Raw genomic sequence first — 72,089 nt, forward strand, 5'->3', positions numbered from 1 at the left:
AGATTAAAATTATGTCAGGTCATTGTACATTCCTAAACTAGGATTAAAGCAAATGATCCTTAAGTCATATTGTACTTACCAACAAGCCAGGCCCTCTTAGGTCCAAGTTGTGCAGGGGCATGGTGCTGTTCCGTTGTACAAAGGAATGATGTGTTGACCCAGGAAAGTGGACACACACACTTGAACTTTATAAATCTGGTAAGCAGGCAACTTGCACATTGATGGAATGGAAGTTCTTCCAATTGCAGTTGACCTATTCCCTGGCGTGTGGTGGCATCAAGGCAATATGTGTGCCATCAATTGGTCCAACCACATAAGGTAGGCCACCCAAATCATAAAATTCTCCCTTCACATGAGCCAAATCCTGAGCTCTTGGAAACTGGATGAAGCTGTTGATGTGTGTCATCATTAAAGCAAGGACTTCATGTAGCACACCACTGAAAGTTAACTGTGACATGCCTCGAGATACTGCCACAGTGTACTGAAAAGAGCCAGTGGCCCAAAAATGAAGCACTGCATGAGCTTCACTATTGGTGTTTTTGCTGATGTTCCTATTGTGAGACATGAGGTCAGGCTCCAGCTGCTGACACAAATCCAGTATAGTTTGCCTATTTCATCTGAACTTTTTGAATATGTTCCTTTCCTCTACAGTGGCAAGGTCTGAAAACGGTCAGAAGACTTGAGGATGCCTTCTTCTTTCACCCATCCCTAGTTTAATATATATCCAAAAAAGGAAAACATTCTACCACAAAAATTGTCACATTAACTTTCACAATCAACCCACATCTCATGTCTTGCTTAGATTAGTGATCTTATTGTGCCGTACATGTTACCATAATTTCCAAACATCTTTGCCTCTGCAAATGAATATTTCTTTACATGTCTAGCATTTTTTACAAATAATATGTTGATAATACATTTAAAATGCATTATTTGCACATTCTTTTTTAAACATTTTATTTTAAAATTTGTGTCAACTGAAGTATTACATACGCAGCAGTAACGTTAACTGTTTTATGGATCAAATCTTGCCAAAAGGAGTGACATACATATCTGAGTAATGTATACAGATTAGCCACCGTTTTGGACGTTAGTGTTGCACAAACTATTTAAAAATACACAGCTACACATCCTAAAATGGCTTGCTGTCAGGACATTGGCTATCCGGCAGCCGTTGGTAAACGTTGACTGCGTAGTAGATGAAACACTCCACAACGGACCCTGCCATAGGCCAACGTGTGTGACGGCTGCATACAAAAGCCAATGGATGTGTCCATCCCCATCTCAGATCACATAGGCCGTGTACTTGTACACAGCATAATGAGAAAAAAGCTCACTTGCCTCCTAACACTGCAGCCAAGAAGACCTCCTTGTTTTTTGCTACTGTTACCGACCACTGGGAGCCAGGATGCAGGGCAAAGCAGGTGACAGGGCCCCTTCCTTCTCCCCTGAGGAGTTGGAGCTCCACACCAGGGAGGTCCTGTCCCTGTACAGCCAGCTATATGGAAACCAAGAGGAACAGGTACATGTTTGAATAGGAAATGTTTGCCAAAGTAACTTGTTCCCTCTTTGTCCACAGGCTATTTAGTCTTTTTTTGTTCACGAGTGAAGTGTTCTGATTCGAGTGTAGTGAATTGAATGATTTAGCTGGGTAAAGGGTGTTGTTTGAGGATGTTAGAAATATCTGTGCATTGAAATGAAATGTCACCTGACAGCATTAGCTGAGTTTTCAGTGCATGTCACTCACAATTTCAGGTTTAATTAGACAACACTGCAGGCACCTTACTTGCAGTGGTGCAGACACTAGTAGGCACTGTACCACTAGTTAAAGTGGAAACATACAGCCAAGTTTGAATTCAGAGAAATATCAAGCCCAAGTAGAATCTCCAAAGATATAGATGCTGTTATATGAAGTGAATGTACAGCCCATATTTTTAACAGGAGTATTTTAATGTTTTAAACATTGGGAAAGGTATTTCCTGTGCTGCTTGTCTAATTGGCCCAGGCTCCCAATCAGATATACAAAAATGTCCCATTATAACACACGCTGCTTCATCATTCACACAAAACCATACTCTCACTGACACATGGCAGTCCTCCTCTACTTCCCTTAGTCACTGTATGTGGTGCAAACCATGGTATCTGACTCTTAGAAGGTTAGCCATGATGACAATGTAGTTGTGAGTGTGGTTATGTGAGAATAATGTGCAGGCTGCTTAGCCTTTAGTAGCTCACAATGAGCTGGACTAATCTAGAATGGGTCTTACTACATGAAAAGTTTCATATCCCTGGCTTAAATTATGTTTTTCTTGGATTGGTAACATGAAGTGAAAGAAAGTGTTGAGGCCACTCCACAGATAACTGCAAATTATTGTTTCTTAGGAAGAAATGTTTGCAAATAATCTGTACTGACTGTCCTGGGAATGCATGTGAGAGATGCAACAAAATTGCATCACTGCACTACAGACAAACAAAATCACTCAAAACATCTTTTGTTGTATTTAGTTTTCATCCATACAGGTCAACACCCAACAGAAGCAGCACTTGTGAAGGGCCATTGTGAAGAAGGTGCAGACCCTAGGGGTCTTAAGCAGTGCAGCCAGCATTGCAGAAAGAGGTGGGAGGACCTCTGAAGATGGACCAGGAAACGTCAGCAGAAGTCCAGCTCTGTCAGAACTCCCTGCAAGGCAAGCACATGTGCCGCATCTCGACCCCGCCAATGGCCCGCATCCCTGTGGTGGCCTACCTAGAACTTGATGGGCAGTTGAGGGCCCAACAGCAGCATCAAGGGGGTGAGTTACTGTATGTAGCTAATCTTGTTTAACCTTTTTTACAGCAATGTTGTTTGGCATCAACATGATGGTTGACACACATCCAATGCAGATGAGGATTTCTGGAGGTGTATGTTTTTCAGACGGTGCTGTGTTTGGTGTATTGTCTTGTGCTAAAGTTTGTCAGTAGATACCTCACCACCAGCCAAGTAGTGCTTTGAGCCGACACATGGCAGCATGTAATAAATAGGGTACCTGCATTTCCTCCATGTTATGAGAGACTTCTGTGTAGGTTACCTTGGGCTCAATGCAGTCACCAAGACTGTCTCACACCCCATCCCCAGAGCTGAAGAGCTCATAGATCGGCTTGGAGCTGCCAAGTTCCTCAGCACCTTTGATTTAACATCTGGGTACTGGCAGATTGCCTTGACTGAGGGGGCTAAAGAGAGGTCTGTGTTCCCTACACCAGAACGGTACTTCCAGTTCCGGGTCATGCCCTTCGGGTTGAAGAAAGCACCTGCCACCTTCCAGAGGTCAGCCAACCAGGTCCTGCCTGGGTTGGAGAACTTCAGTGAAACTACCTAGATGAAATTGCAGTCTTCAGTTCTAGCTGGGAGGACCACCTGTGCCATCTCAGGGAAGTGCTTCAGGCTCTGTAGAGTGCAGGCCTGACAATCAAGTCCAGAAAGTACCAGATAGGGCAGAGATCAGTGGCCTACATTGGTCACCAAGTGGGAAGTGGGAAGTGGCAAGGTGTAGCCCTCCATGCCAAAATGGCAACCATTATAACTTGGAAATCCCTCTAAACCCAGACAGAAGTGAATTCTTAGGCCTCACTGGATACTACAGGTGATTTGTCAAGGGGTATGGCACCATTGTTGCTTCCTCAACAGATAGCCTGGGTTGGCACTTTATGCTTTTAAGCACTATATTTGCAGATAGTTTTTTTTTAAATGACATCTTGGCTTCTACCTATTTAATGTTGCTCATTTTGGTCCTGTTTTGTTAATTGAATTGAGCTCTATTTTTCTAACCAGGTGTGGTATCCTTTTTGTGTGGTATTTTCACTGTTTTTCTGTTTGAAGTGCTGCACAAATACTTTACACATTGCCTCTTAACTTAATTCTGACTGGTCTGTGACACACTACCAGAGGGTGAGCACGGGTTAATTTATGGTGCATATTTGACAAACCCTGATTAGGATTGTGGTACCTGCTTGGACAGATGCATACCTCTGCAAACCAGAAACCCAATTTCAAACAATTACCTTCATCCCAAAGTTAACCAAACTTGCATTTAACCCTCAGCTGTAACAGCAGTGGGCACAGAGACTGAAAGTGAGAAAACCCGGAACCAAAAAGGCCCATGCCAAGTGATTGCCTGCTTCGTCAGCACCGACAAATCATAATGGATGCCAAAAAATACTGCCTGTTCCTCCTCGTGGAAAACCGTGTCACTATTAGGCAAGTTTTCTCACATGAAACAAATCTCAAGCACAAATGTTTCATGGCACTGAGGTCCCAACTGTGGAAACTCCATATCCAATATAGACTGCTAGACCAGGCAGTCATGCTCATCACCCTTAACAATAAGACTAAAGAACTTGATGCCCCCAGTTGATTTGAGAATCGCTACATTCACTGGCGGACACAGATAAGGACATTTCTCAGAAAAGAGAGACACACAGCTTCAGTGCTACTTCAAATAGGTGTGACTTAGGATATATCATGACTGGATGAAAGGAAAAGACTGGAAGAAGTCACCAGACAATGGGTCCAGTAGGTCGAAGGCCAGGCATTCCAGCAGACCACAATCCATCAGGGACATGTCAAGATCACCGCTGAAAGCTTCCTAAACATGACAAATGCAGCCTTCTTACAGACAAAATACTTCTGAACCACCCAAAATTGTAGTCCTTTCCTTTATTCCCTGTTTTGCCACTAAAGCAGATTCTTCATAGGTCAGCCCCTTAGCTTAGGAATGTAACATACTTTTGTCATGACCTGTTAGATCAAGAGAGTGAAACGCTTACTAGATATCAGACAACATTAGAGAAAGAGTAGATGGTCCACAGAGATGTAACATTTTAGAATAATAGTATCCACAACTCACGCCAACTTAGCTTTCAAGGAGTTCGATGAAACTACACCAAGACAGGGCCTTCAGTATACACCGACAGAGAGGTACCTTCTTCTTACCCGTCCAATGTCCCATCTGGTCCCGGGTTCCCTTGCCACTCCCCCAGTATACAAATGCTATCCCAATACAAATATACACTACCAAGATGCCGATGTGTCATGTTATGTTTCACACTGTTCAGAAGGGACGTGCCAGCCTTGAGGAATAGGCACAGCTGCTCGGACGACAGGGCGCCATCTAGGTGCATTGGATTTACCAACTTTCACCTTTTTACACCAGTTGACTGACCCGTTTCTCTGTCCCCCTGACTTGCCCGCTCTATGACACACCCACTACCCCCACTGGCGAGATAACACACAAAAGACTTTCGCAAACCACAATAGCCAGTGCGTTCCCTCAATTCCTGTGACAATTTCTCAATGCCCTACAGACCGAGCCTCTGTTATGTACTCGCTACCTCCCAACACGGAACCACCTTAGGCATATAGGCAGGTGCGCCCATCCAAAAACAATCTCACCATAGTCTCGGTGAACGGAAATGGTTTAACCTACGTCATCAAAAGAAAGAAGGTTATGGCATATCTCCACACACTGTACCCTGATATAGTACTTATCCAAGAAATCCACCTCTCTGTGGCAAAAAGTCAAAAACTGTGCAGAGACTGGGTAGGCAGTGAATATCATGCAAGCAAACACAATACTGCAGTAGTAAACACGCCTCTTTAAAACTATACCGTAAAGGAGGGATAGCCATCCTTCGCGGAAGGGCTCCCCATTCAAATACAGAAGACGTGGCAGGACCCGCAGGGACACTTTGGCCCTCATTACAACCCTGGCGGTCAAAGACCGCCAGGGCTGTTTTGGAGGTTGCACCGCCAAGAGGCTGGCGGTGCAAACTCGGGTATTACAACCGCAGCGGAAGCGCCGCGGTCGCACCGCCGGGACCGGCTGTTTTCCGCCACAGTGGTCCCCGCAGATTTAATCAGGAGATTATGAGTCCCCTTTCTGCCAGCCTTTTCATGGCAGTAGGAACCGCCATGGAAAGTCTGGCAGAATGGGGAATCACGGGGCCCCTGGGGGCCTTTTGCATGCACAGTGCAGGGGCCCCCTGGCACAGCCCCACATATCTTTATATTGTCTGCACAGCGGACAGTGAAAAGCGCGATGGGTGCAACTGCAACCGTCACACAGCCGCAACACCGCCGGCTCCATTTGGAGCCGGCTCCCATGTTGCGGCTGACATCCCCGCTGGGCCAGCGGGCGGAAACTCGGTTTCCGCCCGCCGGCCCAGCGGTGATGTCATAATGGGCTCCGCGGGAGTGCGCCCGCATTGGCGGCCGCATGGCAGTTACAAGTTGGCGGGCAGCGGTTGCCGCCCGCCAAAGTTGTAATGAGGGCCTATGTGCTATTAAGGGCACAATTCAAGATCAAACATTGATTATGGGCTCTGTATACGGGTCAGTGACCGACAAGAGAGACGTCCTTAGAGACATTACCATAATACTAATACAATGCCAATGCAAAAAACAATACTTGAGCTATACTTAGATAAGGCAGATCAACTGGGGACGAAGAATACCACTGATAGGGGGCTTATGCGAGCTCTCCAGTTAAATTTCTCCCTTTGTGGTCCTTGGAGATTACTCTACCCGCAAACAAGGAATACACATTTACTTCATATGCACAAGGCACATTCTCACATATAGACTTTTTTCTGAGCTCATTTTCCTTGCTGCAACTAGTATTGAATTCCGTAATAAGAGTGAATTGCACCACTAGTCGTGACATCATACAGATCTGGCTTGACTTTCGACTAATTAAACCTCCAGCAGGACAATAGAGACTTACCTTATCATGATATAAGATGCCGCAGGTCAAAGGAAAACTGGTATTCAACCTCCCAACATGCCTAAAGGAGAATGATCAGACTGTAACCTCTACTCAAATGGTATGGGCATAGGGCAAAGTATATATCGGGTGAAAATAATCGCGGGCATTGCTCTCAATAATAGGGAAGTGGCCAAACATCAAAAAGACTTAGAAGAGCGAGTAACATCCACAGATCGTATGAATACGTATTTATCCAAACCATCTTGTACTTCCCAAAGTTTTTAGGCTACAAAATAAACTGGGTCAAATGTGAAGAACTATCTCTCACTCTACCACTATAGCATCCATGGAGGAGCATACATTCTAATGGAAACAAATTAATTTAAAGTACTTGGGATATACTTCAATACAGGCCAAATGGACAAGATGGAACATTTGGTTACTAAATTTAAATCAGACTTAGGCCCTCATTCTGACCTTGGCGGGCGGCGGAGGCCGCCCGCCAAAGTCCCGCCGTCAGGTTACCGTTCCGCGGTCGAAAGACCGCGGCGGTAATTCTGACTTTCCCGCTGGGCTGGCGGGCGGTCGCCTTCAGGCCGCCCGCCAGCCCAGCGGGAAAGAGGCTTCCACGATGAAGCCGGCTCGGAATTGAGCCGGCGGAGTGGAAGCTGTGCGACGGGTGCAGTTGCACCCGTCGCGTATTTCACTGTCTGCGCAGCAGACAGTGAAATACATTTAGGGGCCCTCTTACGAGGGCCCCTGCAATGCCCATGCCAGTGGCATGGGCACTGCAGGGGCCCCCAGGGGCCCCGCGACCCCCCCGACCGCCATCCGGATCCCGGCGGTCGGACCGCCGGGATCTGGATGGCGGTAGGGGGGGTCGGAATCCCCTCGGCGGCGCAGCAAGCTGCGCCGCCTTGGAGGATTCAATGGGGCGGCGGGACACTGGCGGGAGACCGCCAGTGTTGCCGGTCCGACCGCGGCTTTACCGCCGCGGTCGGAATCCCCATTGGAGCACCGCCGGCCTGTCGGCGGTGCTCCCGCGGTCCTCCGCCCTGGCGGTCTTTGACCGCCAGGGTCAGAATGACCGCCTTAATGTGCTGGTCCCTGCTCCATCTATCAGTGTGGGGAAATGGACAAATCTTTTAAATGAATGTGATGGCATATTTGAATTACATTTATGCATTATTATCACTTAAAATACCTGCACACATGATCGGCGAACACACTATGAAAACGTTCATATGGGAGGGGCAGAAACCCCACTTAAAAATGGGAACAGTCTGTGCTGCAATGGAGAGCGGGGGCTTACAACTACCTCATATCGAATCTTATTGGTTTACATTCCAGTTAGTGCAAATCCACAATACCAGCCATGACTCCCTTGACACATGACAATAGGTCTACATAGGTTACTTATACCACACAAATACTGTACATAGGAGCGAATAAGAGTCATATATCTTCCGACCCGATACAGCAAACTATGACCTATGTGTGGCACAAGGCCTACGTTAAGCGCATGTGCCCCTTCCTGCACAGAAACAATCATTCCAAAATGACGCTTTGGTACATCTATGTGTGCTGCATTTTGCAACACAAATAGAAGTGCCAAATCGCCATTATAGATTGTTTATGTGCAGGAAGGGACATCTTCCTGCACATAAACAATCTATCCCCTCAGAGCAGACACCCTGGCATTAAGGTGCAAGGATGTCTGCATTGGCACAGGCAGCTTAATTCAGCACCAGCGCAGGGGGAAACGCAGGGGTGTGCCATATTCCTGTAAATACGGTGCATCCCTGTGTTTCAAGTGGCGCAGCACAGTGCTGCTATTTTTGGTGCATATAAGAAAGTGCCCTCTTTCTTGGCATGGTTACCCCCATTTTCTGCCTGTTGTCAGTATGTTTGACTATGTCTACTGGGTTCCTGCTAACCAGGACCCCAATAGGTTTGCTCTCTCCTCTAAATTGTACCTTTTTCTCCCCACAATTGGCATACTGGTCCCCCCATGCAAGTCCCTGGTATATGGTACCTAGGTACCAAGGGCAGTGGGGTTCCACGAGATCCCTATGGGTTGCAGCAGGTAATTTTCCACCCATAGGGAGCCCATGCAAAGGGTTTTGCATGCCTGCCATTGCAGTCTGTGTGAACCGGGTGCACGCACCCGGTTTCACTACGGGTCACTGCACCCTGTCACAGTAAGTCACCCCAATGGTAGGCCCTCTCAGCTCAGAGGGCACGTATCTGTGTGTGAGGGAACCCCTGCACTAGCAGAGGTGCCCCGCGAACTCCAGCCCCATTTTACTGGACTTTGTGAGAGCGGGGACGCCATTTTATGTATGTACTCGACATAGGTCGCTACCTATGTCCAGCTACATAATGGTAACTCCAAACCTGGGCATGTTTGGTATCAAACATGTCGGAATCATACCGCAATACTGTTGCTAGTATTGGAAGTATGATTCCATGCACTCTGGGGGCTCCTTAGAGGACCCTCGGCATTGCTACCACAAGTCTTACAGGGATTTCCGGGCAGCCCAGCTGCTGCCAACCCTCATTAAGGTTTCTGCCCTCCTGCTACCTGATCTGATCAGCCCACGGAAGGCAGAACAAAGGATTTCCTTTGGGAGAGGGAAGTAACACCCTCTCCCTTCAGAAATAAGTGTGACTGACTTGGGAGGGGTAGCCTCCCCAACCCACTGGTTTGCTTTGAAGGACACGTTTGTTGCCGTCCATGCATAATCCAGTCCACACCTGTCAGGGACCCCCAGCTCCTGCCCTGTCACGCAACTGGACAATGTAAAGGGGAGTGACCACTCCCCTGTCCATCGCCACCCCAGGGGTGGTGCCCAGATCTCCTCCAGAGAGTCCCTGGGGTCTCCCATCTTGATTCTAAGGTTGGCAGGGAACGTTGGGAGCATATGAGTGGCCAGGCCAGGCAGGTGACGCCAGAGCCCCCTCCTTATAGGTGCTTACCTGGTTAGATGACCGATCCCCCTTTCAGGGCTATTAAGGGTCTCTCTCTTGGGTGGATCCTCAGATTCAGCTTGCAAGACTCCAGCAGGACTCCTCTGCAACCTCTGCTTTGACTTCTGGCCTCCGGAACTGTGACTGGACCCTCCAGGAACCTACAAGCTGCATATCCACAAGGACAACTCTTCTGCAACATTGTATCTATACTTCCTGCCAGCTTTGCAACATTTGCCCAGCCGTGCATTCTCAGAAGACTGCTACTCTTCAGCCTGCACAAGAAGAAGAAGGAATCTCCTTTGGGGTGAAGGCATCCCTCCCCTGCATCTGCAGGTACCTGGCTACAACAACAACCGGCTGCGTGGATCTCCCCTCACCCTGAGTGGCGTGGGTCCTGCATCACTGGTAATGGTCCAGAGAGTTCCATTTGGTCCTCTCTACCAGCTGTCGCACTTTGGTGGTGGTAAGTCCTTTCCACTCCACGCAAGTCAGCACCCCCGTGCACAACGTCCTTTGCAGCTGCCAAGTATTGTCTGCTTTGCCTCCAATGGGAACTTCAGGCGACGTGTAGCTCCAGCCTCCAGCACTCCATCCTGCAACTCCTGGGCCTCTGCGTGGTCCTCAAGCGGAGTGTGGGAGCAACATCTGTGTGCTGCTTTAGTGACTTCTGTGTTCCTGTCCTGTAGGACACTTGTGGGTGCCTCCTCTGCTTCTGTGGGCCTTCTATGACACGGAAGGTCCCATGTGACTCCCCCTCCTAGGTAGAGTCCTCCTGGGCCTTGCTGGTCCCCTGAAGCACCTCTTTTCCTCCTTGTGAATTTGCCTTTGCCAAGGCTTGTTGGTGGAAATCCTTCACCGATACCCATCTGCAATCCGGCTTCCAGTGAGGGACACCTTCTGCATGCCTCAGGAACTCTTCTCCAGCTTCTGTGCTGCAGTGCTGACCTGTCTTTCTTCATCGTCCACCAACTCCAAAAGGTACCTCTGGGTGGGTAGTATCTCCTAACTCCCCCGGACTCCACAGACACTTCTGGACTTGGTCCCCTCTCTCCACAGGTCTCCATCTTCAGTAATCCATTGCTGATTTCTTGCAGGCTGCTCTGGGTGTCTTTTTTTCTTCTCTTTATCCTTTGGGGTGGTTTTGGGGAAATCAAGTGTTTTACTCCTGCATTCCTGGTCGCTGGGGGGTACTGCATTACTTACGTGTGTGGTTTCCTAGTACTCCCAGCTCCCCTCTAGACAATTTACTTTCCTAGGTGGGGGTCCTGTATTCGCATTCCACTTTCTTAGTATATGGTTTGGGCTCCCCCTAGGGCTACTATTGCTTATTGCTATTTTACACTGTTTTCCAACCTTTTTATGCCTCTTACTGTTTACTAGTATATATATATATATATATATATATATATATATATATATATATATATATATATATATATATATATATATGTCATTATAAATGGATTTTTAAAAATGACACGTAGCGCAGACATGCCCCTAGGGCATGTGTGTGCTTCACAAGTCCGCAAATATTTTTTTGGGGTGCATCAGAGGGGGCCTCAGGCCCCCAGCACCCTGGTGTTTGCGTTGCCCAATTTGCAAATTCCTAACTGGAATTCGCAAATTGGGAAATGCAAAACCATTCGCACCTATAGGGATGAATGGAGTCGCATTCTCTAATTGCGATTCGCTAATAGCGATTGCGAATTGTAAGAAATCGCAATTACCGAATCGCAAATTTCATACATCCCATTTTGCATTTCTTAAATAGCAATTTCTTAAAATTAGCTATTTAAGAAATGCAAAACAGATCTTTGATACATCTGGCCCCTAGTGTTTTCTTTCTTGTGTGTAAGTACTGTGTGACTATAGTGGTATTGCATGAGCTTTGCATGTCTCCTAGATAAGCCTTGGCTGCTCATCCACAGCTACCTCTAGAGAGCCTGGCTTCTAGACACTGCCTACACTTCACTGAGAGGGGATACCTGGACCTGGTATAAGGTGTAAGTACCATAGGTAACCACCACATACCAGGCCAGATTCCTCCAGTGCAGCACCGCACTGCACCACTATGGAATAAATTAGGGCCTAAGTATTTCAAAATGGCATACAGAGCACAGAAAAATCTCAGTATAATCAGTATAATAGGCTGTAAAGGGAATACAGAGTTCAGCTTAATAGCTTATCTGTGTCCTTTTTAAAAAAGGACCAAAGTTGAACAATCACCAATAAGACAACAGCACCCTTTAGAACACTCCCAACAGAGGCATCCTCCCTCAGATTTTCAAAGCACTAGTGGGATAAACCTCACTGGCCAAGGAGGAGAGCCTCTTAGTGGAGGTGGTTCGCATGTGAATCTATGAAAGACGCCAACACTGGAGAACAAGTATTGGGGTGTCTTTCATAGACTCACATGCTTGAATCAGAATAGTCAGCAGTGCAATACAAGTTGACCAAATATACATGCATACAATAGCAGGACCGCTTGATCCACAGCTATATCAGTGGTCTGTGCTGAATCCAGACAGTAGTGATGTGTGAAAGTGTGCCTGCTCTATGCTATATCCATTGCACAGTCAATAATTTTCTATGCCCCTTTCTCACCTTCCTGTAATATGTGAGTAGCTTCAGTTCTCATTATCTAGTAGGAAACCCAGGTATGCAGCAATGTCTGACCAAATTTGGCGATCATATCGCCCTAAGATGGCCAAAGAGTCTGCGGCTTGGAGGGTGGCACACAACATGAGTGTGAATCTCTTGCCAATATTATCTAATCACCTGCCCTAGTTGTCAGGCTGAGAAGTGAGAGGGGTGGAAGGATTTTTAGATCTGCGTTGCACAGCCTGCGCAATGGCTGAATCAGGTCTTGGATGACAAATTAAGCAGGGTGGCAAATCGTCTGGTGCTTTGTATTTCTTATCAATTCTTGGTAGAAAGGCAGTGACGGTCGCTGGTGTCTTCATGATTTTTACTCCTTTCTCCCATACGTAGTCCACAATTGGTATTGCTCTGACTGTTTTCCTGGACTGATCTTTAAAATCATATAAAAACAGTCAGTCTGTTTAACAGGAACAGGGAGTTAAAAACGCTTGACTGCTCTCTCCTTTAACTAGTGAAAACCTCCAAAATCTCCTGGAGGGGAATCTACTGGTTGTTGCACTGAAAGAGAGGGTGGAGAGATAAAATAATCATCTCATTCGTTAGTGATGGTACGATTGTCTGGAATTTCACCTTCCTCTCTGTCTCCACCATCACCAACATCATCGTCATCATCTGAGGAAGGATCATCATCCTTGGGGTAGGAGGTGGAGGCAAATGTTCTGGAGATTTAGGCACAGGCGTGGCCTCCATCATATGCATTTGATGTGCCTCAGCTGGCGTTGGAAAGCATTTATAACAATCTTTAAGCATACTTTGCAGGACTTGCATGAGAGTGACTGGGGCCTGAATAATGACTGGTGGTGGCACGTGAGGATGATACTGTTTTGCATATTGATGAGATTGGTAAACGGGCTCATAATAATCTTGCTGCTCGCCTTCATCCTGATATTTGCCATGCAATTCAGAGGGGCTGTGAGCCATGCCAAACATTCCCTGATCATCCTCCTCTGAGACTTGAATATCCAGCAAATGACTGGGTCTTAACGGAGATACATCTGAAGGTGATGAAAAAGAAAGATGCATCCGATGAGGATATGGCAAAACTGTTGTTGACGAGGTTGTCAATGGTGTGGGCAATAGTAGTGTTGATGGCCTTTTCTGTCTTGATTTTGCTGACGATGAGGACGTCTTTTCCAAAGGTGTTGTCATCGACTGTTGTCGTCAATGGTGGTACTGACATTGATGCTGTTGTTGACGGTGTAGGTACAGTCTTTGTTGATGTTACAGTCGTCGATGCAATGGTTCTTGTTGACGATGCGGGTGTCGTCTAAGTCATCATCGATGAGGTGGTCTTCATTGACGTAGAAATCGTTGTCAATGATGAGCTTGATGATGTTGTCGTCGGGCTCCTTAAAGCTGTAGGTGTAGTCGACGACAATGGTTTTGATGTCTTGGATGTTGTTGACGATGCCTTTGAAGAAACTTTTGACTTCTTTGAAGGCTCAGATAATGATGTAGTCTTTATAGAAATGGCTATAGAAGGAGTAGAGGGCTTGGATTTAGAGTCTGAGGATGCCATCTTTGATTTCTCTTGCTGGGAAGAGCCTTCTACAGATCCGTGGTGGGTCTTTTTTTAGGCTTTTTTACTTCATTGAGGGGACTAAAGGTGAGAGCTTTCCCTCTTTCTGGAAGGCTGTGAGGAGATGGAACACTCACTACTCCCTTCCTCAGAAAGCACAATAGGTTTAGATTTTTTTTTTTTTTGCCATAATAAAAGTCTTCCCTCACGGTTCTTGAGGGTTTTTGTAGAAAAAGGTCTACATATTTTGCAGTCTCTCACCTTGTGAGATGGATGAAGGTGTAGGAAGCCAGCCTGGTGTGTGGTGAGCACCTATGGTGTTATCACCTTATACCAGTTACAGGTATTCCCTATTAGTGAAGTGTAAGCAGTGTCTAGGAAGACAGGGCTCTCTAGAGGTAGCTGTGGATGAGCAGAACAAGACTTATTTAGGAGACATGCAAAGCTTATGCAATACCGTTATAGTCACACAGCACTTACAATGAAAGAACCTCCCAGTATTACAAAAATAAAGGTACTTTTTTATGGTAACACAAATACTAAAATACTGTATAGGCAGTACCCCAACTGGAGGTAAGTAAACACACTATTATATACACATTAGCAATCAGGAAATAGCACAGAAAGAAATGGGCATTGGTAAAAGCAATAGCAAACAGTGAGGGCCATAGGGGAGGGCCAAACCATATACAAAAAAGTGGAATGTGAAAGACAGTCTCCCACCCAAGGAATTGAAATCAGTAGAAGGGAGCTGGAGGAACTAGGAGCCCCAAGAGGTAAGTACCAGGGTGTCCTCCAGCGACCAGGAGAGAAGAGGTAAGTACCTGGTTTTCTCAAAAACAACAGGAGGACTGTGAAAAGAACTGTGCAAGACCCAAACAAGACTGGAAGAAACCAAAGGTGGATCCTGACAGAAGAAGACCTGCAAAGGAAGGGGACAAAGTCCAGTTTGTGATGGAGTGTCTGGCTGTGGCAGGAGCCACTTCTCACCCTTCTGTGGATACTGGACCATGTCAATGATGGACAAAGAAAGTCAGCAGTGCAGCACAGGAGCAGAAGAAGAGTTCCAGAAGTGATGTAAGTGATGTCCCAAGTTGGCGATCATGATGCAGTCGGTCAGTGGTGCTGGAAAACCACCAACAAGCCTTGGAAAATGCAAGAGTCAAAGAAGGTTTTGCAAGGCTGAAGAGGACCAGCAAGGTCCAGGAGACTCGACCCAAGGAGGGGAGTCCGAGGTGATCCTCAGCAGCTGGGACAGTCACAAGAAGAGGAGGCAGCCCCCACAGGCGACTCACGGGCAGCAGGCACAGGAGTAGCGGTGAGGCACACTCAGCACACCTGGAGAGGATTCCTACGTTGCTGGAGCAGCAGGCAGGAGACTGTGCTTTGCAGGAAGGAGTGCTGGAGGCCGGGGCTACACAGAGCCTGAAGATCCCTTGGAGGAGGAACAAACAGGCCTTGGTAGCTGCAAGAGTTGAGGTGCACAGGGGTACTGTCCTGCAAGGAAAGACAAGGGCTTACGTCTCCCAAGTTAGACAGCTGCTAAAGAGGACCAAAGGGACCACTCCAGCCCAAGACCTGTGATGCAGGATCCACGCAGTTCCACAGGAGAGAGGATCCATGCAGCCGGTCGTTGTTGCAATTGGTGCCTGCAGATGCAGGAGATTGACTCTTTCACTCCAAGGAAGATTCCTTCTTACTTCTTGTGCAGGCAGAAGACTGGTCGCCCTCAGAGGATGCAGCACCAGGGAAATGTTGCAGTTGCTGGAAGGAGCCAGAGAAACAATGTTGCAAAGTGGAGTTGTCTCTGGAGTTGCAGATTGTCAGTTCCTGGCAGGTCCACTTGCAGTCCTGGTCGCCAGAAGATGAAGTAAACAATGCAGAGGAGTCCTGCTGGAATCTTGCACGTCGAATCCGAGGACCCACCCAAGAGGGAGACCCTAAATAGCCCAGGAAGGAGGATTGGTCACCTAGCAAGGTGCCCACCTATCAGGAGGGGGCTGTGATGTCACCTGTCTGACCAGGCCACTCAGATTCTCCCAAGGGCCTCTGCCCACCTTGGATTTAAGATGGCAAAATCAAGTGGCCACCTGGAGGAGCTCAGGGCACCACCCCTGGGGTGGTGATAGACAGGGAAGTGGTCACTCCCCTTTCCATTGTCCAGTTTTGTGCCAGAGCAGGGACCAGGGGTCCCTCGACTCCTGCAAACTGGTTTATGCAAGGAGGTCACCACGGGAAATCCTTTGTTCTGCCTTCCTCTGCCTGAGCTGGTCAAGTAGCAGGAGGGCAGAAACCTGTCTGAGGGGTGACAGCAGCACGGGCTGCCCGGAAAACCCCAGAAGCCTAGTAGGAGCAATGGTTGGTCTCCTCTAAGGAGCCTCTAGAGTGCATGGAATCATACAATCAATACTGGGAACAGTATTGGTGTATGATTCTACATGTTTGATACCAAACAAGTCCAGGTTCAGAATTACCACTATGTAATTCTGGACACAGGTAGCGATCTGTGTCCGGTACACAGGTAAAATGGCTTCCCTTCACTTACGAAGTCCAGTGTAATGGAGCTGGAGTTTGTAGGGGCACCTCTGCTCATGCAGGTGTGCCCTCACACACACGTAGCTGCCCCCTGCCCTCTGGGCTAGGAGGGCCTACCATAGGGGTGACTTACAGTGACCCGGTGCTATGACCTGTAGTGAAAAGGTGGGTGGCACAATACATGCTGCAGCCCATGCGGAACCCCTGGTGCCCCAATGCCCTGGGTACCCAAGCACCATATACTAGGGACTCGGATGGGGGCACCAGTATGCCAATTGTGGGGTGTGCAAAACCCTAAGCAACTACAATTAGAGGGACAGAGCACAGTCACTGGGGTCCTGGTTAGCAGGATCCCAGTGAACAAAACACACTGACAGCAGGCAAAAAGTGGGGGTAACCATGCCAAAAAGAGGGTACTTTCCTACAGAAGGCAATACAAACAATCCTTGTGAGGATCTTCGAATGGAGCCTTTCCTTACCACAGTTGGCACAAGGTCTGAATAGTCCTTTCTTGACCAGTTCTGACATTCTAGAACAGAGCAATAGCTGTTTTGTAGATGCATATGTTTGGAAATACTGAGCAGAGCTCAGGGAGACTCCATCACATACGACATGCAGTGAAAATCTGAGGGAAGATGCCTCTTGGGAGTGTTCTAAAGGGTGCTGTCATCTTACTAATCATTGTTCAACTTTGGTCCTTTTTTAAAAAGTACACAGATAGGCTATTAAGCTGAACTCTGTATTCCCTTTACAGCCTATTATACTGATATATACTGCTTACTATGATAATGTGGGACTCCCACTTCAACGACAGGGAATAATTCAAGCATGTGAATGCATGAAAGATACCCTAATACTTGAGAATTGTTATTTGCTGGTGAATAAAAATTTCAATATAATCTGTTACATATATTGTTTTCTTTTTAAATGTACTTTGCAGCCCTGCCAAGTTCCACACAACAGGGGTTAAACTAACTAATTTCAGTAGTTGTTCTTGCATCTCTGCATTGGAATGCTTTAGTCACACAATTACACCTATACTATGCCTTCACTACTGGAGTACTGCCTTAAGCGCAACTGTCCCCAAAATTCTGCACCAAAATAACAAGACATGTTTAGCAAAAAATGTTCCTGTCCAAACTATCAATGTTCTTGGTCAGGGCAGTGCTTTTTCTGTTTCAAACACTAACACATAAAGAATATAATGCATTACTTTCTTTAGAACAAGTATTCTTTTCACAAATTAATATTATCGGTGCAAACAAGTTATATTTTTGGCCTACATAAACCTAAATTAAATAGTGCAAATGAGTGCAAATCTATCCACACTTAGGCCCAGATTTACAAAGGTACTGTGCTGCGTGACAGGGAGAGAGCAGGAGGCCGCCATATCTACAGATATCTTGCACTCTCCTCACCTCTCCCTAGCGCCAGCACAGAGGTTGCTGCTCAGCGCTATGCACACACCTTTTGGCCACAGTGCAAGGGTGTGTGCAAGAGTCTAGCATAGATTTTGTTGTGGAAGTGTACCCTTCCAGTAAAAAGTACTATGACTATACAAGTTTTAAAACTTTTGTATGATGCTGTACCGTGCAGCACTCATGCATAGTTGGAAAAGAAAGAAGAAATGATAACATTTCTCCTTTTAATGCCTGCTTTCCAGCAGCATAATATTTGGGCGCAAAAACATGTCTACTAATGTTAGTAGATAGCGTTTTCTGTCAAAAAGCATGAGTGGTTACAAGGGAATGCCCATGTGCTACCCATGAAAGGCCCCTCTAGACACTAAGTAACACAAAGCAGCGCTTTGCACTGGCTTGCGTTACTTTTCCTTGCAAACCAATGCAAATGCCAATTTGCATTGGTTTGTAAATACCCAAAAAGGTTTTGCGTTGGGTTTATTTTTAAAAAGTCACGCAAATCTGATGCAAAACATTGGCCCATTGTCATGTGACATTAGCTGCCAACAGGGGGAGAAGGGAGACAGGAAAGCAAGACTTACAAAGGAAGGAGGAGAGTGATGACAAACGGATGAGCGAAAAAAGGTGAGGAATTATGGAGAAGAAAGAGACAATTAAGGATAAGAAAGAGTAGAAGGAAAGGGGGATAGAAAATGAGAAAAATTAGAAAGGTGAAATGCAGGGAGAGAGGGGGAAACAAAAGAGAATGAAGGGGAGAGGCAAATGGAGGAAGGAAGGGTTAGTTAGAAATATGAACAGAGAAAAAGATAAGGTGAGGAAGGAGATAGGTTAGGGGTGGAAAGAAATACAAAAGGATGGAGAAAGCTATACTGGGATAAGTGAGAGAGAAAAGAAACAGAGAGACAAAAAGATAAGCTAAAAGAAAGATGAAGGACGGAGAGTAAAAGGAAAAACAGAAGACTGAGTAGAGGTCTAGAGAAGCAGAGAAATGGAAAGAGAAAGGAACAATTAGGAAAAGAGAGTGAAAAGACTGGTGACTGGAAACATAGGAGAGGAAAGGGACAGGGAGAAAGAGATTAAGGGGAGAAAGGTGGGGAATGAATTTGGGGAGCTGTGTATAAAGAAACAGAGTGAAGGATAGGGCCTGTTAGTACGTCTGACCTTAATAAGTAAACTTACAATGGGACGCGAATAGGTCAATGAACCTTTTGACTCGCAATTAAGATGTTCTTACCATAACTCCAATACATGCAAATCAATAATCAATAACCAATACACAATATCAAGAATCAGCAATAATCAATGACATTAATAATCAATAGAGTCAGTAATTGTCACTCACCATGACCTTTCAGTCATGAATAACCACACCTTTCAGTAAAAGTTAGAATATTTATTTCCTTATATTAACAATGCTAAGGTCAGGTAGATTAATCTCAATATCAAATGAAACACATACAGAAACAATACTGGCTGTCCAAAGTGGTGAAAGAAACATAATCCAATCAGAGCTTGAACTACAACACATTCTAAGGTTATGGTGCAAATTAATAACAAAGTCAACTGCACCAAAGTTATTACATACATTTGAGGTCAGCAAAGAAATTCATCAAGCATTATTCCCTATTAGCACAATTTCATTAGTGAAGATCCTTAACTAACATCAGATTAGCATCAGCATGTTGGGTTTCATGCAAAACAATTTAGCAACACCAACTTGGAAAAACACTTAACTATGGCTCTATCAAAACAGTGTTGTTGGTACCTAGAAAGGAAAAGCAAACATGCATGAAAATTCATGTCTAATTCATAATAACTATCCTCAGTGTGGATCAGCAAGCAGAGTCAGTCTTCGTCTTCAGGACATCAGTCGATCAGCAAGGCATCAGGATTCAGCATCAAAGTTCAGAAAATTATTTGCATGTTCACACTTTGTCCAATAAAACTAAAAGTCCAAGATTTCGACTATTACTCCGTTCACATGTCGCTGATTGTTTGTCCTGCAAAATCCTCATCATCCGGCTTGTCAGTAACAATATTGTTGCAGCTTCTATCCAATCAGTATCTCCATTGTTCTCCTCCTGAGAAAGTCAGTCTCACACACATTACACACAAAATGTTGCATTAGCAACAACAGCATCTTCTAGCAGTCGGTTCTCATGAGAAACTTTCAGCTAAGAGCACATTTAAACAATGCAAATGGAAAATCACAGTTTAACGCTCTAGGACAGCCATTTACTAAACGTTAAGATATACAGCTTTGACATGAGGCCTGGCAAGTAGGCCAAGACCTTCGCTAAGTTAAGGCCCACAATTAATGAAACTAAAACATAATGTATAACCCTCAATATGACATATTACTACATTAGTCAAACAGATATTCAACATTTCACAGTATTAGACTATTAATAAGTACACTTTGTGAAAATTTGTTGCCACTCATCGTGATCACATTTTCAAATGTGTGCATTATTTTTCTACGTTATTATATTTTCTATACAAACCCATTATTCAGAATACATGAGCACTCATTAAACATTCTTATTAAAACACCTGCGCTAGCAATCCCTCCTCTGATGACTAAATGTGTCATCATACTAACTACCATGCACAAATTTTTGCATCAACTAAAATTCTGTCAATTCAATCCCTTCATACGTTTGTTCCCTTTTTGAGTTTTCTCTGTACACATTTTCCCTTTTCTTCCCTCCTCTGATTATTCTTTGACCTTTTCAATTTAATGATTGTCCACACGTTACACATTCCCCATATTCCAATTAGGCAAACCACAATAATTAATATTCCCATTCCAAATGTTGCTGAGTCAATTTTCCACTGAAGCAAAACCTTTGCCAATCTTTTCCCAAACACCTTGTTCTTTCAATATTTTCAAATCAGCACTTTCATTAGTCAGATTAGTAATTAAGCCTCTAATTTCCTTACTATTATTAGGACTATACGAACAACAATGCCTAGAATTAATCATTCTACAGACTCCACCATCCTTCGCTAAGAGAATGTCTAAAGCAAGGCGATTCTGAAGAGTCATAGCTCTATCAGCAGCTAACTTAGTATCTGTCAGAAGTATGGCTCCTGAAAAATTTGTCAGGATATTATCCACAGTAGTAGACAACTTTCGAATCCTTATTGAATTCAGAATGACTCCCACTGAAGGGATCACTGCTCCAAACATATCTCCCGCTATACCAGAAGAGGACTCCCTCCTCTGTCTCATATGATGTAATTCAGTCACTTTCGGAAACTTCTTCAAATCATCCATTTGATAAATCTTTGGGAAAATTATTCCCCAGATAACATGTCCCATACCATCCCCGTGGAAGACGGTAATAAGCATTAAGACCACAGATATAGTAAATTCCGGGAATCGCTGGGTCCTGTCCATACAACATGAACATCTATTTACTCTGAAACAAAAACACATGCTTACATTCACTCGTTCCCAGAAAGAGTCAGTGCGTGATTTAGGCCACTATATCCAAAGTTTCCCTACGTGTTGCGCATCTAAAGCTAATTTCCCTTGTGTTTTAATTGCACTATAAGCATAATCATTCCTGTAAGTCCTTTTCTCTAAGCCTTTTTCTAACTTCTCCTTCAATGCCTTTCTCCTGTCATCTGTGTGATTTAAGAAGCTTTTCTCTAAAGGTGTAAGCAAACATGTCAGATTATTCCTGTGAGAATGAGCTGTGCCAAACATCAATGTAGGTTCAAAGAAACCTCTAACTATTACTATGTCATTATCCCTAGCTACTCTACTCCAATACCTAATTATAGGGACAAACGAAAACACCATATCATAATTTGAATAAAAGTACTGAATGTACTCCTGGTTATAAAATCTTGTTAGTAGCAGACTACAACTTATTCCATATGTTAGTGGCAATCTATGCTATGGTATGTAACTCCTCCTTCAACTGATGAAGGAATCTGCATACACACAACAATTCCTTGCATCCATCATCTCAACATACTCACTCAATGAGCGATAGAAGACATTAGAAGAAAGTTCTCCTTGCGCATTAATATCTACATGCAAGTACTTCTCATCTAATCTAAAGCTATCTATTGCCTTTAGTGCAGTAGTCATCTCAAAAGCAGAAGTATGGTTGGCTTCATTCTTATCAAGAACAGACATACCCGCAATCCACACCACAAACAATATCCCACAGATAATTGCCAAACCAATACTCATATATTTACAGTGCCTAGTATTTCTACCCTGCTGGCTAAAGTTACTCATGATCTGTAAAGAATCAGAAAGCAGAAGAAAATTTAGAAAAACTGCAGCAAAAATCATAAATAGACAACTCTTCTTTTAGCAGTTATTTACAGCTCTCCGTCTCACTTCTAGGATCCCTTTTCAAAATCGGTAAGCAGCTTGTCAAAATCAGTTTTCAAAAGTCAAATCAGGTTATCAATGTCTCTTCCGGTTACTTTCAACAGTCTCTTTTCCTCAAAAATGTTCTTAAAGTGTTTCAACAGTTCAGATCAGTTCATCAGCTTCTTTCAAGTGCCAAAAGACTGACCCGGAGTGTCTCTATCAAAACAAAAAGACAAAAATTATTTATGCCATTCACTTGTGGTTGCATACGCCCATTCAGGACCTGCGTATCTTCGACTTGCTACTCTCTTTCTTTTCAACTTTCGATCACCATTCAATCCTCCTTCACTTAGATCTTCTCTCCTTGTTGTATTTACTTCTTCCTCTATTGTTGCCTCAACAACCATTTCCTTTTCTCTTTCTACTTGCGACTCTGGCCACTTATCTCCTTTCAGTGGACCTTTCGTCAGTGTACTCTTCAGAGTTGAGCTTGAACCTTTCTCTAGTTCTGCGGTGTTTTCTCTTGACAGACCTGCAATCGGTTCAGGAGGAGGCAGATCACAATGACTTTGATCCACCTCAACTCCATTCCCCTCTTGGTCTGGCAATTGCTCTGTTTGTCTCTCAAGATCGTCTATTTCTGGGAAAGCCCTCCTCTGACTAGGCTCTCCTGCTGCCTCAATTGAGATACGCTCTCCGTCACCCTCCTGGCATCTCTTACAGGAGTGACTGAACAGTCCTCAACGGAATAAGATCTGGTCTCAGTTCCCCTTTGTTCTCTTTCCGGACCTCAGACTTGTTTCACTGTTATTGGTACTCTCAACAACTCTTCTTCCTCATGATCCAGTGGACATGCCACTTTCTTTGTGTGACTGGTATGAATACAATTCGGAATTCCAGTGCACTTCACAGCTGTGGTAGTTGTCAGAACTACCTGATGAGGACCTTTCCAATGAGGCTCCAAACACGTTTTCCTCACTTGTTTCCGGACCACAACTCAGTCTCTGGCTCTCAGGTTACGCTCTGGGTCATGGATCGGTGGCAGTGTGGTGGCTTCCACCTGTTGAGAAAAAGAGCGAACCACATAGCCAGACCTTTGCAGTGGTCCAACACCATTTAATCTGTAATGTTGGCAAGTGCATTTGCAGGCACCGCTGGCAACCTCATGGCTCGGCCCATTAGGATCTCATGAGGAAACAATCCTGTCTTCCTGTTAGGTGTGTTTCTCATTGACATCAACACTAAAGGCAATGCGTCCGGCCATTTCAAATTTGTGGACGCACACATCCTTGCAACTCTTGACTTCAAGGTACCATTCATCTGTTAAACTAGTCCTGATGCTTCAGGGAGGTAACTACAAAGCAACTTCTGCTCAATGTTCAATGCTGCACACTGTAATTTAATTACTTCATTGTTGAAGTGACTTCCCAAATCTGGTTCTAAAGAGATCAGAAACCCGAAACGCGGTATCAGTTCCCTAAGCAGTAGTTTCACTACTATGAGACTATCATTTCTTCGTGTAGGGTACACTTCAATCCAATGACTAAAAATGCAATCACCAACACATATCTCAAACCTCCGCACACAGGCATTTAAAAAAAATCCATCTGCATTCTGCTGTATGGACCGCCCGCTGTTCTAATGTGGCTCAAATTAACCACTGTCCCTTTTCCCACGTTTAGTTGTTGGCAAATGACACAATGATGGCAAACTGCTTCTGCAACCTGTCTAAACTTTGGGTTAAACCAATCATGTTTGAACAATCAAATTATTGCATCCCTTCCAATATGTGCTTGACCATGATAGTACCTCATTTGAGACAACAGCCTATATGGCAAAAACAACTGACCCTCTTCTGAAACCCACAATTCATCTTGTCTTTGCACGCATTTCATTTTGCTCCACAAATGTTTTTCTTCCCTGTCAACATTATTCTGCAACATTTTCAATTCTTCCAAGGTGTCAATTACTTTCAACGTATATCTTGGTCAGGTTTCTTCTTCAAATAACAGTTCCCACTTGTCTTTGAATGATATACAGTTAAATGCGCAAACCCTTGCGACTTGATCCGCATATCCATTTCCCATTGATTCAAAGTCCTGCGACTTCAGATGTGCACTGCATTTCACCACGTCAATCTTTTCCGGCATCTGAATAGCATGTAAGAGTTCTTTAATCCTTTCACCATTTCTCACTGGTGAACCAGAAGAGGTCATGAAACCTCTCTGTGACCACGACTGGCCAAAATCATGGACTATTCCAAATCCATACTGGCTATCCGGATAGATTGTAAGTTTCAACTGAACAGAAACATGGCATGCTCTAGTAAGGGCTACCAGTTCCGCTATCTGGGCAGAACACACTCCTCGAAGCCAAGGAGCTTCCAAAATACTAGTAATTGTGCACACAGCATATCCTGCTATTAGTGTCCCTGCATTATCCCTCAGACAAGAACCATCAACAAAGTTAATTTGGTCTTTTTCTTCCAGTCGAGAGTCTCTAATGTCAAGTCCTGGTTATGTGCACAAATCAGTTACTTCAAGACAATCTTGCTTAACATCTTCCATCTTTTCAATTTCGACATTTTCATTTGGGAGTAAGGTTGTCGGGTTCAACACTGTACATCTTTTCAATGACACATTTGGTGACCCTAGAATACTCGTTTCATATCTGGTCAACCTCGCACCAGTCAAATATACAGTCAGCGGATGTCCCATCACAATGTATTCACACTGTGAAGGCTTTGACCAACTGCTGCAACTGCGCGCAAACAATCTGGTAAGGCTGGTGCAACTGGGTCGAAGGTATCTGAAAAATATGCTACTGGGCGGTTTACAACTCCATGGACCTGTGTCAAGACAGACAAAAAACATGCATCACGCACATGACAAAACAATGTGAAAGGTTTCATGTAATCAGGCATACCCAAAGCTGGAGCCTTGTGCAGATTCTCTGTCAATTCAGTGAACGCTTTTGTTCCAGCTTGGTCTAACACTATGGGATCAGTGACTTCCTTATGAGTTAGCTTCTGCAATGGTCTCGAAATGACTGAAAAATTTGGAATCCATTGGCGACAGTAGCCTACCATTCCTAAAAACATCCTGACATCTTTCTGTATGGTTGGGGGATTTATTTGCAATATGGCTGAAGCTCTTTCACAGTGAACATCGGGAAAAATTAAATCAAAGGGTATCCTCATTTATAGTTTCTCTTTCTAACTCTGGGGCTTGGTCATCTTCATCATCACTATTCGTCTGAATCTCAATTCTATAATTTGAACAAGTAATCGAACATTTCTTTTAACACAGAAAGTCTCTTCCCAGTAGGGATACCGGACTTGAATCGCAGACTACAAATTTGTGCAATCCCTGAAAGTTGCCAATTTTAACCAGAACTGGTTCTGTAATCGGGTTGGTCAAATATTGGTTCGGTACTCCTACAATCTGAACTGTTCTACCTGATAGGGGCAAATTTAGAACTTTTACACTTCTCACTGTAGAGCGTGTAGCTCCTGTGTCAACCAAGAATTAAACTCTGTGACCCATAAACTTTCCCTTCACATAGGGACCTCTCTGATCTACCTCTAAGGAAGTTGCAAGCACACACAGCTCCTCATCTGAACTGTCGCTCATCCAATCATCATTTATTCCATTCTCGTTATGTAATGGGAATTGGTGCACTGTTACTACTTTGGTTAAACCTTTGACCTGTGACCTGTTGAGAAAGCATCATCTGTTGCTGTTCCATTTGGGCTTGAGGTATTTGAATTTGCTGTCTAGGTACCATAGGAACCTGCTGTTGCATTGGCTGCAACTGTGTCATTTGTACACGTGGCATTTGCACCTGCTGCATGAGTTGAAAATTCTGCACTTGATTCACATTATTCTGAAAATTTGGATTAGGACCTCTCACTCTCGGCCCTCTCATGTTCTGGAGTGAATTGATGTTATTACTCTGCTGAACAACATCTTCCTGCACCATCATTAGGCACTCCAGTTTCCAATGTCCAATGGCTCCGCAAACGTGACATGGCAATAATTTCTTTATTCCCTGCACATCATTCTGAACCCCTGCAGTACCCAAATCTTGGCCACGATTCATATTACCTCCATGACCTCTACCTCTCATCTGAGGCTGAAACATCATGTTTCCCTGCTGCTGTAACTGTTGTGGAAAATTCCCTTGCATTCCTGTTGGAGCTGCTTTAATCTGCATCACTGTCGTCTTTTCTTTCAACTTTCTCTGCTTCAACTCAATCTCATCACTACAGTATTTCGCATACTGCAATGCCTCATCAATTGGCTTTGCTTGCCAGCAAATCAAATGACTCTTAATTATCTGGCCAATTTCAGGTCTCAACCCTTCTACAAATCTGAACACAAAATGAATCATGTCTCTTGCCTTAATTGACTCTGTACCACTGTAATGCTTGAACGCCTGCAACAATCTCTCATAGTACACATGCATTGACTCCTTTGCTTCCTGAGCTGTCCTGTCAATCCTCTGCCAATCAATATTCTTGGGCGAAATTCTAATTTTCAAAAATTCAATCACCTTATTGTAATATTTCATTATGTCAGGAGATGGTGCACCTGTATTTTTGTCTCTCTCTGGTTCGCTTGTTGGCCAATCTACTCTCCTCTTACACTCAATCCACAGATTAGCTGGAACCACTATCTCTAGTAATGTGTTCAAGTCTTCCCACAGGCACTTGGCAAGTTTCACAAACCTGTCTGTCTGATGATACCATTCTACTGGCTTATCTCTCAATTTTGGATAATCATTTGTAAACAATAGAATGTCACTTCTGCTCCAAGGGACATGAACAGATTTTCCCCCTGGAATCTCTCTCATTGGTAACATTTTCAATGGATCTTTATCCAGCTGCACATTTGTAGTCAGCTCCACAGAATCCCTTTTTCTTTTGTCTCTTTTCTTTACCCATCTGGCTTCCCACTTTTCTAATGCTCCCCAAGTCTGGGCACTTTGAAGCAATTCCTTAAGGTGTGCCTTCATTCTGGCGGATCTCATATGTTCAAAATCTTTAGCCTCAAAATCTAATCTGTAACTCCTTTTCAAATGCTTAGTTTTCTCTATTTCTATGCTGTACTTCTCTGCCAGGTCTGATAATTTCTGATGCACATTGCTCACTTCCCTCGTAATCTTTGGGCACAGATATCTCAACTCTGCCTCTGTGTAGGATTCTAACCTATTCACACCCATAGTTCCCTCAATAAGTTCACCCGCTTCCATGCTTAACCTAGCATAATTCAAACACTCCTCTCCCTTATGAGCACTCTGTGGGATATTCAGCTTGTCTAACCATTCAGTCAACTGCTGAGCTGTCAAACCTTGCAATGAAATGTTATTTGCTTGGACTGGTGGCACCTGCTGTGCAACTGCATTCGGGGTCTGCGGTGTCAACAATTTCAAACTCTGGCTAACGTTTGACCCTGCCATAGTATCTGGAAGTGCTGCAAATGGACTGAGGTCTAACAATGATCTTGACCCGTCAAAAGTCTGCTCTACAAGAGAGACTACCTGAACATTTTCATTATGTCCTCCTCTCATCATACTTTGGGACCCTGCTCCCTGTTCACCTACAGTAGGTTTCTTCTGTGAAAATAAGGGTACGGTTGGACCAAAAGTAATAGGTAGCGATATAGCATCTGGGGTTGATTTGGCACTTACGCTCTGTGGGAGAGTAACTTCCATATTCTGATTCATTATTTAAGTCATATCTGACTGTGTCCCTGTTACTGGGGTGAATCTTGGCATTACCTGCGGCTGCACTTGGGGCAGTAAAAGTGGAGTTGGTTCAGTCTGAATCAACATTGGTCTCAGGTAAACCTGTTCCGTAGGCACCATTAAGTTTGAAGTAGTTTCCATAATGGACACATCAGGATAAATTCTCTGAACCTGTGGCGGATGTACCTGATTTTGCACTACAGGAATAGTAGGCACATTAAGACCACTCTGCATTGCATTCTGTGTCAGGCTAGCATTGACCTGCATCAGACTTATTGACCCATAAACCTGTGTCAGGGCTGTCGGATCAGCACTGGTACTTGGACCACTCTCATGTACTGTAAATGGTGGTGAGCGATTTCTCAATAACTGCATAATAAACTCATCATCATCTGATTCCTCCTCCACCTTTAAAGACTTTCTAGCCTCCCTACTCTTGGAAGGACTTTTGTTAGTCTTTCTAGTAGCTTTCCTTCTTTCCTTCTAACTGTCCTGCGTAATTGCCGGAAACAACTTAATTCCATGCAAAGTCTCCATCCTCCAAACTCTCTGATCTCTGATCACTGTCCCACTTAGCCTCTGCCAAAGTCTTTTCTGCCTTTCTCATCCTCCTCTCGAATTTCTGTTGCTGTTGCTGTCTGGCTACTAGCTTCCAAATCGCTAATGTGCTGGTCTCAGGAGGGGCTTCGATTCATATAGCACCATCCTTAAATGCTCCAAAACCCTCAAATTGAACATCCCATTTGTAGGAAATGCTAAATTCCCATCCTTCTCTGTCAATTTGCACCACTGCTTTAGACAAAGACATCCTTCTCTTCCATTACAATGTAAGCTGGTGTATTTTCTGGCAGTGTAGCCAGAATTGTAATATACGTATCTCCCCTTAAGGCACTCTTTAAAGCTTAGAAAAATTTCATCTTTTCTACCTTTTGTTATTCAAAATCAAATCCGGAAGTGACTTTTAATCCCAAGTTCCTTTCACCTACTTTCTCAACCAATTGCCTCTCACAGACGGGTGCCAATCCGTGCGCTTACTGCTGATTTACTACAGGAAAGGTAACACAATCGCTTCAGAAACCTTACAGATTTTTCACTGACGGCTCTCGCTCTAACAGTTACTCAGAGTTACTCCTTCTTTCTCGGTTTCCCAGATTCGCAAGCAAAATTCGACCCGCAAATTTTACTCTCAGCTGATCAGTGGGTCTGTCCTGGTTCACATAGGACTCACCAAATCTCAGTGGAAATTTTCTTTCACTCACTTTGACTCTGACTTGTCGACCACGCCCGATCAACCTATTAAACCAGACAGAGTACAACATAAAACCAAGTGTCTCATACACTTTTCAATATAGCCCAGAATCTTAGACCACGCAGGGTCCGTACATCAACAACCATGTGGACAATTTTGAGCACACACATGCTAAGTTCGACGACTTCCCTACTCTCACATTGTGGAGTACGCACACTCCTTCTACAACGTCATTTGGAGTACGCAAACTCCCTAAAACCCTCACACACCTCACAATTCACCTGCGATTTGCATAAACTGTGCAAGCGCAACCTATTTAATTCACACTGTCACTAGAACGCCGAGAACATCCTCAAACAACCATTAGCAGGTTCCAGGATTCTGGGAAAGCCATTTCTGGGCCTAAGGAAACATTTTCTCTCCAATTAGCATCATTAAAAAAAAAAAAAAAAATCTCAATAATAATGAACCTTCACCTTTGTTACTATCTCTGGACATCTATCATGGGCTCTTAAGGAGACAAACCTTCACCTCTCTTTACCAACACTGTTAACAACTGTTATCTTGTACCTGACGTCTATGATAAGCTCTTAAGGAGACTAGCCATTACCTCTGCTACCATCTCTGTTAGCGCCTCTGACCTTAAGAAGTAAATTTACAAGGGGACGCGAATAGGTCAATGAACCTTTTGACTAACAATTAGGATGTTCTTACCATAACTCCAGTACATGCAAATCAATAATCAATAACGAATACACAATATCAGGAATCAGCAATAATCAATTACAGTAATAATCTATAGAGTCAGTAACTGTCACGCACCATGACCTTTCGATCATGAATAACCACACCTTTTAGTAAAAGTTAGAATATTTATTTCCCTATATTAACAATGCTAAGGTCATGTAGATTAATCTCAATATCAAATGAAACACATACAGAAACAATACTAGCTGTCCAAAGCGGTGGAAGAAACGTAATCTAATCAGATCTTGAACTACAACTCATGCTAAGGTTATGGTACAAATTAATAACAAAGTCAACTGCGCCAAAGTGATTACATACATTTGAGTTCAGCAAAGAAATTCATCAAGCATTATTCTCTATTAGCACAATTTAATTAGTGAAGATCCTTAACTAACATCAGATTAGCATCAGCATGTTGGGTTTCATGCAAAACAATTTAGTAACACCAATTTGGAAAAACACCTAACTATGGCTCTAGCAAAACAGTGCAGTTGGTACCTAGAAAGGAAAAGCAAATGTGCTTGAAAATCAATAGTCCAATTCATAATACATACCCTCAATGTGGATCAGCAAGCAGAGTCATTCTTCGTTTTCAGGACATCAGTTGATCAGCAAGGCATCAGGATTCAGCATCAAAGTTCAGAAAGCACAAAGGCCCTCATTACAACCCTGGCGGTCGGTGTTAAAACGGCGGTAAAACCGCCAACAGGCCGGCGGTAAAAAAAATGGAATCACGACCATGGCGGAAACCGCCAACATAGACAGCCACTTTAACACTCCGACCGTCACGGCGGTACAAACAAACAGCGCAGCGGTCACCGCCAACAGACAGGCGGAAGACAATGTACCGCCCACAGTATCATGAGAGGCCAATCTGCCACCTTTTCCGGGGCGGATTCACCGCGAACAAAAACACGGTGGAAACAGGACTTGGAAGGGAAAACACTCACCTCTACACACCCCACGAGGAACCAGGACGCCATGGAGCCGGAACTCTAAATTCTACCTGCCATTCTCTTCCTGCTCCTCTACCAGGAGCACGAACGCCGGTAGCGATGACCACGGTGAGTACTGCACCTACGACACAGGGGAGGGTGGAGGGAAAAGAGAGTGACTCACACACGCAACACGCAAAACCCCCACCCCCACCCTCACCCACTACAACACACACACAAATACATGTTGATACATTACATTTACACCCCCCAAACCTCCCCCTGGAAGAACGCAGGGACAAAAGGAAATGAGTTGAACGAATGTAATCAATAAAAATCCATTAGTCAAAAATATATATACACTATTAACAAATATATACACCAAGAATTCAAGTCCATGTACTGCACCTACATAGTCCGTGGACCACTGGGCCCAAAATGCATGCTCGAGGCCCACACAAGATACCTGATCCAAACGGAGAGAACACTGCAGGGGCATCAGATCAAAATAAAACAGGCACCTCAGGCGGAAGGGAAGGGGGGGCACCTCAGCCAGATGAGTGCACGATGCCAGCTCCACGAGGGGGCTCCATGCCCATTGATGTATCCTGGGGAGTGTAAAGCCACAGTCTCACAAGTCTCTCCAGTGGGTGCTTTGCCCATTGCTTTATCCTGGGGAGTGCAAAGCCACAGTCTCACAAGTCTCTCCAGTGGGTGCTTTGTCCACTGCTTTATCCTGGGGAGTGCAAAGCCACAGTCTCTCCAGTGGGTGAGTGGCCCACTGCTTTATCCTGGGGAATGCAAAGCCACAGTCTCTCAAATCTCTCCAGTGGGTGGTTTGCCCACTGCTTTATCCTGGGGAGTGCAAAGCCACAGTCTCTTAAGTCTCTCCAGTGGGTGGTTTGCCCACTGCTTTATCCTGGGGAGTGCAAAGCCACAGTCTCTCAAGTCTCTCCAGTGGGTGCTTTGCCCACTGCTTTATCCTGGGGAGTGCAAAGCCACAGTCTCTCAAGTCTCTCCAGTGGGTGCTTTGCCCACTGCTTTATCCTGGGGAGTGCAAAGCCACAGTCTCTCAAGTCTCTCCAGTGGGTGCTTTGCTCACTGCTTTATCCTGGGGAGTGCAAAGGCACAGTCTCACAAGTCTCTCCAGTGGGTGGTTTGCCCACTGCTTTATCCTGGGGAGTGCAAAGCCACAGTCTCTCAAGTGGAGAACAGTCCTCCACTGGTTCTGGAGGGGGCTTTGTGCCCAGAGTGCTTCATCCTGCCAAGGACAGAGGTAGTGGATGCCTTTCTCCACTGGTACTGGAGGGGGCTTTGTGCCTAGAGTGCTTCATCCTGCCAAGGAATGAGGTAGTGGATGTGACACTCCACTGACAGTGGGCCTACATGAAAGCTGTCCAGGCCCCTGGAACTGACCACCAGCTTCATACGACTGACCACTGGGGATGGCATCCAAGTCTGCGGTGGTGCCACTGGCACATGATGTGGCGTGGCCGCTGGCGGTGCTTGCAGCGGCCTCAGTAGCGGCGGTGCTTACGCCGCTCATTGGCCAGCGGTGCTGGTGGGTGGCTCAGTGAGCGTGCTGCTGGCGGCGGTGTCCTGGGCAGCGGTGCTGGTGGTAGCGGTGTCCTGGGCAGCGGTGCTGGTGGTAGCGGTGGCCTGGGTAGCAGTGCTGGTGGCGGCGGTGTCCTGGGCAGCGGTGCTGGTGGCGGCGGTGTCCAGGGAAACGGTGCTGGTGGCGGCGGTGCATGTGGCGGTGCCAGTGGCGGTCTTGTCCGTCATGCAGGTTGGCGGCGACTTCTCTTTCTTTCTCTGCCCCTTCCCCACCTTGGATGGTGGCGCAGCTGTCTTGCCACTCCCAACTGTAGTCCTTGGAGAGCCCTTGGTGGCAGGTGTTTTGCCCTTCTCCCTCCGGGCTGTGGCCAACTTCTTATGTTTCTGAGGTGGGGGACTGTCCTTGGCCTGGCTCCTTGGCACACTGGCTGCCCTGCTGCTTGGCACACTCCAGAAGCCAGTTACTGCTGGCACCACTGTTCCCGCTGATGTGGTGGCTGAAGTGCTGGGTTGGGACCTGGAAAGGCGGGCCCTAGGGGACGGAAGGGGTGGGGGAGGTGAAGGGAAGAGGTCAAGGTTTGACAGGAAAAGTTTATTAGACACACTGGGATGGGTAGATGGAGGGTGTTTGGGAGTGGAGGAAGAGGTAGTGGTTGTAGGAGGTGTCCGTTTGTTGACTTTGGGTGGAGGTGCATGGGCTGGAGTCTGTCGTGAGGTGGATAGCTGTTGGGTGGGTGTGTGACTGTGTTTGTGTAGTTTGGGAGGTGGTCTCACAGACACACTGGGAGAGGACACAGGGGATGTGTGAATGGTAGTGGGGGTGGTGAGTGCACGTGAGCGGTGTGTGGTGATGGGCGTGCTGGTGATGGACATACTGGCTGAAGATGTAGTGCATGCGGGTGTGAGTGGAGACGTGACAGGGAGGGAGGAGGGAGACGAGGAGGAGGGGGACACAGTGGAGGCAGTGGATGTTGGTATGTGTGCATGGGTATGATGCTTGTGTGAGTGCCTGTGGGATGTGTAGTGCTTATGTTTGCCAGAGCTACCCTTGTGTGTTGAGGTGTGTGTATGCTGGTCTGATGGTGTGCTTGGGATAGGCTGAGGTACTGGGGATTGGGGCTGGGTGGAGGAAGTTGGAGGGGGGAGGCTGGACACAGGGACAATGGCTGCCATCAGTGCTGAGGCCAGAGTCTGAAAAGCTCGCTGTTGGGCTGCCTGATCAGAATGAATGCCCTCCAGGTATGCATTCGTCTGTTGCAACTGCCTCTCTACACCCTGGATGGCATTCAGAATGGTAGACTGCCCAACAGTGAGGGATCTGAGAAGGTCAATGGCTTCCTCACTGAGGGCAGCAGGGCTGACAGGGGCATGGGCTGAGGTGCCTGGGGCGAAGGAGATGCCCACCCTCCTGGGTGAGCGGCCACGGAGCACACGCTGAGGGGCTGCTGGGAGGGCAGTGCTGGTAGGGGGGTAGCGGCTGTACCTGTAGATGCGGTGGGTACAGAGGGGCCGCCACCGCAAGGGAGCTCCCATCAGAGGATGAGTTGTGTTGCTGGTCTCAGCTCCTGTCCCCGCCGTCGAGCTCCCCTCGCCCTCCATCCCACTGGTGAATTCGGAGTCCATACTCTCACCCTCCAGAGCCATGTGGGATGCAGCTCCCTCCTGCTCCGGTGGCACTGCTCCTCCGCGTGATAATGCTAATGCACACAAGAACAGGGAGACCACAAAAAGGGGGGAAAGAAAGTAGAAAGACATGTTCAGTGCATGCAATACCGCTACCATTGGCGGACACTACAGACACAGCAGCCCTCTGCACTACGCCATGCACTTAGAGTTCCCTAATTAATCACAGGGCCATGGGGTACAAGGCCTATGCCCGATTGCTGCACACATGGAAGTCACAGGAGCCTGACTAGGGGTAGATGGCTCTTAATACTGGTGAGGTGGGGTGCCACATGGCCTGCCTTACGAAGAGACCTTGCCTGCAAAACTCGCCCTGGTCTAGGGGTACCCACAGCCCACCTCCCCCACCCAGACACCTCCAATGCGCGCTGAATCAGATGAATATGAGTGTACTCACCCCATTGTGGCTGCTGTGATGCCCTCAAGTGCCCATCCAACTCCGGATATGCCACCGCTAGGATCCGGAACATCAGGGGGGTCATGGTGCGACGGGCACCCCTCCCACGTTGGGAGGCCATCCCCAGCTGGGCCTCCGCCGTCTTCTTGCTCCAGCGGCGAATGCCCTCCCATCTTTTCCGGCAGTGGGTGCTCCATCTGTGGTGGACACCCAGGGACCGGACTTCCTTGGCGATGGCACGCCAAATATCCTTCTTCTAGTGGGCGCTGACCTACAGGAATAGTACAGGGGAAAAGGAGAAGATATAACCGTCCGGACCGTCACAGTCATTGGCCCACATTCCTACCCTTGCCATGACGCACATACACTCACCGTCGTTTCATGCACGCCTCATTCCCCCCCCCCCAATCTCCCATCCACACCACTCCAAACAGGCATTGCCCATACAGCATGCTCACAGTGTACTCACCTGTTTGTTAGTTGCGTGTACTGGGGGAGGACCCCATCCACTAGTTTGTCCAACTCCTCCGGTGTGAAGGCAGGGGCCCTTTCACCAGACACTTGAGCCATTGTCGCTTCCAGACTGAGGTCACAGCAGCACTTGCAGTGTAGGTCCTCTCCTGTCGAAGATCAGGTATCAAGTGAGTGAACAGAGAGAAAATGGCGGTCACGTCCGCGGCGGTGCGTACCGTTACCGCCGGCGTACATCGTCATTGGCTTCTGGGACCCATAGGGTCCAATGTTAACCAATGCAGGATTGCGCCGCGGTCTTCGACCGCCTACCGCGACGTTGTGCAACGCCAGCGCTGTTACCTCATATCCCCTTGTCCCACCTTACAGGTCAGGCAGCCGCCATTTCAGGGGGCCACATGGCATTAATTGTAAATGTGTCACACATATCTAGGCCTTGCATACACACTAATACAGGCACATAGCGGATTGACAAATGTGTGCAATAAATATTCTATTTAATACCTCAGTTTTTGCTTACTCTGTGCTCACTGTTCTCGTCCATAGGGCACGTCCGCTGGGGCAGGTCAGGAGATGGCGGCATCCTCCGGTATACAGACAGCTGGTGGACCTGTCGACAATGGAAGAGCGACATGTAATTGCGACCTACAGACTTGATCGTGCCACAATCCAGGAACTTTGTGCCCAGTTGGAGCCAGACCTGATGTCAGCAATCCGCCATCCCACAGGGATCCCCCATCTAGTGCAGGTCCTGTCAGTACTCCATTTCCTGGCAAGTGGGATTTTTCAAACTACAGTGGCCATAGCATCAGGAATGTCCCAGCCTATGTTCTCCAACATGTTGTCCAGAGTGTTGTCTGCCCTGCTGAAACACATGCGCAGCTACATCGTTTTCCCTCAGGTGGAGGACTTGCCTACAGTGAAAGGTGACTTCTATGCCCTGGGACATATCCCCAACATCATAGGTGCCATTGATGGGACACATGTGGCCTTGGTACCCCCCGCAGGAGTGAACAGGTGTACAAAAACCGGAAGAGTTATCATTCCATGAATGTGCAGATGGTGTGTTTGGCCGACCAGTACATCTCCCATGTGAACGCCAAGTTTCCTGGCTCAGTGCATGACGCTTACATTCTAAGGAATAGCAGCATCCCTTATGTGATGGGCTAACTCCAGAGGCACTGTGTGTGGCTATTAGGTGAGGACAAGGCCCCTATACCATGTGAATAGTTGTCTGGGGTTGTCCCTAAGGGTTAGTGTGTGTCTAACAGTTGTCCCTCGACATTTGCAGGTGACTCTGGGTACCCCAACCTGTCATGGCTACTGACCCCAGTGAGGAAACCCAGGATAAGGGCAGAGGAACGCTACAATGAGGCACATGGGCAACCTAGGAGGGTTATAGAGAGGACCCTCGGCCTCCTGAAGGCCAGGTTCCGGTGCCTCCATATGACAGGTGGTTCCCTATACTACTCACCAAAGAAGGTGTGCCAGATAATCGTGGCCTGCTGTATGCTGCACAACTTGGCTTTGCGACGACAGGTGCCTTTTCTGCAGGAGAATGGTCCAGATGGAGGTGTTGTGGCAGCTGTGGAGCCTGTGGACAGTGAAGAAGAGGAGGCAGAAGAAGAGGACATAGACAACAGAAACACTGTGATCCATCAATACTTTCAGTGAGACACAGGTAAGAAGACACCACTGCCTCCTACATCTGATACAATTGTTCTACCTCTCATCTGTCTGTCACTTTCACCCAGTGTATGGACCCTGATTTGTCACTTTCCCTTTCGATTTCACAGATGTGGGTCCCACTGTGTGACCTCTGCTATGTAACCTCATGGACTAGAGCTGTGTGACATAGGTATGTTGACAATAGAATGGACATTGCTATTTCCCTCAGTTATTGCAAATACCCATTTGTGAAAGCACAGACTGACTCCAGATTGTTTTGTGATTTAAGGGTGTTTCTTTAAGTGCTAAATATTGGAGGGCGTTGTAAAATGGTCAGGGCAGATGGTGGAGGAATGTCCATGGCAGAGTCCAGTCTATTAGTCTCACAGGTGCATTGTCCAAAGGGGCATAGGAAGTGGAGCTGGGGCAGTTTAAGGATGGACAGGGTGACAAAGTGGGACAGAAGGATGACAATCAGGGTGGTCTCATTTCTTGGCAGGGGTCTTGGCATTGTTCTCTGTCTTTGTCCTGGATCTCAGGGACCGCTTGCAGGGTGGTTCTCCATCTGCAGGGGATGGGGTGCTGGTGTCGTGTTCCTGTGGCGGTGCCTCCTGTCCACTAGCGTCGACGGAGGTGGTGGGCAGTTCATCGTCCAGGATAGTGTCAGGGGCCACTTGTTGTGCCACAGTGTCCCTCCTGGTGTTCCTGAGTTCCTTCAGCACCCCTACAATGGTGCCCAGGGAGGTATTGATGGATTTGAGTTCCTCCCTGAACCCCAAATACTGTTCCTCCTGTAGCCGCTGGGTCTCCTGAAGCTTGGCCAGTACCGTTGCCATCGTCTCCTGGGAATGATGGTAGGCTCCCATGATGTTGGACAGGGCCTCGTGGAGAGTGGGTTCCCTGGACCTGTCCTCCCCCTGTCGCACAGCAGCCCTCCCAGTTCCCCTGTGTTACTGGACCTCTGTCCCCTGAACCATGTGCCCACTACCACTGGCCCCAGGTCCCTGCTGTTCTTGGGGTGGTGGGTTAGCCTGGGTTCCCTGTAGTGGTGGACACACTGCTGCTTGACGTGTCCTGGGGACAGAGGTATGGGCCCTCTGGGTGGGTGCTGTGCTGGTGTTTCCATAGGGGGGAGGCTCTGTTGTGGCTTGTGCCAGTGTGAGGGGAACCAACTGTCCCAAGTTCCCAGATGGGCCGGGCTGGTCATCTAGATCCAGTTGGACAGAGCTGCTGTCATCACTGTGGGCCTCTTCTGTGGGTGGAGTGGACATGTCTAGACCCTCCTGTCCGGTGACGTTGGGTAGGGGTCCTGCAGGGGTGTAAAGGCATGATTATTGCATCTGTGTGTGCCATGGTGTGCAATGGGTGGGTGACCCTGTACCCCAGTGCTTGCATTCCTGTGTAGGGCCTTGTGTGCTAATTGTTTAGGGGTCTGTGTGGGTATGTGTAGTGGCCATGCATTGGTGATGGGTGTCCATGCTTTGTTGTTGGATGGAGGACTTGGTGTTGGGATGTGTGGTTTGTGATAGCGGGACATATGTGAGGAGTTGGAGTGATGGGGGTGAGGGTGAGGGTGGGGGTATGTGATAGCATGCAGGTAGGGTGGGGGATGTAATAGTTAAGATTTGACTTACCAGAGTCCATTCCCCCAGCTACTCCTGCGAGGCCCTCAGGATGCAGTATAGCCAAGACCTGCTCCTCCCATGTTGTAAGTTGTGGGGGAGGAGGTGGGGGTCCGCCGCCAGTCCTCTCAACCGCGATGTGGTGTCTTGAGACCACGGAACGCACCTTCCCCCGTAGGTCGTTCCACCTCTTCCTGATGTCATCCCTTTTCTTGGGTGCTGTCCCACTGCGTTGACCCTGTCCATGATTCTGCGCCATAGCTCCATCTTCCTAGCTATGGTGGTGTGCTGCACCTGTGATCCGAATAGCTGTGGCTCTACCCGGATGATTTCCTCCACCATGACCCTGAGCTCCTCCTCCGAAAACCTGGGGTGTCTTTGCGGTGCCATGGGGTGGTGTGGGTGATATGTGAGGTGGTGTGTGTTGTGATGTGTGGGGTGATGTTTAGGGGTGTGTGGTGTTTTGTGCGTGGATGTGTATGTGTGATGGTGCTGTGTGCCTCTGTGTGCTGGTGTTGTCTTTGCTGTGCTGTCTCTCTGGCCTTCGTCTAAATTTTTTATAGTAAGGGTTTGTGGGTGATGTGGGTGTTTTATATTGTATTGGGTGTGTGGGAGTGGTGTGTGTATGTGTATCAGGTGTGTGTATTTTGAATTGTCCAATGTGGTAGTGTTTTGTAAATGTGTATGTATTTTGAGCGCAGCGGTGTGTACCACCAATGGAATACCGTGGTTGAAAGACCGCCCCGTGGATTCGTGGGTCATGATAGTGTGGGCGTATTCCTGTTGGCGTGGCGGTGGAGGTTTTGTTATCGCCAGTTTATCACTGACCTTTGGTGTGGCGGACTTGTGTGGGTGTCTAGATTTTGGCGGATTCCGAGCTGTGGGTCGCAATAGCTGTGGCAGAATTCTGCAGCCGCAGCAGTCTGTTGGCGGTCTTCTGCAAGGCGGTAAGCGGCATTTACCGCCAATGTTGTAATGAGGGCCAAAGTCTTTAACCCCTTCTGTGCCGCGGACGTAGTGGTTACGTCCCGCGGCACAGTGCTGCTGTGCCGAGGACGTAACCACTACGTCCTCGGCACACAGCCCAGAGGGAGCGCTCTCGCTCCCTCTGTGTGCTTCCCCCCACCCCCCCAAAGTCAGGGATGGAAGGGGAAGCCCTTCCCCTTCCACCCCCGACCCCCCCACCCCCCCATAATGACGTCAGCGCGCGATCGCGCGCTGACTTCATTATGGGGATTTCGCCGCACAGGAAGCCATTTGCTTCCTGTGCGGCGACGAGAAAAGAGGTGAGTTCCTCTTCCCGGTGGGTGGGGGGTTTGGGCTAAAGAGGCACCGGGGGAAAGGAAAGGCTTTTCCTTTCCCCCGGTGTCTCTTTGAGCATTCCTGCTGCCCGATCGCATTGCGATCGGGCAGCAGGAATGCCCACTAGACACCAGGGATTTTTTTTTTTTTTTGTTCTTTACTGTTTCTTGTTTGCGGGGAGCGGCCCCTTGGGCAAGGGTCGCTCCCCTTGTGGGGGCAATTTGTTACGGCCATTTCTGCCCCCCTTGGGGGCAGATTGGCCTACTTTTTAGGCGGATCTGCCCCCAAGGGGGGCAGAAACCACTGGATCACCAGGGAATTATATTTTCTGTGCAGGTATGTTGGGAGGGGGTGCCCCCTTGGGCAAGGGGCGCCCCCCCCAAGGGGGCAGAGAACTGTTGGCCATTTCTGCCCCCCTTGGGGGCAGATCGGCCTATTTTTTTTAGGTCCATCTGCCCCCAAGGGGGGCAGAAGCCACTTAGGCACCAGGGATTGTGTGTGTAGTGGATGGGGGGGCGCCCCCTTGGGCAAGGGTCGCTCCCCTTTGGGGGGCATGTCTTTTAGGGCCATTTCTGCCCCCCTTGAGGGCAGATCAGCCTATTATTTTTAGGTTGATCTGCCCCAAGGGGGGCAGAAACCACTAGAACGCCAGGGATGTTTTTTTATGTGTTTATTTTTGTGGGGGGGCGTCCCCATGGGCACGGGGCGCCCCCCCAAGGGGGGCATTGACCTGTTGGCCATTTCTGCCCCCCCTGGGGGCAGATGGGCCTATTTTTCTAGACCCACCTGCCCCCAAGGGGGGCAGAAGCCACGTAGACACCAGGGATAGTGTGTGTGTGTGTGTGTGTGTTAGTGGATGGGGGGGGGCTTGGGCAAGGGTCGCCCCCCACTTTGGGGGCACATGTACCCAGGCCATTTCTGCACCCCTTGGAGACAGATCAGCCTATTATTTTTAGGCTGATCTGCCCCCAAGGGGGGCAGAAACCACTAGAACGCCAGGGATTTTTTTTAATGTGTTTATTTTTGTGGGGGGGTGTCCCCTTGGGCACGGGGCGCCCCCCCAAGGGGGGCATTGACCTGTTGGCCATTTCTGCCCCCCCTGGGGGCAGATGGGCCTATTTTTCTAGACCCACCTGCCCCCAAGGGGGGCAGAAGCCACGTAGACACCAGGGATAGTGTGTGTGTGTGTGTGTGTTAGTGGATGGGGGGGGGCTTGGGCAAGGGTCGCCCCCCACTTTGGGGGCACATGTACCCAGGCCATTTCTGCACCCCTTGGAGACAGATCAGCCTATTATTTTTAGGCTGATCTGCCCCCAAGGGGGGCAGAAACCACTAGAACGCCAGGGTTTTTTTTTTATGTGTTTATTTTTGTGGGGGGGCGTCCCCTTGGGCACGGGGCGCCCCCCCAAGGGGGGCATTGACCTGTTGGCCATTTCTGCCCCCCCTGGGGGCAGATGGGCCTATTTTTCTAGACCCACCTGCCCCCAAGGGGGGCAGAAGCCACGTAGACACCAGGGATAGTGTGTGTGTGTGTGTGTGTTAGTGGATGGGGGGGGGCTTGGGCAAGGGTCGCCCCCCACTTTGGGGGCACATGTACCCAGGCCATTTCTGCACCCCTTGGAGACAGATCAGCCTATTATTTTTAGGCTGATCTGCCCCCAAGGGGGGCAGAAACCACTAGAACGCCAGGGATTTTTTTTTATGTGTTTATTTTTGTGGGGGGGCGTCCGCTCGGGCACGGGGCGCCCCCCCAAGGGGGGCATTGACCTGTTGGCCATTTCTGCCCCCCCTGGGGGCAGATGGGCCTATTTTTCTAGACCCACCTGCCCCCAAGGGGGGGCAGAAGCCACGTAGACACCAGGGATAGTGTGTGTGTGTGTGTGTGTTAGTGGATGGGGGGGGGCTTGGGCAAGGGTCGCCCCCCACTTTGGGGGCACATGTACCCAGGCCATTTCTGCACCCCTTGGAGACAGATCAGCCTATTATTTTTAGGCTGATCTGCCCCCAAGGGGGGCAGAAACCACTAGAACGCCAGGGTTTTTTTTTTATGTGTTTATTTTTGTGGGGGGGCGTCCCCTTGGGCACGGGGCGCCCCCCCAAGGGGGGCATTGACCTGTTGGCCATTTCTGCCCCCCCTGGGGGCAGATGGGCCTATTTTTCTAGACCCACCTGCCCCCAAGGGGGGCAGAAGCCACGTAGACACCAGGGATAGTGTGTGTGTGTGTGTGTGTGTTAGTGGATGGGGGGGGGCTTGGGCAAGGGTCGCCCCCCACTTTGGGGGCACATGTACCCAGGCCATTTCTGCACCCCTTGGAGACAGATCAGCCTATTATTTTTAGGCTGATCTGCCCCCAAGGGGGGCAGAAACCACTAGAACGCCAGGGATTTTTTTTAATGTGTTTATTTTTGTGGGGGGGCGTCCCCTCGGGCACGGGGCGCCCCCCCAAGGGGGGCATTGACCTGTTGGCCATTTCTGCCCCCCCTGGGGGCAGATGGGCCTATTTTTCTAGACCCACCTGCCCCCAAGGGGGGCAGAAGCCACGTAGACACCAGGGATAGTGTGTGTGTGTGTGTGTGTTAGTGGATGGGGGGGGGCTTGGGCAAGGGTCGCCCCCCACTTTGGGGGCACATGTACCCAGGCCATTTCTGCACCCCTTGGAGACAGATCAGCCTATTATTTTTAGGCTGATCTGCCCCCAAGGGGGGCAGAAACCACTAGAACGCCAGGGATTTTTTTTAATGTGTTTATTTTTGTGGGGGGGCGTCCCCTCGGGCACGGGGCGCCCCCCCAAGGGGGGCATTGACCTGTTGGCCATTTCTGCCCCCCCTGGGGGCAGATGGGCCTATTTTTCTAGACCCACCTGCCCCCAAGGGGGGCAGAAGCCACGTAGACACCAGGGATAGTGTGTGTGTGTGTGTGTGTTAGTGGATGGGGGGGGGGTTTGGGCAAGGGTCGCCCCCCACTTTGGGGGCACATGTACCCAGGCCATTTCTGCACCCCTTGGAGACAGATCAGCCTATTATTTTTAGGCTGATCTGCCCCCAAGGGGGGCAGAAACCACTAGAACGCCAGGGATTTTTTTTTATGTGTTTATTTTTGTGGGGGGGCGTCCCCTCGGGCACGGGGCGCACCCCCAAGGGGGGCATTGACCTGTTGGCCATTTCTGCCCCCCCTGGGGGCAGATGGGCCTATTTTTCTAGACCCACCTGCCCCCAAGGGGGGCAGAAGCCACGTAGACACCAGGGATAGTGTGTGTGTGTGTGTGTGTTAGTGGATGGGGGGGGGCTTGGGCAAGGGTCGCCCCCCACTTTGGGGGCACATGTACCCAGGCCATTTCTGCACCCCTTGGAGACAGATCAGCCTATTATTTTTAGGCTGATCTGCCCCCAAGGGGGGCAGAAACCACTAGAACGCCAGGGATTTTTTTTTATGTGTTTATTTTTGTGGGGGGGCGTCCCCTTGGTCACGGGGCGCCCCCCCAAGGGGGGCATTGACCTGTTGGCCATTTCTACACCCCCTGGGGGCAGATGGGCCTATTTTCTTAGGCCCACCTGCCCCCAAGGGGGCAGAAGCCACTTAGGCACCAGGGATAGTGTTGTGTGTGTTTTTTTTTGTTTTTTTTTGTTTGAGGGCTGTCCCCTTTGGCAAGGGTCGCTCTCCATGGGGACACAGTACTAAAGGTATTTTCTGGCTTCCTTGGGGCAGACAGGCCTATTTTTTTAGTAGGCCCATCTGCCCCTATGACAGAATCCACTTAGGCACCAATTTCTAAAATGTTTGATGGTGGGGTGTTTGTCAACTGAAGAAGTCTTTGCATTTGTGATAAAAAAAAATTTCCTCCTTTTTGTTCTAGTTCAAAGCTTTTGCTTTATTTGCTGTGGCTCCTTGCGGTTTTGGCGGTGGTTGACCTGCAGTTTGCACAGTTGCATGTTTTAGGTAAGTAAAAACAATTTACTCCAAAGGAGTATTGTTGCCATGCATGAATGACATGTTTGTAGGGGGTGTACTAAATGCAGGATTGTGTGTGAAATTGTCCTTAGGTTTGTGCACAATGATATTTGTTGTGTCTTATTTCTAATTTGCCTTTCTTTCTTTCTTTTTAGTGGGATATCATTGGTGATTGCTGTGTAGTTGCTGGTGAATCAAGCTTTTTCAGGCAAGTGAGCGGTATAGTTTTTGAGTTTGTAACTCTTACTAACAAAGCTACACTTTGTTACTTGTCTTACACAGTGCTGGTTGTTGGTGGTGAATTTGTCCAGTTAATTTTAGCAGGAGAGATCATGGCTAGCCGCAGGATGACCGCTCAGCAGGTGGTTGGTATGCTTTTTGAGTCACAGTCTGATCATGACTATGAGACGGACTCTGCATCTGAGGCAGAGGAGGAAGTCAGAGATTCTGGCAGTGATGTTTCTGTTGGAGGGGAATCTTCTGATGATGAAGCCACACTCAGTGCAGATGAAGGTTCTGTTTTAGAGGAGGACATTGATGTGCCAATAGTGCAGCAACCTGGGGCTGAAAGGTTTCCCGTTAGAAGACCTGATGTCTGGGTTGCCCCAAACATGGAGCAGCCAGAGTTGCCTGCCTTTACTGGTCTCCCGGGGTGTAACGCCAATACAGAGAACTTTATGCCTATCAATTTCTTTGAGTTATTCATGGATGATGTGTTTTTGGAAGAGATTGTTGAGCAGACTAATTTGTATGCGGAGCAGCATTTGAGGGACAACGCTGCTAGACTTAGGCCACACTCTAGAGCTGCCCAGTGGATTCCCACAAATTTGGAGGAGCTAAAAAAGTTTTTGGGTTTGACTTTTTTGATGGGGTTGATAAGGAAGCCGTCACTGGCTTCTTATTGGTCTACTAGTCCCTTGATGGCAACAGCTATATTTCCAGCTACCATGAGTCGTAATCGGTATTTGCTTCTTCTTAGGATGCTGCATTTTGTTGACAATGCATTAGCCTTGCCACGAGATCACCCAGATTCTGACCGTCTTTTTAAGATTAGGCCTGTCCTTGATCATTTTGTAGATCGGTTTTCGGAGGTCTATGTTCCAGGCAAAGAGATAAGTGTGGACGAGTCTTTGGTCCTCTTCAAGGGTCGTTTGGTTTTTAGGCAGTACATTCCTAGCAAAAGGGCACGATATGGAATTAAATTGTATATGCTGTCTGAAAGTAGGACAGGATATGTGTATAGTTTCCGTGTGTACACTGGTAGGGATTCCAATATTGACCCCCCTGGTTGTCCTCCCACTTTTGGAGTTACTGAGAAAATAGTGTGGGATCTTGGTAGACGACTGTTCAACAAAGGTCACCATTTGTATGTAGATAACTTCTACACTGGTGTGCAGTTGTTCAAGGAATTGTTTAGAGTGGACACAGTTGCTTGTGGCACAATCCGTTCTAACCGGAAAGGCTATCCAAGGGAGCTTGTCTGTAAAAAACTTGAGAGGGGACAGTGCTGTGCCTTGCGGAACGAGGAGCTGCTAGCTTTGAAATTTTCAGACAAGAGGGATGTCTACATGCTAAGTACCATCCATGATGAGAGTACTTCCCCTGTGACTGTTTGGGGCCAGGTTGCTGAAGTGCGCAAACCTGTGTGCATTTTAGATTATAATAAGCACATGGGAGGTGTAGATAGAGTTGACCAGAGGTTGGAACCTTATACTGCTATTCGTAAGTCTTATGTTTGGTATAAGAAGTTAGCACTTCACCTCTTCCACTTAGCAACCTTCAATGCTTTTATTGTGTTTAGGGATAGGTCTCCAGACTCAAAGATGACATTTGTGAAATTTCAGGAGTCAGTGATAGAGAGCCTTATTGTGGTGGAACAGGCCAGAGTTCCTAGAGAATCAGTGGTGGAGGATGTGGCTAGATTGAAAGATCGCCACTTTGCTGAGCACATTCCTCCCACACCCAAAAAAGACTTTCCAGCTAAGAAATGTAGAGTGTGTTTTCGAAGAGGTATCCGGAGGGAGTCTCGAATGTACTGCCCAGATTGTCCTTCAAAGCCTGGGCTGTGTGTCGGTGCTTGTTTTAAGAATTACCACACCCAGAAGAATTTCTGGGAACAACCATGAGTGTAAACTCATGTCTGTTTTGTATTTTCATGTGTTTAGTTTCATGGTTAGCATTTCTGTCATGTTGTTAGTTAGAGCTTTTGTGTTTGTTGTTTTGTAATTCTTTCTACTTAGTTAGGGGTTCCTCTGTTAAAAAAAAAAAAAATATGATGCCATTGTGTGTGGAGTGGGGCTTGGCTGAGACTGTACATATTGACTTGATGTTGGGTACTGCAACACACTGCAAGCCAAACACCAGTCCACACACTCCCATCAGCTGGTGTGATTGTTGTATCAGGCATGTGGGCGTATGTAAGTGATGGGCCCTTGAGTGGCGCTGTCTGTCGATGTGAGTGTTGTAATGTGCTGGGCCCGTGGCTGGCGGTGTGAATGGCCTTGTGTGTGTCATGTATGAAAGTTGTGTGAATGGACTGTAAAGCGGTTGGTGCCTTGTCGCGGCTTTACAGCTCACGAGCTGTGAGTCATTGGTTCAGTTTTTTGCCTTTCAGTTACTAACAGTGCTTTTCATTTTTGTGAAAGCTCTTGTTAGTAAAATTTGATCCACTGAACCATCACTCACCCTCGTGCCAAATCCAACCAGTATGTGTGGTAAAAATGACCAAACCTGCTCCGCTGTAATCAGGCGTCGCAGCACACCTATGACACGCTAGGTGCCTCAGGTGGGACCCCGATGATGAAGCATGCCACCAACTTGGTTGGTGGGTGAGGGGTCTTTTTCACATAACCTAAGTGTGTTTCTTTTCAAAATTTTAGTGTTTGGCACATCACGGACGTATGTGGGCACATCAAAACGATATATTACAAAACTACCTGTGTTTGGGGGGGGAGAGGGCACCTATGTTTTTGGTCCTGTGTGCGGCCTTCATCTAGGGAAACCTACCAAACCCAGACATTTTTTAAAACTAGACACCCCAAGGAGTCTAGGGAGGAGTGGCTTGCGTGGATCCCCCAACATTTTCTTACCCAGACTCCTCTGTAAACCTCAAAATGTGCTTAAAAAAAACATATTTTCCTGACTTTTCTTCGTACGATCACCACTCCAGCACAAAATTCCTACTCCCCAGTGTTCCCCTCAGTCTCCCAAATAAAATGACACCTCACGTATGTGGGTCCCCAAAGCAGAGTCAGTATATAAGAATATGTCCTTATAAACTCGCAGTACTATCCCCTGTATCTCTACAAGTTTTGGGCCTTATTCTGTTGGAGGCACCTGGCCCACCCACACAACTGAGGTATCATTTTTATCGGGAGACTTGGGGGAACGCTGGGTGGAAGGAAATTTGTGGCTCCACTCAGATTCCAGAACTTTCTGTCACCGAAATGTGTGAAAAATGCGTTGTTTTAGCCAATATTTGAGGTTTGGAAAGGATTCTGGGTAACAGAACCTGGTCAGAGCCCCTCAAGTCACCCCATCTTGGATTCCCCTAGGTCTCTAGTTTTCAGAAATGCACAGGTTTGGTAGGTTTCCCTAGGTGCTGGCTGAGCTACAGGCCAAAAACTACAGGTAGGCACTGTTTTCAATGAAAAAATGTGATGTGTCCACGTTGCGCTTTGGGGCGTTTCCTGTCGCGGGCGCTAGGCCTACCCACACAAGTGAGGTATCATTTTTATCGGGAGACGTGGGGGAACGCTGGGTGGAATCAAATTTGTGGCTCCTCTCAGATTCCAGAACTTTCTGCCACAGAAATGTGAGGAACATGTGTTTTTTTAGCCAATTTTTGAGCTTTGCAAAGGATTCTGGGTAACAGAACCTGGTCCGAGCCCCGCCAGTCACCCCTCCTTGGATTCCCCTAGGTCTCTAGTTTTCAGAAATGCACAGGTTTGGTAGGTTTCCCTAGGTGGCGGCTGAGCTACAGGCCAAAATCTACAGGTAGGCACTTTGCTAAAAACAGGTCTGTTTTCTGTGATGTGTCCACGTTGCGCTTTGGGGCGTTTCCTGTCGCGGGCGCTAGGCCTACCCACACAAGTGAGGTATCATTTTTATCGGGAGACGTGGGGGAACGCTGGGTGGAAGGAAATTTGTGGCTCCTCTCAGATTCCAGAACTTTCTGCCACAGAAATGTGAGGAACATGTGTTTTTTTAGCCAATTTTTGAGCTTTGCAAAGGATTCTGGGTAACAGAACCTGGTCCGAGCCCCGCCAGTCACCCCTCCTTGGATTCCCCTAGGTCTCTAGTTTTCAGAAATGCACAGGTTTGGTAGGTTTCCCTAGGTGGTGGCTGAGCTACAGGCCAAAATCTACAGGTAGGCACTTCGCTAAAAACAGGTCTGTTTTCTTCCAAAATTTTGGTGGTGTCCACGTTGCGCTTTGGGGCGTTTCCTGTCGCGGGCGCTAGGCCTACCCACGCAAGTGAGGTATCATTTTTATCGGGAGACTTGGGGGAACGCTGGGTGGAAGGAAATTTGTGGCTCCTCCCAGATTCCAGAACTTTCTGCCACAGAAATGTGAGGAACATGTGTTTTTTTAGCCAATTTTTGAGCTTTGCAAAGGATTCTGGGTAACAGAACCTGGTCCGAGCCCCGCCAGTCACCCCTCCTTGGATTCCCCTAGGTCTCTAGTTTTCAGAAATGCACAGGTTTGGTAGGTTTCCCTAGGTGGCGGCTGAGCTACAGGCCAAAATCTACAGGTAGGCACTTTGCTAAAAACAGGTCTGTTTTCTGTGATGTGTCCACGTTGCGCTTTGGGGCGTTTCCTGTCGCGGGCGCTAGGCCTACCCACACAAGTGAGGTATCATTTTTATCGGGAGACGTGGGGGAACGCTGGGTGGAAGGAAATTTGTGGCTCCTCTCAGATTCCAGAACTTTCTGCCACAGAAATGTGAGGAACATGTGTTTTTTTAGCCAATTTTTGAGCTTTGCAAAGGATTCTGGGTAACAGAACCTGGTCCGAGCCCCGCCAGTCACCCCTCCTTGGATTCCCCTAGGTCTCTAGTTTTCAGAAATGCACAGGTTTGGTAGGTTTCCCTAGGTGGCGGCTGAGCTACAGGCCAAAATCTACAGGTAGGCACTTCGCTAAAAACAGGTCTGTTTTCTTCCAAAATTTTGGTGGTGTCCACGTTGCGCTTTGGGGCGTTTCCTGTCGCGGGCGCTAGGCCTACCCACGCAAGTGAGGTATCATTTTTATCGGGAGACTTGGGGGAACGCTGGGTGGAAGGAAATTTGTGGCTCCTCCCAGATTCCAGAACTTTCTGCCACAGAAATGTGAGGAACATGTGTTTTTTTAGCCAATTTTTGAGCTTTGCAAAGGATTCTGGGTAACAGAACCTGGTCCGAGCCCCGCCAGTCACCCCTCCTTGGATTCCCCTAGGTCTCTAGTTTTCAGAAATGCACAGGTTTGGTAGGTTTCCCTAGGTGGCGGCTGAGCTACAGGCCAAAATCTACAGGTAGGCACTTTGCTAAAAACAGGTCTGTTTTCTGTGATGTGTCCACGTTGCGCTTTGGGGCGTTTCCTGTCGCGGGCGCTAGGCCTACCCACACAAGTGAGGTATCATTTTTATCGGGAGACGTGGGGGAACGCTGGGTGGAAGGAAATTTGTGGCTCCTCTCAGATTCCAGAACTTTCTGCCACAGAAATGTGAGGAACATGTGTTTTTTTAGCCAATTTTTGAGCTTTGCAAAGGATTCTGGGTAACAGAACCTGGTCCGAGCCCCGCCAGTCACCCCTCCTTGGATTCCCCTAGGTCTCTAGTTTTCAGAAATGCACAGGTTTGGTAGGTTTCCCTAGGTGGTGGCTGAGCTACAGGCCAAAATCTACAGGTAGGCACTTCGCTAAAAACAGGTCTGTTTTCTTCCAAAATTTTGGTGGTGTCCACGTTGCGCTTTGGGGCGTTTCCTGTCGCGGGCGCTAGGCCTACCAACGCAAGTGAGGTATCATTTTTATCGGGAGACTTGGGGGAACGCTGGGTGAAAGGAAATTTGTGGCTCCTCCCAGATTCCAGAACTTTCTGCCACAGAAATGTGAGGAACATGTGTTTTTTTAGCCAATTTTTGAGCTTTGCAAAGGATTCTGGGTAACAGAACCTGGTCCGAGCCCCGCCAGTCACCCCTCCTTGGATTCCCCTAGGTCTCTAGTTTTCAGAAATGCACAGGTTTGGTAGGTTTCCCTAGGTGGCGGCTGAGCTAGAGGCCAAAATCTACAGGTAGGCACTTTGCTAAAAACAGGTCTGTTTTCTGTGATGTGTCCACGTTGCGCTTTGGGGCGTTTCCTGTCGCGGGCGCTAGGCCTACCCACACAAGTGAGGTATCATTTTTATCGGGAGACGTGGGGGAACGCTGGGTGGAAGGAAATTTGTGGCTCCTCTCAGATTCCAGAACTTTCTGCCACAGAAATGTGAGGAACATGTGTTTTTTTAGCCAATTTTTGAGCTTTGCAAAGGATTCTGGGTAACAGAACCTGGTCCGAGCCCCGCCAGTCACCCCTCCTTGGATTCCCCTAGGTCTCTAGTTTTCAGAAATGCACAGGTTTGGTAGGTTTCCCTAGGTGGCGGCTGAGCTACAGGCCAAAATCTACAGGTAGGCACTTCGCTAAAAACAGGTCTGTTTTCTTCCAAAATTTTGGTGGTGTCCACGTTGCGCTTTGGGGCGTTTCCTGTCGCGGGCGCTAGGCCTACCCACGCAAGTGAGGTATCATTTTTATCGGGAGACTTGGGGGAACGCTGGGTGGAAGGAAATTTGTGGCTCCTCCCAGATTCCAGAACTTTCTGCCACAGAAATGTGAGGAACATGTGTTTTTTTAGCCAATTTTTGAGCTTTGCAAAGGATTCTGGGTAACAGAACCTGGTCCGAGCCCCGCCAGTCACCCCTCCTTGGATTCCCCTAGGTCTCTAGTTTTCAGAAATGCACAGGTTTGGTAGGTTTCCCTAGGTGGCGGCTGAGCTAGAGGCCAAAATCTACAGGTAGGCACTTTGCTAAAAACAGGTCTGTTTTCTGTGATGTGTCCACGTTGCGCTTTGGGGCGTTTCCTGTCGCGGGCGCTAGGCCTACCCACACAAGTGAGGTATCATTTTTATCGGGAGACGTGGGGGAACGCTGGGTGGAAGGAAATTTGTGGCTCCTCTCAGATTCCAGAACTTTCTGCCACAGAAATGTGAGGAACATGTGTTTTTTTAGCAAATTTTTGAGCTTTGCTAAGGATTCTGGGTAACAGAACCTGGTCCGAGCCCCGCCAGTCACCCCTCCTTGGATTCTACTAGGTCTCTAGTTTTCAGAAATGTACAGGTTTGGTAGGTTTCCCTAGGTGCCGGCTGAGCTAGAGGCCAAAATCTGCAGGTAGTCACTTCGCAAAAAACACCTCTGTTTTCTTCCAAAATTTTGGTGGTGTCCACGTTGCGCTTTGGGGCGTTTCCTGTCGCGGGCGCTAGGCCTACCCACTCAAGTGAGGTATCATTTTTATCGGGAGACTTGGGGGAACGCTGGGTGGAAGGAAATTTGTGGCTCCTCTCAGATTCCAGAACTTTCTGTCACTCAAATGTGAGGAAAATGCGTTTTTTTAGCCAAAATATGAGGTTTGCAAAGGATTCTGGGTAACAGAACCTGGTCCGAGCCCCGCCAGTCACCCCTCCTTGGATTCCCCTAGGTCTCTAGTTTTCAGAAATGCACAGGTTTGGTAGGTTTCCCTAGGTGGCGGCTGAGCTACAGGCCAAAATCTACAGGTAGGCACTTTGCTAAAAACAGGTCTGTTTTCTGTGATGTGTCCACGTTGCGCTTTGGGGCGTTTCCTGTCGCGGGCGCTAGGCCTACCCACACAAGTGAGGTATCATTTTTATCGGGAGACGTGGGGGAACGCTGGGTGGAAGGAAATTTGTGGCTCCTCTCAGATTCCAGAACTTTCTGCCACAGAAATGTGAGGAACATGTGTTTTTTTAGCCAATTTTTGAGCTTTGCAAAGGATTCTGGGTAACAGAACCTGGTCCGAGCCACACAAATCACCCCATCTTGGATTCCCCTAGGTCTCTAGTTTTCAGAAATGCACAGGTTTGGTAGGTTTCCCTAGGTGGCGGCTGAGCTAGAGGCCAAAATCTACAGGTAGGCACTTTGCTAAAAACAGGTCTGTTTTCTGTGATGTGTCCACATTGCGCTTTGAGGTGTTTCCTGTCGCGGGCGCTAGGCCTACCCACACAAGTGAGGTATCATTTTTATCGGGAGACGTGGGGGAACGCTGGGTGGAAGGAAATTTGTGGCTCCTCTCAGATTCCAGAACTTTCTGCCACAGAAATGTGAGGAACATGTGTTTTTTTAGCCAAATTTTGAGGTTTGCAAAGGATTCTGGGTAACAGAACCTGGTCCGAGCCACACAAATCACCCCATCTTGGATTCCCCTAGGTCTCTAGTTTTCAGAAATGCACAGGTTTGGTAGGTTTCCCTAGGTGGCGGCTGAGCTAGAGGCCAAAATCTACAGGTAGGCACTTTGCTAAAAACAGGTCTGTTTTCTGTGATGTGTCCACGTTGCGCTTTGGTGCGTTTCCTGTCGCGGGCGCTAGGCCTACCCACACAAGTGAGGTATCATTTTTATCGGGAGACTTGGGGGAACATAGAATAGCAAAACAAGTGTTATTGCCCCTTGTCTTTCTCTACATTTTTCCCTTCCAAATGTAAGACAGTGTGTAAAAAAGACGTCTATTTGAGAAATGCCCGGTAATTCACATGCTAGTATGGGCAGCCCGGAATTCAGAGATGTGCAAATAACCACTGCTTCTCAACACCTTATCTTGTGCCCATTTTGGAAATACAAAGGTTTTCTTGATAGCTATTTTTTACTCTTTATATTTCAGCAAATGAATTGCTGTATACCCGGCATAGAATGAAAACCCACTGCAGGGTGCAGGTCATTTATTGGCTCTGGGTACCTAGAGTTCTTGATGAACCTACAAGCCCTATATATCCCCGCAACCAGAAGAGTCCAGCAGACGTAACGGTATATTGCTTTCGAAAATCTGACATTGCAGGAAAAAGTTACAGAGTAAAACTTAGAGAAAAATTGATGTTTTTTTCACCTCAATTTCAATATTTTTCTTTTTCAGTTGCTATTTTCTGTAGGAAACCCTTGTAGGATCTACACAAATTACCCCTTGCTGAATTCAGAATTTTGTCTACTTTTCAGAAATGTTGCGGTTTATGGGATCCAGCGTTGGTTTCATGCCCATTTCTGTCACTGACTGGAAGGAGGCTGAAAGCACAAAAAATCGTAAAAATGGGGTATGTCCCAGTAAAATGCCAAAATTGGGTTGAAAAATTGGGTTTTCTGATTCAAGTCTGCCTGTTCCTGAAAGCTGGGAAGCTGGTGATTTTATCACCGCAAACCCTTTGTTGATGCCCTTTTCAGGGAAAAAACCACAAGCCTTCTTCTGCAGCCCATTTTTCCAAATTTTTTAAAAAAAATGAAATTTTCACTGTTTTTTGGCTAATTTCTTGGCCTCCTTCTGGGGAACCCACAAAGTCTGGGTACCTCTAGAATCCCTAGGATGTTGGAAAAAAAGGACGCAAATTTGGCATGGGTAGCTTATGTGAACAAAAAGTTATGAGGGCCTAAGCGCGAACTGCTCCAAATAGCCAAAAAAAGGCTCGGCACAGGAGGGGGAAAAGGCCTGGCAGCGAAGGGGTTAAGCATTAAAGTTAAGCACATCTCTTGTCAAGACGCACAATGGGCAAGAATGAGCTATCCCTTCCCTGTGCAGTCCTGTTACATTGAAACTACTAAAACTATTTCCCAAATCCCTATTGGTCAATTAATCGCATGTTCACACTTTGTCCAATGAAACTAAAACTCCAAATCTATGAATTCTACTATTACTCTGTCCTCATCATCCTGCTTGTCAGGTAACAATATTGTTACAGCTTTTACTCCAGTCAGTATCTCCATTGTTCTCCGAAAGTCATTCTCACACACATTACACACAAAATGTTACATTAGCAAGAACAGCATCTTCTAGCAGTCGGTTCTCATGAGAAACTTTCAGCTATGAGCACATTTAAACAATGCAAATGGAAAATCACAGTTTAACTCTCTAGGACAGCAATTTATCAAACATTAAGAAATACAGCTTTGACATGAGGCCTGGCAAGTAGGCCAAGACCTTCACTAAGTTAAGGCCTACAATTAATGAAACTAATACATAATGCATAACCCTTAATATGACATATTACTACATTCGTCAAACATATATTCAACATTTCACAGTATTAGACTATTAATAAGTACTCTTTGTGAACATTGGCGGCCTCTCATCATAATCACATTTTCAAATGCATGCATGTTTTTTCTCCATTATTATATTTTCTACACAAACCCATTATTCAGAATACATGAACGCTCATTAATAATTTGTATTAAAACACCTGCGCTTGCAGGCCTCATACAAACGACATTGTCAATATATTTCTACAGAGATGTATCTATCCATGACTTACCACCCTAATCCTCCCTATGTATCTCTTATCACTCTCTCACACTCTCTCAGTCCCCATGCGTACCATGCAGTGCATGTCCACACTTAGTACCTTTCAAAGGATCCCAGGTGCTGAATTAAAGACATCTTAAAACTTTGGGAGAGCCTTTGAATACTGCTGCAAAATGCGCTGAAACATTATCCCTTTGTGACTTAAAAGTTATGTCTCTTGGTTGGGGGAAAGAAAGAAGAGCTCTCTCATGAACACTGTAAACAAACTTGCTGCTTGATATTTTGCAAAGTTGCAGCTCTACCTTGACTGCTAAATAGTCTGATTAAGATTGTCAAATGTTAATAAAAGTCCGTTAACACAAATAAACAAGTCAGGTTCCTTGATTAGCTAGTTAGTACTGAGTTAAATGTTTGAGCGTTCACTGAACTACGGGTGTACCCAAAGCGCATTTAGTAAGGATGTCTTTTGTTCTGTTTTTGCAGGTGTCACGCCAATAAGTGATCCGGGAGCAGCAGCAGAAGATGGTGCACAGAGCTTCTCCAGCAATCGTCAAGGCGGCAGAGGTTTCCCTGGATCAGGTAGTTTGGGGTTTGACAGGTTGCCTCTCCTCTGAGTGCTGATTGCCTAGCAAGAGCACGATGTTCAAGGGAGCGCTTTTACAGGGTCCCATCCAAAATGGCCACCAAAAACGTATAAAGTATCACGAGAGGCCAGGCCCATGAGCCCCGCTTGGCAACCACACCCTGATTTTTCTAGTTACTTTTGAAGTGTTGGAAAAACACACTGGCCTATCTCTAAAGCCCTTAACAGAGACCTAGTGTGTGCATTCGTTCTCCCATTCACTTAATAACAGATCTCAGTGCCCCCTCCTGCACCTCCTTAAACCTATGCAATCAGTCTATGATGCTTGTAAATGAGTATAGTACGCTTTTGTGGGTACTGTGTATTCTCTCGTTGGCACTACATCCTGCATGATTTTTGGCCTATTATAGTGACTTTTGTAAGTGACTGTAACAGTCCCCCCCCACCCCAGCCCACCAAAGACCACCATCTCGGCAGTTGATCTTTCGGTCTTAGTGGAAACCGCTGATGAAATGGCCGAGTGAGCCTAAGTGCATGTACTTTCCATGCCAGTTCCTAAGATTGCTCTTCCGTTCCAAATTCCTTACACTCTACTGCAGTAAAATAGTACTCCTTGCCTTCTTTTGCAATCCAATATTTTGTGGACCTCATACACTTTTTTCCCACTCTACCTCTAAAGGTGCCAGAGGGGTTTTGACCCAAAGACCTGGATGGCACGATTTGAGGAGTGAGACCTAAAGTACTAGATGTATGTGAAGGATCGTTAATAGTTGAACTGACACTGCTACTGGATTCACTATCCATGTTATTTCATAAGGTCCTATATACTTCGGTTTTAGTTTTCTATTTCCTTCAGATCAAAATGTTTGGTGGAGAGCCATCCTTTATCTCCTATGTTGTAATTGGGTTCTTTTGTCCTCTTTCTGTCTGCATAATGTGTGTTTTGTGTTTTCACAGTTTCTAAGTGTTTCTTGGCCTGCTGGAGTGTGGTGTGTATCCTATGATTATGATCCGGCCCTGACAGATTTAGAGAGTTGACTAGCCATTCAAAGGGCAAGATATGGGGATGATAGGATAACTATAGGGGACATAAAATGAAGAATAAACCAAAGCTGAATGTTCTGGGTTGTTATAAACAAACTCAGCCATCCAGAGGTGAAAGCTCCATTCCTCTTTCCGCTGAAAGGCCAAAATTCTGAAATATTGCTCTAATGTTTAGTTGAGGAGTTCTGTTGCCCCATCTGTTTCAGGGTGGTAACTTGTTGATAGCTTTGCATCTATTTTCACAGTGACATACAATTCAAGCCAGTAGTGGGCAGAGAACTGAGTTCCATGGTCTGCGATTAGTATGCTGGGTATTCCGTGCTCTCCTATGATTTGTTCTGCAAATATAGTTGCTAGGGGCACCACTGTGGGTAGCTTTGGTAAAGCTAAAAGCCTCCCTAACTTGGTCAAGTGGTCAATTACCACTAGGATCACTGTGTAGCTTCTACTTTGGGGTATTTCAACTATGAAGTCCATTGCAATTGTGTGTCATGGATTTGGTGGTATTGGAATTGTTGTTTGCCAACAGGTTTATTGTGTTCTGTCTTTACTTGAGCACAAACCGTACATATAACTATGTATTGCTTTACATCTCTTGTCAAGGTGGCCACCAAAAGTGTTGCTGCACTTCAGCTGTAGTTTTGTGAATTCCGAGATGGCCAGCTAAATCTGCATCATGCATCCATTTAAACACTTGATGCTGTAGGTAGGAAGTCGGGACACATAGAGTGCTGTGATGATATAGCCAACCAACCCTCATTTCCATGTCTGGATTGCCTTGTAGCCAATCAGTTTTATTCATATTCTTCATCTGTTTTCTAATATCTTCTAATAAATTTGTGTCTTGTGATATTAGGTCTATATGTTGAGGGTTAGTATGTTCTATGTGTTGATTGGGGGTTAGAATCAGTGGTGGTTCTTGCACTGGTAGAGACTCTTCTTTTTGACCCTGAGACGTTGATAAGACATCCACCTTACCATTCTGTGGGCCTGGCGATTCTTAATGCAAAATCAAAATTGGAAAAGAACAACAATCATCTAAGTTGCCTCAGGGTGAGAGCTCTTGCATATTTTAATAACTGTAAATTCCTATGACCAGAGTAAATATCTATTGTATGTCGAGACCTCATCAAATAGTGTCTCCATTGCTTGAAAGGTTTCTTAATTGCTAACAACTCTTTGTCCGTAATTCAGTTTACTTGAGGTAAACTTACAGGAATAATAGGGATGACTGGGTGCATCTGATGGCCCGGTAATGAATGCAGTTGAGTAACTCGCCTCCCTTCTGAGGGATACAAGAGAGAGGCAATGATGCTGGTGACATTGATGGTCAGATTCAAATTCTCATCTAGCTATTCTCGTAAACGTTGTGTCACTGGTTCTGTTAAAGCATATATTCTGCAGCAGGGTATGGCAGCCTCTGGGTCTATACAGCAACCAAATTCTCGATACAAGTATAATGAACAGGCCTTTACTTTTTCAAATATGTCCTTGTAGTCCTGATACCATTCTGGTAATGTGGTGATGCAACAAATGTGTGTTTCCACACTTCTGTAGGACAAAAACCTTGCAGCACTGTCTTGTCTGTTATGCTGTAGGACTACCTCCTTCAGACAATGTTGTATGCAAATGTTTTTTTGAAGATGAATCATTCAAGCCCCCCACGGAACCTCAGAATCATGCAATGTTAACCATGGCATTCCAAGGATGATTTTGAAATTGGGAGCACCACTGAAGTCAAACTAAGGTATTTTCCAATGATCAGGCCCTAAACTCATTAGTAGAGGACAGGGCTGGAGGTTAATGAGGTTCCATCAACTGTTTTATAGGCTCACAAATGTCTTTTAATACGCAGGGTAACTTTAGCTTATATGCGTAGGTTTGATCAATACAATTTCCTGGCATTGTTGAGTCTATGAGAGTGGCTGCATTGATCTATTCCTTGTTTAATGCCATTAAGTGAACACATTTATGTGGGCTACAGTATTCTGTTGAGTATTTGCAATGATTTCAGAGGTCTCTAGGAATACCATTCTCAAATGTGGGAACCCCTTTAAATTTGAGTTTATTAGTTTTCAGATTCCTTTGATTCATCAATTATATTCAAGTTAACTGTTTGATTTATGGTTGTTTGATGTGTTTCTGTGCTTCAGTTCCAAAGTCTACAATCCTGTGCAGCTAGAGTAAGAGACAGTGAGCTGGTTACACATAAACACATATGCACACGTGTGTGGACTGCACACTGCACATGTGAGACTATTGTCATATGCAGCCCGCTATCTGCACACAGGTAGCCTGTCTACAGAAGGGACTCTGTAAGGATTGTTACTGACTTGGGCCTTAAAATATGAATGGGCATAAATAGCCTACGTTTGTGGTACTTGCTGGCAAATCTGTGTTATTTTGACAGTATTATAGATATAGGTGAAATCTGCCCTAACGTACACTTTCATTCTTCTTAAGCCAACAGGAAGATGTTCCCACCAGCAGGAGAGGAGTACCAGGAGCCAGGCACAGGACAGGTCTGGCTCAAGGAGCCAGAATATCCAGCTGCCCACAAGATGCACCCTGACTGAGGTAGTAGGCATAGGGAAAATTTTCCTGGTGACCAGACCTGGCCACCAGCAGCAAAATGAGCCAAAGCTGAAGAAAAGCAACACAAAAAAGAAGCCAAGCATGTGGCGCTCCAGAGATTGAGGCACATTTATTTACTTAAATCTGTGTGGGGAGGGAGCATGTGTGTGGCCTTTTCCCCAAGTCATGAGTATATTTATTCTGTCTCAAAACCCTATCCCCTGAGACAGGGACCTCTCCACTGGGCATGTTGCCACCGCCAGGCTGATCTCTGAGGAAGGGGAGTTTGCCCAGCTCTTGGAGACATTTTGGGGCCTTTCTTTTTGTGACTGCTAGGGCAACCCACACAATTGGGGAACTGTTTTTATTGGGAGACATGTGAGAGTACTGGGTGGCAGGACATCTGTCGATCCGTGTAGATTCCAGAACCTTCCCCCACATAAATGTGAGGAAAATGTGTTTTTCTGCCAACATTTGAGGTTTGCAAATAATTCTGGGTAAACTAAAACCTTGTGAGATCCTCGTCAATTGCACCACCTTGGATTACCCTATTGTCTAGTTTTCATTAATGTCTCCGTTTGATAAGTTTCCCTTGGTGACGGCCAAACCCAGGTCCAAAATACACAGGTACACACACTGCAAACAAAGGGGTAGTTTTGTGTGACAAAATGTAATCTGTCCTTGTGGCGTTTTAGGCCCTTTCATGTCACTGCCACTAGTCCCTCTCACACAAGTGGGGTACCGTTTTTATCATGAGACATTTGAGAATTTTGTAGCTCTCCACATATTCCAGAACGTTCCCTCACAGAAAAGTGAGGAGAATATATTTTTAGCTGAAGTGTGAGGTTAGTAAGGGCTTCTGACTAAACAAACCTTCTGAGATCGATATAGGGTACACCATCCTGGACTCTCCCAAGTATCTAGTTTTCAGGAATGTGTAGGTTAGGTTTCCCTGGATGGTGGCCAAGCCCAGACCCAAAATCCACCGCTACCCACTTTGCAAAAAAGGGTTGGTTTTGAGAGGAACAACTTCAACTGTCCATGTTGGGTTTTGGGCTATTTCCTATCACAGGCAATAGGCCCACCCAAACACCCAAACAAGTGGGGAACTGTTTATATCATAAGGCATGTGAGAACACAGAATAGTAGAACAATTGTATTTACCAAGTGGATTTCTTTGTATTTTTGCAAACTGCCCTCTGAATCACTTGGTAATATGGGTAATCACAATTTCAGAGGTGTACAAACAGCCACTGTTTCTAAACTCAGCATCCTGTGTATATTTCAGAAACACATAGATTTCATTCATACAAATTTTTCATTCCTAATACATTACCATATTAATAGCTATATGTAGGAGGCTGACCTGGTTTGTAGTGGGTACCTAAGGTACCTACATATTATACCAAGTCCAGTTATCCCTTATTAGTGAAATGTAGTCAGTGTCTAAAAGCCAGGCTCTCTAAGGGTAGTGTGGATGAGCAGCCAAGGCCTAACTAGGAGACATGCAAAGCTCATGCAATACAACTGTAGTCACACACTACTCACACACATGAAAGAAAATACTCAGGTGGTCATTCCAACCTTGGCGGTAAAATCAGCTTACCGCTGTCAGAAGACCGCCAACATACCGCCGCGGCCGCGGTAAACCGCCACGGTCATTCTGACCCACAACAGGCAAACCGCCAAAATACAGACATCCACAAAAGTCCGCCACACCAAAGGGCAGCGAGAAACTGGCGATGACCAAACCTCCACCGTCACGCCAACAGAAATACGCCCACACTATCACGACACACGAATCCACGCAGCGGTCTTTCAACTCCGGTATTCTATTGGCGGTACACACCGCTGCGCTCAAAATACACACAAACTTACAAAATACAACCACATTGGACAAATCAAAATACACACACCTGATACACATACAAACACCACTCCCACACACCCAATTAAATATAAAACACACACCCACATCACCCTCAAACCCCCACTCCTCCAGAATCGGGACCACGCACAGAGAAATAGAGATCCGAGCACCCAGACGCGCATTTTACTTTCACCCAGCAATATTACCACGCACTTCACACAACACACCAATACACATCACCACACTTAGCACCACACAATCCACCCCACACATCACCCACACCACCCCATGGCACCGCAAAGACACCCCAGGTTTTCTGAGGATGAACTCAGGGTCATGGTGGAGGAAATTGTACGGGTAGAGCCACAGCTCTTCGGGACACAGGTGCAGCACACCACCATTGCCAGGAAGATGGAGCTATGGAGCAGAATAGTCGACAGGGTAAATGCAGTGGGACAGCACCCAAGAAATAGGGACGACATCAGGAAGCGGTGGAACGACCTACGGGGGAAGGTGCGTTCAATGGTATCCAGGCACAACATCGCGGTGCAGCGGACTGGCGGCGGACCCCCACCTCCTCCCCCAGAATTTACAACATGGGAGGAGCAGGTCTTGGCGATCCTGCATCCTGAGGGCCTCGCAGGAGTATCTGGAGGAATGGACTCTGGTAAGTCTCATCTTCACAACTTCATCCCCCCCACCCCACCAGCATGCCAACTCATACCCCCACCCTCACCCCATCACACCTACTCTTTGCAAATGTCTCACCATCACAACCCACCCATCCCAACCCCAAGCCCTGCATGCGACCACAAAGCATGGACACCCATCACCAAAGCATGCCCACTGCACATCCCCATCCCCCCCCAAACCACAGTCACAAAAGCCCCCACACAGGAATGCCAGCACTGAGGTACACGGGCACCCACCCATTGCACGCTATGGCACACACAGATGCAATAACCATCCCTTTATACCCCTGCAGGACCCGAACGCCACATCACCGCGCAGGAGGGTCCACAAATGTCCACTCCACCCCCAGAAGAGGCCCACAGTGATGACAGCACCTCTGTCGACCTGGATCTAGATGACCAGCCCGGCCCATCGGGGACCTCGGGACAGTCGGTTCCCCTCAGACAGCCACAGGCCACAGCAGACCTTCCCCCCTCTGGGAACACCAGCACAGCACCCACCCAGCTGGCCCATACCTCTGTCCCCAGGACACGTCAATCAGCGGTGTGTCCACCACTACAGGGCACCCAGGTTAACCCACCACCCCAATAACAACAGGGACCTGGGGGCAGTGGTAGTGGGCACACGGTCCAGGGGACAGAGGCCCAGGGAAACAGGGGAACTGGGAGGGCTGCTGTGCGACAGGGGGGGGACAGGCCCAGGGAACCCACTCTCCACGAGGCCCTCTCCTCCATCATGGGAGCCTACCATCATTCCCAGGAGATGATGGCGACAGTCCTGGCCAGGTTTCAGGAGATCCAGCTCCTGCAAGAGGAACAGTATTTGGAGTTCAGGGAGGAACTACGAACCATCAGTTCCGCCCTGGGCACCATTGTAGGGGCTCTGAATCAGGTAGTCACCACATTGCGGAACACTGTGGCACCACAAAGGGCCCCTGACACTAGCATGGACCAAGAACTGCCTACCACCTCTGCCGGCGCTAGTGGACAGGAGGCCCCGCCACAGGACCAACAGGCCACCAGCACCCCACCCCCTGCAGAAGGAGAACCACCCCGCAAGCGGGCCCTGAGATCCAGGAAGAAGACAGAGTAAGATGCCAAGACCCCCGCCAGCAAAGGATACCTCCCTGATTGTCATCCCACTGACCCACATTTTCACCCTGTCCATCCTTAAACTGCCCCTGCTCCACTTCCCACAGCCATTTGGACAATGCACCTGTGATAATACTAGTCTGGACTCTGCCATGGACAATCCTCCACCATCACCCCTCACCAATTTGCAACCACCCACCAATATAGAGCACAGAAATAAACACAGTTATTGCACAAAACATTCTGGAGTCTGGCTGTGATTTAGGACAAATGTATTAGAGATTACTGTGCCAAAATGCATATTTACATTGTGATGCCAACATACCACTGTCACACAGCTGTAGTCCATGGGGAAACAAAGCAGATGTCACGCAGTGGGGCCCACATCTCTGAAATCGGAAGGGAAAGTCACAACTCAGTTACCATACACTGGGGGAAAAGGACAGACAGTAGAGACGTAGTAGTGGTTAAGTATATGTAATATGCCGGTGTGGATTCTTACCTGTGTGTCACTGAAAAAACTGCTGTATTACTGTGTTCCTGTTGTCTATGTCGTCCTCTTCGGCTTCCTCGTCTTCACTCTCCACAGGCTCCACAGCTACTACAATACCACCATCTGGACCATCCTGCTGCAGAAAAGGCACCTGGCGTCGCAAAGCCAGGATGTGAAGCATACAGCAGGCCACGATGATCTGGCACACCTTCTTTGGTGAGTAGTAGAGAGAACCACCTGTCATATGGAGGCACCGGAACCTGGCCTTCAGGAGGCCGAAGGTCCGCTCGATCACCCTCCTAGTTCGCCCATGGGCCTCATTGTAGCATTCCTCTGCCCTTGTCCTGGGATTCCTCACTGGGGTCAGTAGCCATGACAGGTTGGGGTAACCAGAGTCACCAATTAGCAACACACGGTGCCTCTGGAGTTGACCCATCATGTAAGGGATGCTGCTATTCCGCATGATGTACGCGTCATGCACTGAGCCAGGGAACTTGGCATTCACATGGGAGATGTACTGGTCTGCCAAACACACCATCTGTACATTCATCGAATGATAACTCTTCCTGTTTCTGTACACCTGTTCACTCCTGCTGGGGGGTACCAAAGCCACATGTGTCCCATCAATGGCACCTATGATGTTGGGGATATGTCCAAGGGCATAGAAGTCACCTTTCACTGTAGGCAAATCCCCCACCTCAGGGAAAACAATGTAGCTGCGCATGTGTTTCAGCAGGGCCGACAACACTCTGGACAACACCTTGGAAAACATATGCTGAGACATCCCTGATGATATGGCCACTGTTGTTTGAAATGACCCACTTGCAAAGAAATGGAGCACTGACAGCACCTGCACTAGAGGGGGGATCCCTGTGGGTTGGCGGATTGGTGACATCAGGTCTGGCTCCAGCTGGGCACACAGTTCATGGATAGTGGCTCGGTCAAGTCTGTGTGTCAGTATGACATGTCTTTCCTCCATTGTCGACAGGTCCACCAGCGGTCTGTACACAGGAAGATTCCTCCATCTCCTCGCATGTCCCAGCGGACGGTGCCTATAAAGGACAACAGCGAGCACAGAGTCAATCAACCCACAGGTACGTAACCACAGCTTGCACATAACACGATTCCCAATGCTTTGAATGGCTTGTATGAGTGTTGATGCGAGGCCTAGGTATGTGTGACGCAGTAGAAAGAAAGCCATGTGGGCCCCTGAAATGGCGGCTGCCTAACCTGTGAAGTGCGACAATGGGATGTGAGGTAAATGCGCTGGCGTGGCACACCGTGGCGGTAGGCGGTTGAAGACCGCGGCGCTAAGCACCATTGGTTAACATTGAACCCTATGGGTCTCAGGAGCCAATGAAGATGTGCGCCGGCGGTCACGGTACGCACCACCGCGGGCGTGACTGCCATTTTCTATGAGCTTAATCACTCGATACCTGATCTTCGACAGGAGAGGACCTACACTGCAAGTGCTGCTGTGACCTCGGTCTGGAAGAGACAATGGCTCATGCGACTGGGGAAAGGGCCCCTGCCTTCACTGCTCAGGAATTGGAGAAACTTGTGGATGGGGTCCTCCCCCAGTATGCGCTACTTTACGGTCCTCCAGACCAACAGGTAAGTACACTGAGACCATGCTTTGTGGGCAATGCCTGTGTTGAGTGGGGTGGATGAATGATGGTGGGGAGGGGAGCGATTGAGGCATGCATCAAACGACGGATGAGAGCATGTGCCACATGGCAAGGGTAGGGATGGGGGGCCACTCACATTGAGCATGCAGATGGTGATGACTATTTTCCCCCCCTGTACATTTCACATAGGTCAGTGCCCACCAGAAGATCGATATTTGGCGTGCCATCGCCAAGGACGTCTGGACCCTGGGGGTCCACCACAGACGGGGCACCCACTGCCGGAAGAGATGGGAGGACATCCGCCGCTGGAGCAGGAAGACGGCGGAGGCTCAGCTGGGGATGGCCTCCCAATGTGGGAGGGGTGCCAGTCGGACTTTGACCCCCCTGATGTCCCGGATCCTGGAGGTGGCCTACCCCGATTTGGATGGGCGCGTGAGGACATCACAGCAGACACAAGGGGGTGAGTACACTCTCATTCTGTTGACTTTGCGCGCAGTGGAGGTGTCTGGGTGGGGGAGGAGGGCTGTGGGTATCCCTAGGCCAGGGCGATTTCTGTAGGCTAGGCCCCTCCGTAAGGCATGGCCCTGTGCCCCCGCCCCCCACCTCTGTAGGGTGCCAATTACAGCTAATCAAGGCCCTGTGTCATCTATGTGTGCAGATGTCGTCCATAGGCTTGCAGGCCATGTTCCACAGATTGAGTAGTCGACCCCAAGTGCCCGGCGTAGTGCAGGGGGCTTCTGTGTCTGTCCTGTCCGCCAACGGTGTCGCCAATGCATGCACTCAACATGTCTTTATTTTCTCCTCCCCCCCCTTTTTTGTGGTCTTCCTGTTCATGTGTGCATTAGCATCATCAGGCGGAGGAGAAGTGGCATCAGAGCACGAGGGAGCTGCATCCCACATGGCCATGGAGGGCCATGCAACGGACTCCGAATTCACCAGTGGGACGGAGGGCGAGGGGAGCTCCACAGCGGGGACTCGGGCAGACATCAGCGACACGGACTCGTCCTCTGAAGGGAGCTCTCTTGTGGTGGCGGCAACATCTGTGCCCCCCGCAACAACAGGTACAGCCGCCACCCACCGCACCAGCACCGCCCTCCCAGCAGCCCCTCAGCGTTTGCCCTGTGCCCGCTCACCCAGGAAGGTGGGCATCTCCTTCGCCCCAGGCACCTCAGGCCCTGCCCCAGTCACCCCTGCTGCCCTCAGTGAGGAGGTCATTGACCTCCTGAGGACGCTCACTGTTGGGCAGTCTACCATTTTGAATGCCATCCAGGGTGTCGAAAGAGAGGTGCACCAGAGTAATGCATACCTGGAGGGCATTCATTCTGGTCGGGCGGCCCTACAGCGATCGTTCAACACTCTGGCCTCAGCACTGATGGCAGCCATTGTCCTTGTCTCTAGCCTCCCCCCTCCAACTTCCTCCACCCAGACCCTATCACCTGTACCTCTGCCTGTCCCTGACACACCATCAGAGCAGCCTGCACACACCTCAATACCCAAGGGAAGCTCAGGCAGACATAAGCACCACACATCACACAGGCATTCACACAAGCAACATCCACATACAGACATACCAACACCCACTGCCTCCACTGTGTCCCCCTCCTCCTCGTCTCCCTCCTCCCTCCCTGTCACGTCTCCACTCACACCTGCATGCACAACATCTTCAGCCACTACGTCCATCACCAGCACACACACCAGAACCCCCCCACACGTGCAGTCACCACCCCCACTACCATTTACACATCCCCTGTGTCCTCTCCCAGTGTGTCTGTGACCCCCTCTTCCAAGATACACAAACGCAGGTAGCCACCTGCCCAACAGCCATCCACCTCACGACAGCCTCCAGCCCAAGCACCTGCACCCAAAGACACCAGACTTCATACTCCTACAACCACAACCTCTTCCTCCACTCCCATACCCACTACACCTACCCATCCCACTGCTCCTAAGAAGCTTTTCCTGTCCAAACTCAACCTCTTTCCACCAACTCCCCCACCCCGTCCATGTCATAGGACTATAGTCAGCACCTCAGCCACGACAAAACCGGGCCCTGTCATGACAGTCTGCCATGGACTGTGGAGTCCCCCACCCTCCAGGGCAGCAAGTTCAGTACGGAGCCAAGGCACGGGCAGCCCACCCCCAGAGAAACATCCAAAGATAGGCAGTGGCCGGCGCGAGAGGGTGAAAACAGCAGGGACTAAAACCCCTACCGTGGCTCCGGCAGGAAGTGTGGAGACAGCTGGCACACCGCCCAAGGTGGGGAAGGGACACAGGCGATCAGGGAAGGCTGGGAAGGGCAGCATGCCCGACAACACCGCCATCAGCCCAGCTGGCCAGGAGGGCCCCGCCAGCCCCATCCCAGGTGGGCAGGAGGCCACCAACAGGCCCGGCACTGCAGCCCAGGAGGGCCCCGCCAGCCACAGGACAGATGGGCAGGAAGGCTCCGCCAGCCACAGGACAGGTGGCAAATGACCTCCACGCCATGGCCAGATCCGCTGCACTGGGCACCGCCGTCTCAAGCACCGCTGCACTGGGCCCTTCATCTCAAGCACCGCTGAACTGGGCACCGCCGTCTCAAGCACCGCTGAACTGGGCCCTTCATCTCAAGCACCGCTGAACTGGGCACCGCCGTCTCAAGCACCACTGAACTGGGCCCTTCATATCAAGCACCGCTGAACTGGGCACCGCCGTCTCAAGCACCGCTGAACAGGGCACCGCCGTCTCAAGCACCGCTGAACAGGGCACCGCCGTCTCAAGCACCGCTGAACTGGGCCCTTCATCTCAAGCACCGCTGAACTGGGCACCGCCGTCTCAAGCACCGCTGAACAGGGCACCGCCATCTCAAGCACCGCTGCACTGGGCCCTTCATCTCAAGCACCGCTGAACTGGGCCCTTCATCTCAAGCACCGCTGAACTGGGCCCTTCATCTCAAGCACTGCTGAACTGGGCACCGCCGTCTCAAGCACCGCTGAACAGGGCACTGCCGTCTCAAGCACCGCTGAACTGGGCACCGCCGTCTCAAGCACCGCTGAACAGGGCACCGCCTTCTCAAGCACCGCTGAACTGGGCCCTTCATCTCAAGCACCGCTGAACTGGGCCCTTCATCTCAAGCACCGCTGAACTGGGCACCGCCGTCTCAAGCACCGCTGCCCCATGAGCGGCAGGGGCTGGCCTGCATCTGTGTTGGGCAGGGCTGCACGAAGCACTCTGGGCACAAAGCCCCCTCCAGAACCAGTGGAGACTGTTATCCACTTGTGAGACTGTGGCTTTGCACTCCCCAGGATGGTCCAGTGGGCAAACCACCCACTGCAGAGACTTGTGAGACTGTGGCTTTGCACTCCCCAGGATGGTCCAGTGGGCAAACCACCCACTGCAGAGACTTGTGAGACTGTGGCTTTGCACTCCCCAGGATGGTCCAGTGGGCAAACCACCCACTGCAGAGACTTGTGAGACTGTGGCTTTGCACTCCCCAGGATGGTCCAGTGGGCAAACTACCCTCTGCAGAGACTTGTGAGACTGTGGCTTTGCACTCCCCAGGATTGAACAGTGGCCATGGAGGCCCCTCGTGGATCTGGCGTCGTTCACTCATCTGGCTGAGGTGCCCCCCCTTCCCTTCCCCCTGAGGTGCCTGTAGTTTTGCTATCTGATGCCCCTGCAGTGTTCTCTCCGTTGGAGTCAGGTATCTTGTGTGGGCTTTGCCCATGTGATTTGGGCCCAGTGGTCCACGGACAATGCATGCTACAATGCTCGGACTTGTACATTTATGTATATAAGATTTTTTGATGTGTAGATATATTTTTAAGCCAGTTATACAATATATTCCAATGTTTAGAATCATTTTCTTTTGTATTTTGCATTATTCCGGGGGGTTAGGAGTGTTATAATGATGTGTTGCTATGCATTGATGTGTGTGTTGTAGTGGGTGAGGGTGGGTGTGTCGCGTATGTGTGTACCCGTAATATGTTCTTCTCCCCCCTCCCCTGTGTCGTAGGTGCTGTACTCACTGTTGTCTTCTGCGCCGGCGTTCGTGCTCTTGGTAGAGGAGTAGGAACACTATCGCTGGGAGTATGTGGAGTTCAGGTTCCATGCTGTCCAGATTCCTTGTGGGGTATATGGAGGTGGGCGTTTTCCCTTCAAAATGGCTGTTTCCACCGTGTTTTTATCGGCGGGGCTACCGCCCCGAAAAAGGTGGCGGATTGGTAGCTTGTGATACAGTGGGCGGTACATTGTCTCCCGCCTGTATGTTGGCGGTGACCTGCGCGCTGTTTGTTTGTGCCGCCGTGGCGGGCGGTGTGGTAATGTGGCGGTCTCTGTTGGCGGTTTCCGCCAGGGTCGGAATTCCATTTTTTAACCCGCCAGCCTGTTTGCGGTTTGGCCGCAGGTTTAACACCGACCGCCAGGGATGGAATGACCCCCTCAGTGTTACAAAAATAAAGGTACTTACAGGAGGGACCTGATGGCCTCTACCCAGGAGGAGAAGACAGAGGGGGCTCCCAGCAACTCAGAGAGCCCTCAGAAGACCAGGCAGCATGCACAGGAGTCCCACAGCACAGGGACAAAGAAAGTACAAAACGAGGCCCATGCAGCACTACATCAAGGGATCCCACGCCGCTGGAGAATCACGCAGGAGGCTGTGCATCGCAGAAAGGAGTGCTGGGGGCCGGAGCTGCACTGTGTATGAAGAACTTCATGGAAGGATGCCAACAAGCCTTGGCAACTGCAAAACAAAATAGTGCACAGTGGTACTGTCTTGCGTGGGGAAGCAAGCTCTTACCTCCACTAAAGTTGGACAGCTGGATGTCTTGACTGTCGGGACTACTTCAGTCTACCACCCGTGTTGTTGGATCCACACACTTCTTCAGGAGAGGGGACCCAAGCTACCGGTCGTCACTGCAGAGGGGTGTCTACTGAAGCAGGTAAGTGACTCCTTCACTTCAAGGGAGATTCCTTTGTTCTTCTGGTGCAGGCTGAAGCCTGGCTGTCCTCTGAGAATGCATGACCGGGAAACAGTTGCAGTTGCTGGCAGGAGCTGAAGATATAGGGGGTCATTCTGACCCCCGCCGGTGGCGGATGCCGCCGGCCTGGCGGGAACCGCCAGAAGACCGTACCGCGGTCAAAAGACCGCGGTGGTCATTCTGAGTTTCCCGCTGGGCACCATCTGTGCCCTTCAAAGCATTTCCAGATGATCTGGGAGGCTACCCCCATGCCTGTACCACCTATTTCCAAAGCGAGAGGGGGTAAGATCCCTCTCCCAAATGAAATCCTTTGTTCTGCCTTCCTGGGCTTGAGCTGCTCAAGCAACAGGAGGGCAGCAACCTGTCTGTGAGGTGGCAGAAGCTGGGGCTGCATTGAAAACCTCAGAAGGCTGAAATGGCAGTACTAGGGGTCCACTAAGGAGCCCCCAGAGTGCATGGAATCATAAAACCAATGCTTTCAAAAGTCTTGAGGTATGATTCCAACATGTTTGTTACCAAACATGGCCAGATTCGGAAATTACCAATGTGAAGCTGTACATAGTTGTGACCTATGTGCAGTGCACGCGTAAAATGGTGTCACCGCACTCACGAAGTCTGGAAAAATGGTCTTGAATGATGTGGGGGCACTTCTGCTAGTGCAGGGATGCCCTCATACACAGGTACTCTGCACTCAGCCTTTAGGGTTGGAAGGCCTGGTATATGGATGACTTATAAGTGACCTGTTGCAGTGTAAATGGCTGTGAAAGGGTGCATGCACCATTTCACACAGGCTGCAATGGCAGTCCTGTAGAAGCCTTTGCATGGGCTCCCCATGGGTGGCAAAAGAAATGCTGCAGCCCATAGGGAACTCCTGGTCTGGGCAGAAAACCTACTAGACACCAGGGATTATTCACTTCTTTAGTATTTAAGCGGTGGAGACTGCCTAGCATGGGCATACCCATGCCCCCACCCCTAAGAAATTATGAAAACAGTCTTTCAGCCCTGCTGGGCGAAGATGGGGTTTATTACTCCTGATCTGCCACCCCCCCCAGTAGAGCAGAAAGCCCACTAGACACCAGAGTTTTTTCAAAACTATTGTTTCCTGGACACGTCTGAGTTAGTCAGCCATTCCTGCAAGAAGCTGAGAACAATATTGACGTCCCAGAGGAAAGTGTTCATTGGTGGAGGAGAAATAGAAAAGTGAATGCCTCTCTTGACCCTACTTACCAGAGGGTGATCTCCTATTGATTTTCCTCCTACCAAGTAATGACCTGACGATATTGCTGAGGAATAATTGTTCACCAAGAAATAGGTCATGCCAGTAGAAGCTAGTTTGGGCAGGAAGTTAATGACAAAGGTAACTGGACTCCCAAGGAATCCAGACAACATTTGTTGCACCAAACCAACTATTTCTGCTATGTTGAGGAGTATCATTTATGAGTTGCATCGGACCAAGAACGGGAGATGAAAGATTCAGATTGCCCTGAAAGGCCTGGCAAGAACCAACAGCTCCTGTATGTGCCAAGCAATGAGGTGTAATGAGTCTTGTAGTATCAAGGGATGTCGAAGGCTGGATTGGGAGGATGCATGAAATCTCCAGAAAAACAGTGAACCATGGCTGAGCTCTCCACAGATGTGTAATCAGGATAAATTCCACTTCCTTTGAGAGTTTGGGCTGACACTCTGAGACTCAGTAAGAACAGAGAAAAAGAATGCAGTGAACTGTTCCAGTCTTGGAGAAAACCATACCTTCCTTGGGCCATCATTTCCAGTCTCCAAGAGAAGAATCTCTTCAACTGAGTGGACACATCAGAGGCAAAATGATCTGTTTTGTACAGACCCTATCGATCTTGGAGAAGCTGAAAGATTGTTGGGATCAGTTTCCACTCATTGGATTCCCTAACATCCCTTGAGTTGGAGTCGGTCACCCCATTGCTGCGACCTGGAAGATATTCTGCTTTCACTGAAGTGTGGTGTCAGAGACAGCATTACCAGAAGTCTTTTGCCATTTCCACAAGAAATGTGGATCTGGTCCCTTTCAGTTTGTTTATGTATTAAACTGCTGAGATATTGTCCATTCTCAGCAGGATACAACATCTGGATTTGTGAGGGGCTAGTGTCCTTATCGAAAATCATCCTGACAAGTTTATGTGAAGGCCTACTTCATCTGGGGCCCAAAGACCTCCAGCAGAGTACTTCGGCATCTGGCCCAACAGACTGACGTCTCATTCTATAACGACATTTTAACTGGAACCGAAGATGGCTAAGCCATTCTATGCTGTCATTTGATCCAGCCACCACTGTAATTCGGTTTTGGTCTCCGGAGTCAGGCACACTTTCTTTGTGTAGGAGATGCCACTCTGAAGTTGTTGGATCTTCAGTCTCTGGAGAGTTCTTGGGTCTTCAACCACCTCTTTAGATTGAAGGTGGCCAAAGTCTCACTATTCTGGCAAGAACTCGCATGGAGGCTTGTCCCTGCGGAGAGTTGCTCTTATTTCTTTCTGGGCAACTTTCAACTTCTGCTGAGGAGGTGATAGAAGAGCTGTTGAGGAGTCGATTTGAAAACCTGCAAATTCTTTGCACTGTGAGGGGGAAAATTGATTGTTTCTCATTCACCAGAAAACCTAAGTCCTGGAATAGTTGCATCACCCAATTCAGGTGGTTCCAGTTTTTGTCTTGGGCCATTGGAAGGATATCATTGAGATAACTGTTCAGTCTTGCGCCTCTTGCACATAGATGCTCAACAACAGGTCTCATCACCTTAGTGAAGCACCAAGGAACTGGAGACAGACCAAACGTAAGGACTTTGAATTTGTAGCAATGGCTGTCCCAGACCCATTGAAGTAACTTGCAGTGAGGAGAAAGATTGTGATAGAGAGGTACGCATCTTTCAGATCAAGAAGGTACATCCAGTCCTTGTCTCTGAGGAGATCTCTGAGGAGGTGGCTCTCCTTCATTTTGAAAGGGCGGTAGAGGATCCAGCCAGTGAATTTTTTAAGGTTGATGACTAAGCCCGAGACTTCGTCCTTTTTGGTCACCACAACGATATTGCTGCAGATCCCTGACAGGTCGTGGAGAAAGGGACAGGTGGCCTCCTTCTGAAGTAACTGAAGGATCGCCTTCT

Source organism: Pleurodeles waltl, chromosome 4_2, assembly GCF_031143425.1.
Source record: "Pleurodeles waltl isolate 20211129_DDA chromosome 4_2, aPleWal1.hap1.20221129, whole genome shotgun sequence".
Classification (NCBI taxonomy): domain Eukaryota; kingdom Metazoa; phylum Chordata; class Amphibia; order Caudata; family Salamandridae; genus Pleurodeles; species Pleurodeles waltl.